Raw genomic sequence first — 72,089 nt, forward strand, 5'->3', positions numbered from 1 at the left:
ATATACAGGAATGCCTTTGATTTATGCGTGTTGATTTTAAATCCTGCCACTTTGCTGAATTCATTTATTAGCTCTAATAGTGTCTTTGTAGAGCCTTTTGGGTCTGCTAGGTATAGAATCATATCATCTGCAAATAGTGATAATTTAAGTTCTTCTTTTCCTATTTTTATGCCTTTAATTTCTTTCGTCTATCTAATTGCTCTGGCCAGTGTTTCGAGAACTATGTTGAAGAGAAGTGGAGAGAGAGGGCATCCCTGTCTTGTTCCAGATTTTAGAGGGAATGCCTTCAGTTTTTCTCCATTCAGAATGATGCTAGCCTGAGGCTTAGCATAGATTGCTTTTACAATATTGAGGTATGTTCCTGTTATCCCTAGTTTTTCTAGAGTTTTGAACATAAAGGGATGCGGTACTTTGTCGAATGCTTTTTCCGCATCTATCGAGATGATCATATGGTTCTTATTTTTAAGTCTATTGATGTGGTGAATAACATTTATTGATTTCCTTATATTGAACCAGCCTTGCATCCCAGGGATGAATCCTACTTGATCATGGTGTACAATTTTTTTGATATGTTTTTGTATCCGATTCGCCAGAATTTTATTGAGGATTTTTGCATCTAGGTTCATTAGAGATATTGGTCTGTAGTTTTCTTTCTTTGAAGTGTCTTTGTCTGGTTTAGGTATCAGGGTGATGTTGGCCTCATAGAATGAATTTGGAAGTTCTCCCTCCTTTTCTATTTCCTGAAGTAGCTTGAAAAGTATTGGTATTAGTTCTTCTTTAAAGGTTTTGTAAAATTCTGCTGTATACCCATCCGGACCTGGGCTTTTCTTAGTTGGTAGTCTTTTTACGGTTTCTTCTATTTCCTCAATTGATATTGGTCTGTTTAGGTTTTCTATATCCTCCTGACTCAATCTGGGCAGATCATATGACTTAAGAAATTTATCTATGCCTTCACTATCTTCTAATTTATTGGAGTATAAGGATTCAAAATAGTTTTTGATTATCTTCTGTATTTCTGAAGTGTCTGTTGTGATATTGCCTTTTTCATCCCGTATGCTAGTAATTTGAGTTCTCTCTCTTCTTCTCTTCGCTAGCATCGCTAAGGGTCTGTCGATTTTGTTTATTTTTTCAAAGAACCAACTTTTAGTTTTGTCAATTTTTTCAATTGTTTCTTTTGTTTCGATTTCATTAATTTCAGCTCTGATTTTCATTATTTCTTGCCTTCTACTTCTTTTGCTGTTGTTTTGCTCTTCTTTTTCAAGGATTTTGAGATGAAGTATGAGATCATTTATTTGTTGGTTTTTCCTTTTTTTAAGGAATGAACTCCAAGCAATGAATTTTCCTCTTAGAACTGCTTTCAATGTGTCCCATAGATTCCGATATGTTGTGTCTGTGTTTTCATTTATCTCTAAGAATTTTTTAATTTCCTCCTTGATGTCTTCTATAACCCATTGATCATTCAGTAACCTATTGTTCATTCTCCAAGTGATGTATGCTTTTTCCTTCCTTCTTTTATCGTTGATTTTCAGTTTCATTCCATTATGATCAGATAAGATGCATGGTATTATCTCTACTCCTTTATATTGTCTAAGAGTTGCCCTGTGACATAATATATGATCTATTTTTGAGAAGGATCCATGTGCTGCTGAGAAAAAAGTGTAACTGCTTGATGTTGGGTGGTATACTCTATATATGTCAATTAGGTCTAGGTTATTAATAGTGTTATTGAGTTCTATAGTTTCCTTATTCAACTTTTGTTTGGAAGATCTGTCCAGTGGCGAGAGAGGTGTGTTGAAGTCTCCCATGATTATGGTGTGGTGGTCTATTAGACTCTTGAACTTGAGAAGAGTTTGTTTGACGAACATAGCTGCACCATTGTTTGGGGCATAAATATTTATGATTGTTATGTCTTGTTGGTGTATGGTTCTCTTAAGCAGTATGTAGTGTCCCTCTTTATCTCTTTTGATTAACTTTGGCTTGAAATCTATTTTATTTGATATGAGTATGGACACGCCTGCTTGTTTCCGAAGTCCATATGAGTGATATGATTTTTCCCAACCTTTCACCTTCAGCCTATGTATGTCTTTTCCTATCAAATGCGTCTCCTGTAGGCAGCATATTGTTGGGTCTTGTTTTGTGATCCATTCTACTAGCCTGTGTCTCTTAATTGGTGAGTTTAAGCCATTAACATTTAGGGTTATTATTGAGATATGGGTTGTTCTTCCAGCCATATTTGTTTATTTCTGTTACTAAACATTGTTTGTTTTCCTCTTTGATTATTTCCCCCCCCCCTTTACTGTCCTACCTCCCACTGTTGGTTTTCATTGATATTTTCCATTTCCTCTTCCTGTAATGCTTTGGCGAGGATGTTTTGAAGAGATGGTTTTCTAGCTGCGAATTCTTTAAACTTTTGTTTATCGTGGAAGGTTTTAATTTCATCCTCCATTCTGAAGCTTAATTTCGCTGGATACACAATTCTTGGTTGGAACCCATTTTCTTTCAGTGTTTGAAATATGTTATTCCAGGATCTTCTAGCTTTCAGAGTCTGTGTTGAAAGATCAGCTGTTATCCTGATTGGCTTACCCCTAAATGTAATCTGCTTCCTTTCTCTTGTAGCTTTAAAATTCTCTCCTTATTCTGTATGTTGGGCATCTTCATTATAATGTGTCTAGGTGTGGATCTCTTATGATTTTGCACATTCGGCGTCCTGTAGGCTTCTAGGATTTGGGATTCTGTCTCATTCTTCAAGTCTGGGAAGTTTTCTTGTATTATTTCATTGAATAGGCTGCTCATTCCTTTAGTTTGGAGCTCTGTACCTTCCTGTATCCCAATGACTCTTAAGTTTGGTCTCTTAATGTTATCCCATATTTCTTGGATGTTCTGCTCATGGTTTCTTAACAGTCTTGCTGAGCTGTCTATGTTCTTTTCCAGTTGAAATACTTTGTCTTCATTGTCTGATGTTCTATCTTCTAAGTGTTCTACTCTGCTGGTAGTATTCTCCATTGAGTTTTTAAGTTGGTTTATTGCTTCCTGCATCTCTAGGATTTCTGATTGCTTGTTTTTTATAACCTCTATCTCCCTGTATAGTTGATCCTTTGCTTCCTGGATTTGTTTGCGTAATTCATTGTCGAAGTGATCTTTCACTGTCTGATTTTGCTGTTTAATGTCTTCCTTGATACTCCAGATCATCTGAAGCATGTATATCCTGAATTCTTTATCTGACATTCCATCTGCTGCAGCTGTTACCTCTTCTAAAGTTGCGTTGACCTGCATTGCTTGTGGTCCTTTCTTTCCTTGCCTTTTCATACTGCTTGCGTATCTTTCCTGCAGGTGCAGGCGGCGGCTCTGCTCTCTCCTTATTCCAATTGGGGTGTCGTGGCTACCACGCCGGCAGGTCACTGGGCCTGTTCTGGGAGCTGGCGGCGGCTCTGTTCTGCCCCTACTCCAATTGGGGTGACGAGTGTACCACGCCGGCAGGCCACCGGGCCTGATCCGCCGGTCGGTTGCAGGTTTGCCTACCCTGCAGGCGCGGGTGGCAGCTCTACTCTGCCCCTACTCCAAATGGGGTGACGTGTCTGTCGTACCGGCAGGCCACTGGGCCTGTCCCGCTGGTCGGTCGCAGATCTGCCCACCTTTCGGGCACGGGTGGAGGCTCTGCTCTGCCCCTACTCCAATTGGGGTGTCGTGACTACCCCGCCTGCAGGACGCTGGGCCTGTTCCTGGCAAGGGAGGCGACTCTGCTCTGTCACTACTCCAATTAGGGTGGTGTTTGTACCACGCCGGCGGGCTCCTGGGCCTGATCCGCCGGTCTGTTGTAGGTCTGCCTACCTTGGAGACGCGGGCGGCGGATCTGCCCTGCCCCTCCTACCACGCCTGCGGACCCCTGGGCCTGATCTGCAGGTTGATCACTGGTCTGCTCACCCTGCGGGCACGGGTGGCGGTTCCGCTCCACCCCCACTCCAATTGGGGTCACGTGACCACCACACCGGCAGGGCCTGATCCGGGCGTGGGTAAAGGATCTGCTCTGCCCCTACTCCAGTTGGGGTGACGTGTGTACCACACTGGCAGGCCACTGGGCCTGACCCACCAAGCTGTCACAGGTCTGTTTACCTTGCAAGCGCGAAGGGCGGCTCTGCCCTGCCCCTCCTACCACGCCCATGTACCACTGGGTTGCGGGTCTGCCCACCTGGCGGGTGTGGGTGGCAGCTCCACTCCGCCCCCTCTCCAATTGGGGTCACGCGGTCACCACGCTGGCGAGCCGCTGGGCCTGCTCTGGGCGCTGGCGGCGGCCCGGCTCCTCCCCTCTGGCTCGAGGACAAATTGAGGAGACTCGGGTGACTGTGCCTCACCCCCCCTACCAGGAGACCAACTGCTTATGTCACCGCTGGTATTGATGAAGATCTCTCCTCCGCCGCTTTCTGCTGACATCAGATCTCTGCCATGTTGGTATCCTATGCGAATGGCAGCATTTCGTTCCCCTTGCTGGGCAACCAAAGCAACGGGTGAGTCCTGACCGGCCCTCAGCAGGACCCGGACCGAGACGCAGTTTCCGCGGGCTCCTAGCTCCGTTCCAGGGAAGTTCCAGGAGCCGGAACTCGGCCGCTCCGTGCTCGGTGTAAGCTCCTATAAGTGTAAGCTCCAAGAAGCAGTCCCCGCGGGCTCAGTTCCGGGAGCCGGAATTCGGCTGCTTAGTGCTTGGTGTATGCTCTGATAATAGCAGGGTCCAAGAAGCAGTCTCTGCAGGCTCCGCAGCCCTGAGCCAGGGCGGTTCCGGGACGGTTCCGGGAGCCGGAACTCGGCCGCCCCGCGCTCGGTGTTCGCTCCGATAAGATCAGATTCTAAGAAGCACCCAGGCGCTGAACCCTAGCAATCTGTTTGCAAGCCGCAGGCGAATTGCAGCCTGAAATTACCTGTTCTATGGCTGAATGAGCTGCGGTCAGTCGAAAACAGGGAAGGTGACGTCAGTTTACCAACATGGTGGCTGCTGGCCTCCTCTGTGGTCTGACCGGTGTGGAGAACCGAGATGGACCGCTTCCTTCCCCCGTCTCGAACCCAGAATTCAGCCCTGAGTACGGTGCTTGCGCGGCTGGCAGAAACTGCAGCACTGTAACCCTGCGTCTCTATCCCAGCGCGCTGCAGACTCTAGCCGCAGGGCGATTTGCTGAATAAGCAGTGTTACCTTCCGTGCGACAAACCTCTCACGTTTGAGTCCCCGTAGCCGATCCTCGTGCGATGGAAATCCTTCCTCCAGGTTCCTGAGCACCCCACTATTGCTGGAAATTCCTAACAAGATATCCTTTAGCCGTCCTGACTTGTCATACTCCCACACAGTGAAGCAGCACACGGGGGTAATGCACTCCCCTCGCCGCCATCTTCCTTCTCCTATTCTTTCCTAAATTGTACTTTAAAAGTTAACCTTAGTTAAATATAAAGCTTAAGAGAGTACTTTGCCACACTGGTGTTCTCCAAACTGAAATTATCTGTAGCAAGAATCTCACATTTGTGTACAAATAACCAACTGAGTTAATATTTATTTGTCTCAGTTAATGTTTCATAGCTGGATAAATTAACCTATTATCAATAAGTTATATATACCATTTTGTCTTACTCTTCACACTGGAATTAGAATTTAAATGCACGCTTAAAAGATAATAAGGAGAGCCTAATCTGTTTGGAGGTGATATTATAAAATATGAAAACATTTTCCCACTTATCCCCACAAAAGGGGAGTTAAAAGCTCTCTTAGCCTTTGAGTCATGTTTTAGATGTAATGTTATATTGTATAACCTAACATCCAGATAGACTCAAAAACCAATATGTGTAAACTTTGTAAAAATTATATTTAAGAAACAGGCAAAAATCAGGTTCAAAACTAGACCACTTTACCTAAAATTTATCAAGAGTCCCATCTTACTTGACATGAGGCTCTGCCTTCCACCTTATTACATGTTAAAATGGCTCCAAAACAGGCTGGCCTTCAGCTTATTTACAGTTATGTGTAGAAGTTTAATGTATTCTAAAGATTACTGTGATCTCAAACAGGTATATAATGCATAAGGCAGCTGAAGTTCAAGACAGCTATTACACAAGCCAAACATGTTCTTACTCTTTTTAATTTCATTTTGTATTTTCCTTGTAAACTTTATAACTGTTACCTGTTAATGTTTTGTAGAGGAACTACTTAAAAAACACACAACCTAGATTAATTTAAGATAATAAGCCATCACCTGAGGTCAGATAAAATATAAGGCTAACTTCCAATACTAATACTGACTCCAAGTAAATATAAGGGGTAAAGTTACAAACATTAAGGTTAAAACTCTGTACTTTAAGACTGGTGGAGCTGGCTTGCTGGATGTTTAAGATCAAGATTTAAAACTTGAGCTTAAATAAAGGGGCCAAGAAAACCAATGTTTGGCTCTTATCTTCTGAGTCAGCCTAAACCCAGGGAATAAGAGAACTTCTCCAAGGAGCTTTACTACTCTGGGCCACATGACCTCCTGATCAGGGAGATTAATGAGACCACTGGTAAATGGAAAGTTAATTAGTATACCTGCTGCAAAGAAGAAGATCATTCAAGAAGGGAAACATCCCTGATGATTCCAAGAGAAGCCACCTCATCAAGGAAACCCTACCTGGCAGATGGCACTAAAAGAGTTAAGAAACTACTCTCAAGTTCCCAAGATTGACCCCTTTGGGAACTTAGCTCTTTGTGTGTGTGTGTGTTTTGCTGGGGATTGAACCCAGGGTCTAGTGCTTGTGAGGCAACCACTCTATCAACTGAACTATGCCCCCAGACCTTCAGTTCACTCTTAACAAACAGATAGGAACCAGGTCAATTTTTGACTAACTTGATCTTAAACACTTGGCAGGACAGTATAACCCAAACACAGCCACATATGGACATTTTAGAGGAAAAACAATAATTATTTTAAATAAAACTTAGAATGGGGCTGAGGCTGTGGCTCAGTGGTAGAGTGTTTGCCTCAAATATAAGAGACACTGGTTTCAATTCTCAGCACTGCATATAAATAAAAAATAAAGGTCCATCAACAACTAAAATAAATAAATAAAATTTAAAAGAGAAAAAAAACTTAGAATGCATATTTATGTTTGTCCCACAACCCTGAATCCCCTAACTTCTGAGGTTTTCATCCTTTGCGAGTCTCATAAACTGGCTTGCATACCTTAATTTTCCTTACTTCTTAAACTGACACTTAAACCCAGAAAGTCTACCCATTCCCATAACACCACACATCAGACACAGGAGAGCCATTGGTCTAATATTGGCAAAGAAGGGAGGCACTGTGTCTTTTTTAGGAGAGGAATGCTGTTAGAGCTCCAGGAGAGCATCCAGATGTTCCAGCAGGAGCAGCAGCAGCCTTTACCCTGGAATCTCTTCCCTGGCTACTCCCATTGAAGGACCTCCTCCTTACATAATCATGGAGCTCTCAGCGTAGGATCTTATCTAAATAGGTGCCTAAAGAAATTTCTACAAGATCCAGTAAAGGCACTCACTAATCAGACTATAAACTAGCTCCTTATGAGCCAATATAGCCCCTCCCCTGAAGATCTGTCCTAAACCATTCTTTGCCCCTATTGAGCTCAAATAAGCCAGGAGGAATGATACCCTTTATCATTATAAAATAAAAGGCTGAAGTGTTAGACCCCTGGACAGTTGTAACTCATTTTGGTTCTGAGCCTCAGAACTACCAAGAAAAAAACTTAAGATTCCCTGTTCCCATAACATAAGATGCCAAGAAAAAGAAACTTAAAATGCCCTGTTCCCATAACGCCCCCCCCCCAAAGGTCCCTAAATACAAAAATCTGTTATTACCCAGCCACCCGCACCCAAAGTCATTTCTAGCTTGCTCTTTCTCCTTGTTAAAAAGTTACAAAAACCCTATTCAAATAAATGTGTTATGTTGTGCCACTCTACTGGACAGACGGGCAAGTTATTCTTGTCAATAAACTTTGCATTTTGAGAGTGGGATTCTGTCTCCAGAGATTTCTTTGAGCCCTGTCCTAATGAGTAGCACCATAAAGACATGTTATTAGTAGCAACACCTCATTGTACTGTTTGCATAGTTCATCAATGACATTTTACATATACTGCTTTAAAGACATCACAACCAACCTCACCTGTGACTTTCTCTCTTGTTTTCTGAATTATCTTGTTTTTGCTGGGCTGGAACCCAGGGCTTCGATTTGCCAGAAAAGCACTGTATGGCTGAGCTGTGCCGGGTAGTTTCACCTGTTCCTTTGAACGTTTTCACGTGGCCTTCAGAAAAGTCAAAGGTACTTACTGAGCACTTCATTTCAGTTGAACGGGCCTCCTTTCCAGGGCTCAGTCCCACCCTGAACCCAGGGCAGGAAGGTCATGTGACTTAAGGTCTTAACACGCTCCTCCGTGGCTCCCGTGTGCACAGCACCGAATTCTACACACCGCCGTCCCCGTGGGTCTTGTTCAGACCCCGCGGGCTGCACCGGGTGCGCACAGGCGTTACCCGCGGGGTCAGGCCCCAGCCCGGGAGGAGGTGCTGCCTCAAAAGGGCTGGGCCTATTTCATCAGGGATTGGTTACGTTAGCTGTCCCTCAGGCGAGGGCGGGGCCTGGAGGCTGTTCCTCAGGGCGGCGCTTTCCAATCAGGCGCGCAGCCGGGGCAAGGGCGGGCTTCCGCAGTCTCGCGCTTTCCTCGCTCGGCCGCCAGGCTCCGCTCCTTCCTCCTCAGGTCGCATGTCTTGGGTACGGATTCCCGTCGCAGCCAGAGAGCCCCACGAGCTCGGGTGGCCGAAGTTCCTTCGTGAGGACGGCAGGTGACCCCGGAGGCCCAAATGGTGAGTGTGCGGCCAGGGACCTCCAGGGGCACAGGAATGGCGGGACCTGGCGTGCGGGTGAGCGACGGAGCGGGCCGAATCCCGGCCGGTGGGCGGCCCTGGGGCCTGTCCCCTGGTCCCGCAGGTTAGGCTGGGAGGCGGGTCCCCTGATCAGCTGCACACTGTGTTACCGAGTCCCGGCCGGCGGGTGGCCCTGGGGCCTGTCCCCTGGTCCCGCAGGGTAGGCTGGGAGGAGGGTTCCCGGTCAGCTGCAGAGCGTGTTAATGAGCCCCCCTCGGCTGGCCCTGGTCTCCAGACCCTTGGTCCCTCGGGACGGACTGAGAGCGAGTCCCCGTGGTTCGCTGCGGAGGATGTCATTGTCCGCGCTGGCGGGTGGCCCTGGGCCCTGACCCCTGTCCGCGGGGTCTGTGGGGTCGGATGGGCCGCGGGTCCCCGAGATCAGCTGCAGAGCGTTCGACCTAGTCTCAGCTTGGGCGGTCTCCCTGACCTCTGTCCCATGGGTTAGCTGGGTTAGCAGGTCCCTGTCCTCTTTTTCTTCTCCCTGTTGGCGACGTCCCAGGTTCAGATCTGTGCAGCTTATGTGGCCTGATGCTCCCAGAGTGTGTGGTGAGAAGGGAAGGGTCTGGGTTCTGGACCCAGGTGTGTTCTGACTGTGACATTTGGCCTGAGGGGTTCCAGTCTGTCCCTCTTTTCTCCCCAGGATTAATCTGTGAGTCCTACAGACACATACTCCTAAATGTGCAGGGAACGGTATCAAATCCATTTTCCATTCTGGAACCTGGCTCCTCCTAAGGCTGGCAGCAGACACCTGAAATTCCAGTTCCCTCTCGCATTCCCAGATGCCAACTGCACCCTCCAGTTCACACTTTACCAACCATTTGTTCCAGTCTACATTCAAATAGACAGTGTTTTAATTATCAAAAGTTTCACAACAATGGATAATTTAAATTTTAAATAATTTTTTTTTTTGAAAGGTGGGCAAACATTTCCCATGACTGGAAAGCAGACAGGAATGACCTGGAACTTGAGTTTAAAAAGTACTTATGCCTCTCGTCATCATGCCTAGGCACAGACACAGTCTCTCTGGGCAGAGGTGTTATTGGCCATTACACAGGATCCTGTGTCCTCAGCCACTGTCCTGTCCTTTGGTGGGGCTGCAACTAGGTGCCCACAGCTTCCCTGTGCCCTTCAGGGTGCAGGCAGTTTCAGACTCTGGGTCAGCTCCTCCTAGAGGGCAACCTGAGGTGTGGGGAGCAGCCTCCCAGGGGAGCAACTGGAGACACCGGGGTCAGGCAGTGAGATGCTGGTGTTGGGGGAACATGACACACATGGTTCCTGCCCTCTAGATGTGCTCAGAGCTGTGAAAGAAGAACAGTTATCCCTAAGAGCAGGGAAATCTGACCCCAGCAAGGTGGAGCAAAGCCCTGCCAAGCTCCTCAGCAGCAGGAGGGGGTGGGAGGATGTGCCTGGTGACAGATGCCTGACCAAGCTGAGGTCTGACAGGTCATTGTCCAGTGGTGCTGCAGCTCCCTGGGTTTGTTGCCTTGGAAAGACTTGCTCACTTACTTAACTTCAGTTTTTCATTAGTTGTAAAATGTAATTTAATGCTAGAGCTGGAAGATTAGAGATTACTAAAGGACAAGATAGAATTATAAGTCAGGGTAAAAAAACAGATTTTAAAAAAAAGGAAACATTTGGTCTTATATTTCATTATTTAAAGATTCTTATGTACTGTTTTGCTTCCCCAGAGTGAGTTTACTGAGTTTCTTAGAATAATTCTTTTTTTTTTTAATTTAATTTGGTGGGGGTGGGGGTGGAGTTGGTAATTTAATATAGAATTCCAGGGCTTTTTCTGGGAATGCTATCTGGGAATAGAAATGGTGGAAATCTGTATTTCTTTCTTTCTTTTTTTTTTTTTTAAATTTTAGTTGTAAATGGATCTTTATTTATATGTGGTGCTGAGACTCAAACCCAGGGCCTCACACATGCTAGTCAAGTGCTCTACACTGAGCCACAATCCCAGCCCCAGGAAATCTATTTCAGTGTGACTCAGTCCTAGAAGAAATTTTGGTGGATAAGTTCGTTTCATTATTACAAAGATTCAACCTTACTCATTAGTTGCTGAGGGTCTTGCTCAGTCCCTGAGGCTGGATTTGAACTCGTGTTTCTCCTGTGTCATCCTCCGGAGTCACTGGGATTAGAGGCCTGTACTACCACATCTTACTAGTTAAAAATTCTTATGTATCTTTTCCTCCCCCAGGGTGAGAGTACTCACTATGCTTCTCGGATATGTTCTTTGGGGCTTGGGGGGTGGGTTAAAACAGAATTCCAGGACTTTGCTTTGGGAATGCCACCTGGGAAAAGAAATACAATCTTGTTCCAGTGTGGTTGCAGAGAGTAAAGCCAGTCCTTGCTTCCCCAGTGCTGAAATATAACACCAGAGAAGCATGCCGAGGCAAGTTTAGAGTGGAAAGTAGAAGCTTTATTAAGGACAGCAGAAAAGACTTCTCCCTGGAGGAAGAAGGGGACCCAAGACTGGAATCTGTGGAAGGGCAATGTCTTCCCCTTTTTATAGCTGAGGTCTTCTTTCAGCTTTCCCTCATTCCTGTCCTTTGTTCTGTTATCTTTCAGTGATGGAATGTAGGTGGGAAGGCCCAAAGGATGGGGACAGGTGGGCCAAAGGTGTAATCTGGATAGGAAGGACTTTTGGATGAGCATCTCCCTGTTTGCTAGGAGCTACTTCATTAACATTTCCTTGGGTTGGGCTTTGGTCCTTGGGAACATTAACATTTCAATTTCCCAAGTGGTGCTCTGCTTTCCTGGACTTCATTCTCAACATGGCCTTTACTTTCGATTTTACTCAATGTTAGACCCGTTAGACCCAATTTACCTAACTACACTAACTACCTATCTTTAAATCTGGCTTCAGTTTCATTAGAAAGATTCACCAAAACATCAGCTCCTGTAGTTTGCAGGGGTTTGGCAGTGGATGGGTCTGTTCTGTACCCTGTGAACTGTATTTACCAAAACTAGGCAATTCCTAATAGTAGTCACCTGTGATGAAGTGAATACCAAATATGTTATCTTGGAAATACTAATTAAATAACATGTTTATTGTCTGATAGGGAATAAGTTTGACTTTCCTGTTGAAGTGTGTCTTAAAGTTTTTCCTCCTTAAACATAAACACTTGAGTTTGAGTGATTTTTCTGGGTTCTTTAAACATGAATTGAAAACATGACTGAGAAGCAGAGATCCTTGATCCTTGTGACTGTAATCCAAGGCCAGAATTGGTCCTGCAAAAGGAAGTCACTGAAGGTCCAGTCAGAGCTCTCTGGGCAGCCTCCCCTGCAGAGCCCCAGGCTGCTCACACTAACCTTGGAATGAGCCCTTTAGACTGAGAAGCTACAGAACTCTGGAAAGCTGGGGGTCCTCAGGCAGATATGGGGAGGGATGGGAATGCTAAGGGGATTCCCTTTCTGAGGGTGCATGTTGTCCAAGGCTGTTCCCAGAGGGTACAATGAAACAAAAACAGATTTGGGTGAGAAGCACTTATTCTAAGGAGCACTGCAGGAGAGTGGAGAACCACAGGTGAGCTCTGCAAGCACCCACAGCTCCTGCAGAAAAGGGCTGCTTTCCTAGGGAGGGGCAAACAGGGTTAGGAAGCTGAAGAGAAAACTGCAGCTCATTGCTTAGGAGGGAACAAAGAGGGGAGGTATTTTTAGGATCAGGGTGTGACTGCCATGGGTTAAAAAAGTGACCTCTAAGTGATAATGAGAAGGGGGTCTCTGCAGGAATTGCTCTAGCAGAAAGCAGAGAAGGGGGTTTCTTCATTCATAGATCTTTCCCAGATTCCCTTTGGCACTTTCTTTTTCTTATATATCTTTTTTCATTTTGGCCAATCCTAAATTGTATCCTTTATAGTAAACATAAGTGACATGCTTTGCTAAAATCAAATCATTGAACTTGAGGAGGAGGTATTGAGAGTCCTTTGTTTTCCTGCCTCCTCCCCCACCCCCCAATCTTGCTGAGGACTGGACTAGGCCCAGGAATGCTCCCTGAGAGGGCCAAAAGTTGAGAAACTGGTGGGCTTAAAGGGGAAGGGCAGGGTGGAGTAGACAAGGACACATTAACAACCTTATAGCTCCCTGTTGGGAGGGGAAATTCCTGGGACAGGTTACTGTTAGACCAGGACGCAAGAAAAGACCACTGACTCCAATTAAAATCAAATTAAAGCAAGCTTATTATTTCCACCGGCCAGGCTGTCTCTCCCTCCCAAAATGGTGGGAAGAAGACAGCACCCCAGCTTTCCTGCAGCCCAGCTTTATAGCCCAGAAAGTTACACAAAGGGGGGTTACAGGTAACAGAACTCTGACAAGCATCACACTAATGGTAGTTTACATTTTTTTGCTGGCCCCAACATCAGAATTTATGAGGACCATTAGAGCCTCAGAGAGGGTCATTGTCTGGCCAGGGAAGGCCAAGATTTGTGAGGCGTCACTAAAGTTTCAGAGAGGGCTGCTGTCTGGTCAGAGAGCCAGGCATGGGTGAGTTCAAGGCATGGGCAGGCATTCCAAGCAGGTTCAGAATTTGCAGTAATTTATAGTAAAGCCGAAATTATCTTTTCATGGCTTTGTGGCGAGATGCCCAATTTTAAGAAAAGATCAGGTTGGGTCTATCAGTTACCTAGGCAACAGGTTGGAGTAGGGGCAGGTTCTAGATAAGATCCCTCAGGGGACAGTCTCCAACCTCTCAGACTAACTTAAAATTGGATACCTTGACCCCACCTGATTTACCTATCTACATTGCCTGCCTAATTCTGGCTTCAATGTCAGAATTGAGCTGTTGAACAAGTAGTTTAAGAGAATGTATTGATGTTCAGCAGATTCACACTGTAGGTGTCAGAAGGGGTTTCAGGGAAAAGGCCTTAGTGGCCAGGACCCTCATGTTCCTGCTGGTGGGTACTTGGGTGAAAGTGAGAACTAGAAGTCCTACATAAGGAACATTCCACTCTAGGGAGAGGAGAGCACAGTGACCTTCCAGAACCAAATGTCCTAGCTGCACAGGTTCCCTCATTCCTAGGAGGAGCCACCTGGGCTGCATCCACTGTGAGAGTGGTTTCCAAGCTTGGGAATGTGTTTAGCCAACAATTGGGGTTCCTGGTGAACTGTGGGAGACAGGCTGCTTCCCTGAGCCAGTCCTATGGTTTCTTTGTTATGCTCGAATATGGGATCCCCAAAAGAGCACCAGAGACCTAAGATCGATGTAAGCAGCAAAAAGGTTTTTATTGTGAGCTAGCTTGGTCCTCCGCGCGCACACAGCAACTGGTGACGCTGAAAGGCTCTGAGCCCAGGGTTTGCAGCAATTTTATACACTCTTTGGAGAAGGCAGGGACCCCCACATACATCATAGCATCTCTTAGTAAATCACACACCATGGAAAATCAAATAACAACTCTAAAACATGATTAGCACATTCACTGGCAGGAACAAGTTGGGTAGGGGTGATTGGTTACTACAAGAGGGGGTTTCATTTCAACTGATTGGTTTAAGCCAAGAGGGGTGTTCTGTGCTAAACTACATTCTTTCCCAACACGTTATCAACCACCATAAACTACTGGGAGGGTCGTCTGGCATCCCAGGTGTTTCCCTGTCTCATGCTGATTGGTGGCTGCTAGGGGGTTGCTATGGGTCCCACCTAGCCTGACTGAGTCAGGGACACCTGGCACAGCAGATCTCTCCTGTTATTTGTAGATAAACAACTTAGCAGGGTGGGAATGTGCCTAGGAGTGCTCTGTAGGTCTATCCAAGGACAAAGGTCATGTCCCTTTCTTGGACAGGCTTTGCTCTGAGGTAGAGGCTGGTTTTTCATCTTCTGTCACATCTGGCTGCCATACAATTCCAATTTGCCCCCAAGTACATAGAATTTCATTCCTTGATTGAATATGAATTTTTTAAAAATATTTTTTAAATGTCAATGGACCTTTATTTTATTTCTTTATATGCGGTGCTGAGTACCTCACACATGCTAGGCAAGCACTTGACCACTGAGCCACAACCCCAGCCCCTGAATATAAAATTTTTATGTTTTTGGTTAATACTTAAGTGGATAGAGTGTGATATAAAGAACAAAGAGTTCTTGAAGTTTTTTTATTTGTACCTGTTTCTGTTTACTTCCTTGTGGCTACACATACTGCTTTTTACGAAATACCATGAGCATTTTTTTTTGTGTCCCCATGTTCATAGGAAAGATGTTCAGTCATTTTCTTATGATGAATTCACTTATGAGGTTATTTCTGTTTTAATATCCTGCATGTTAATTCAATTTGTTTCTGAAATGTGCAGACATTTCCCCTGAAGTAGAGCAGCCTTTTTGTACCCTAATTTTTTTATTCCTATATTAGCTGCAATGCACAGAACTTTTTAAAAATAATAATTATTTTTTAGTTTCAGGGAGACACAATATATTTTATGTGGTGCTGAGGATTGAAATCAGTGCCTCATGCATGCTAGGCCATGCTGTACCACTGAGCCCCAACCGCCCCACCCTATTATAGTTTGATGGAGCTGTCTCATTCTTAATAGACTTGAGTTTTTTCCTTTGGACTTTATTTTTTAACATAAGAAAATCTATAGGACAAGTGTTTGTTGGGCTCCCAGAAGTAAATCCTTAGGTGTCCCCTCCTGGCCACCTGGGACTGAGCCTTTCTGGGAACATATTTCAGCAGTCAGAGTCTGGCTCCCATTTTGGGACCCTGCTTACAGCTCTCCAAGTGGGTGTGGGTTTTTTTTTGTTGTTTTTTTTTTTTTTGTATCAGGGATTGAACTCGGGTCTCTCCACCACTGAGCCATATCCCCAGCCTTAGTTTGTATTTTATTCAGAGACAGGGTCTCACTGAGTTGCTTAGTAGCTCCCTTTTGCTGAGACAGTCTTTGAGCTCGCAATCCTCCTGACTCAGCTACCCTAGCTACTGAGATTACAGGCATGTACCCCCACACACAGCTTACAAATGTTTTTTTTTTTTCTTTTTTCCTGAACCATGGGTGAAGCAGGCTTCTTACCTGACTGGGTTCAAGTATTTGTTTTTCTTTCTCTTTAATTCCTTTTATTGTCATATAATTAGTTTTTTATGAACTTAATAATTGTATTTCCTTTTTATCTTTTTATTTTATTGGCTGGAAATGGGTTGACTGAGAAGTGTGTGGAAGCCTTGGCATTGCAGCACTGGTTTCTTCCCAAGTGTTGGATGCCTGTCTCCCTCCTTTCCAGTCTGGCCTGTCCTGGTACCCACCTCTCAGGTCAGGATCAGCTGCCTTGGAACAAGGAGTGTGTAATTCCTCACCTTGCTTGTAACTGTGCCCAGGCAGAAGATGCAGGAAAGGCCTCCTGAGAGCAGGAAGACAATAGGACCTGCTTGAGAAAACCAGGACTCAACTTTGCCTAAGTGGAAATGTCCCCTGGTGGGACTGGTCCCCTTGCAGGGAGGAAACCCTGCCTGAAAAGGGCTTTTGCCTACTACCTGGCTTCCCACTATCCTTCTGGCCTCATTTATCCAGGAGTCTGATACATCTCCTGTCACTCAGCGCCCCAGGGTGTGCATATGTGGGCTGGGTTGTGCAGGGGTCTTGTGGAGCCCTGGGCAAGCAGCAGGCAGCTGGTGAGAGGGGGAGCCTTCCACAGTCTCAGAGGCCTTCATCTCTCACCCTGTGCAGCTCAGAATCCATCTCCAGGTCTGTGTCTTCTCTGCTGTGTGAGGCCCAAGTGGCTCTGGCTCAGGTCTGTCTCCCCGTGACCTGCAGCTGCTATGAGGTCCATAGGAAGGAAGTCAGGACTCCCCAGAAGGCAGGAAATGATGAGTGTGTGGGGCCAGGACTGCTCTGGGAGGTGGGCTGGTTAGAACTGGGTGAACCAGCTGTGGCTGGACTCTGAACACCCACTGTCAGCTCCAGAGTCAGCCAGCCCAGACCTGAGTCAGATGCTTCTACTGCTCCCTTCTTGGTGCCTTCAGGCCATGGTGTGGGCTGGTGCAGGTGGGTTCCCCTTGTGCTGCCTGGTCTACCCCTATTTTGGCAGAACCCTCTCTGCCCAGCTGGACCCCAGCCCTAGGCCCTCTGTGTGCAGTGAAGGCAGAGGGGGATCCTGACTCTGGTCTAGGGCTGCTATGTGGAGGATGCTGGTCTGAGGTGTCCTTGTTCCTCCTTCTCCCCATGAGTCACCTTGCTTTCCCCCACCAGCCCCTTATCATTCCTGCCCTGTACTCACATTTCCAGACTCCTCCTCACACTGCATTCACTGGGCACAGCCTCAGAGATTTGTTTTCTGTGTGTGAATTTGCCATGTGATGAGAGCAGAGGACAGTCAGCTGGAACTCCACTGTTAAAAGACTTTGTGCCTCTGTTACTTTACTTTCTCCATGCATAAAACTTTATCAGAATAATTTGTGCAGAGGTTTCCTTTGAAAATCTCACAGGATTCCATATCCTCAGCCACTGGCCTGTCCTTTTTTGGGGGTGCCCCAAGTACCCACAGGTTACCCTTTGTCCTTCAGGTTGTAGGTGATTTGAGGCCCTGGGTCAGCTCCTCCTAGAGGACATCCTGAGCTGTGGGGTGCACCCTTTAAGGAGATCAGCTGGGGGCATTGGGACTGAGAAATCTCTAGGAATAGGCCTCATCTAGACAGCTACCTCCTAGGGACACTGTCTCTTCCAGGCCCTGTTCCCATTTCTTGGAGACAGGAGGACAGTCAGCCTGTGGATGCTGGTGCTGACAGGCCAGGTCAGAAGTAATTCCTGCCTCGTGCATTCTCTCATGTTTTGAAGGAGCAAAAACTCCAGAGCATAAGAACCATCCACCCAGTGCACTGGTGTGCAACCCTGACCAGCCTCACAGGCTGGAGTCATGGTCTAGGTCTCTTGGGCAGTGATTGTGGAGTATTTCATTGAGCAGGACCAGGTGGGAGGAGGATGCCCAGCTCAAAGGAACCTTACCTGCCCCTTCAGCTTAACATCTATGTTTCCTCAGCTCCAGCTCTTTCTGTGTTCATGACTTTGAAATGACCTGCTCCCTTATTAGATATCCAGTTTTCCTCAAATGTGAAATGTATTTATTCAGAGCTAAGCAAGGTAAAATATTCAAAAAGTAAAAAGTAGATTTCAAAAGAAGATATATATATTTTTTTCATTTAATAAGAATTCTTATTTGCCTTTCTGCTTCCTCTGAGCATGGGAAGAAAGTTTCTGTGACCTAACTTTTTTTTTTTTTAATTTTGATTTCAGATGAAGTTACATGTACTAGCTTCAAAAATGCTACTAGAGAAAAGAGGAAAATAAATGTCATTGTGGGCTAGGAAGATACCTCAGTATGTAGTGTGTTTGCCTCACATGTACAGGCTGTGGGTTCAATTCACAGCACCACAAAAGGAAAAGAAAAAAAGGGGGTTACATGTCCACAAAAGGTGTGGTAGGGAAATTTGGACTCCAAGGATTCATGAGAATATTGGTTCCCTTGTATAATGAAGAACTTGTGACAGTGGATAACCCTTTTTTGCTTCCTATTTTCTGAACTTGGAAGATTACCACTACATTTCATGGGACAAACATGACAATTGACACCAATAACAAAAAATGTTTATTTGCTTCAAACCTGACTTAGTGTTATGGAAGTTGTTATTAAGTGACATCTCTTTTGTCTGAACAGAGCAGGTTTTCATGAGATTACTAATAATCCTTCAGCATCTTTCATGATTTCATCTAATTCCAGTTTCCTTCCAGATGTCCCTTCCTAATGCTGTCCCACTGGGAGTTCATCTTTCACCTTGTGAATCTTGGGGTTGAAATAGACCTTCAGTCTATAATACTACCTGATGGTGTTCTCTACAAGGTGTTGGAGACTCCTGGACATTTTGGCTACTCTTAGGTATTTGGCTACTATTTCTACTTGCAGAAGTAGTTTTGATGTTCTTCAAAAAAGGAGTCCTGCTCTTAGATTTCACAGAATTTAAGACATGAAGCTAGAGAAACAATTAAGCTACCTCTCCACAATTTGATCAAACTGCATGCAATTCACTTCCCTTTTTTTTCATTATTGCTTATTTCCAATATTTCCTGGGTGCCGAGTTCAGCCATTGGTCCAGGCAGGTTCCCTGGCTTGGCTGCCAGAAACTGTTCCATTGCAGTATGTCATTCCTATGCCTTCAGGAATGAATTGGAAGTGTTACTCGCTTCCTTTTAGAGGGAATTAAGGACAGTTTTCATTTCCTCCTTAGTGTGGTGCAGAATCCACCATGATACCCCTGGGCCATGCCTTTCCTCTGATGATCCTTAGTATCACTTTATTAGCCTGTCTATGTTGTGTGCTCCTCCTTGTGTGTGAGTTGTAGTAGATTGTTTGTGTCCAGGAGTTGGTCTAGTTCATCTGAGTTCTCAAATTGTACTCTGGTAGTTATTCATAACATTCCTGTATTTTTTTTTTTTTTTAAGTTTCTAGGATGAATAATGGTGTCTCTCATTTCTTCTAAGTATCATGTCCTTTTTCTTAACTTAGCTGTGGTTTATCCATTTAAGGATGTCCATGAAGAACCTGCTTTTGATTTTGAATCTCTATTGATTTCCTAATCACAGTTTCATTGATGTCTTTAATTATATGCTAGTGTCAGATGTAGGTTCTCCTTGGTCTTCATTCTTTAGTTCCAAAGTGGCAATGAATGATTTTTTAAAATTTATCAAAGTTACATTTATTAAATAATTTTTGTTTATGGATATAAGCCAAACATGATTTTTTCTTTTTTTTTTTAACTTCACAATTTATTTAATTTTATTTATTTTTATATTTATATGTGACAGCAGAATGCATTACATTTCTTATGCATACCACAATTTTTCATATCTCTGGTTGTATACAAAGTATCTTCACACTAATTCGTGCCTTCATACATGTACTTTGGAAAATAATGTCCATTACATTCCATCATCATTTCTAACCCCATGCCTCCTCCCTTACCCTCCCAGCTCCTGCTCTATATAGAGTTCGTCTATTCTTCCCATGCTCCCTCCCTACCCTGCTATGAATCATCCTCCTTACATCAGAGAAAACATTTGGCATTTGGCTTTTTGGGGTTGGCTAACTTTACTTAGCATTATCTTCTCTAACTTCATCCATTTACCTACAAATGCTATGATATTATTCTCTTTTATTGCTGAGTAATATTCCATTGTGTATATATGCCACATTTTTTAATTGATTTATCTATTGAAGGGAATCTAGGGTATTATCAAAATGACTGTACTACCAAAAGCACTATACAGATTTAATGCAATTCTGATCAAAATCCCAATGACATTACTCATAGAAATAGAAAAAGCAGTCATGAAATTCATCTGGAAATTCATCAGAATAGCTAAAGCAATCCTTAGCAGGAAGAGTGAAGCAGGTGGCATCACTATACCAGACCTTAAACTATACTATAGAGCAATAGTAACAAAAACAGCATGCTATTGGCACCAAAATAGACTGGTAAACCAATGGTACAAAATAGAGGACATAGAGATAAACCCACAAAATTACAATCCTCTTATATTAGACAAAGCTGCCAAAAACATGCATTGGAAAAAAGATAGCCTCTTCAACAAATGGTGGTGGAAAAACTGGAAACCCCTGTCTCTCACCCTGCACAAAACTCAACTCAAAATGGGTCAAGGACTTTAGGAATAAAACCACAGACTCTGTATGTAATAGAAGAAAAAGTATGCCCTGATCTCCATCATGTGAGATTAGGCCTCAACTTCCTAATTAGGACTCCTTAGGTGCAAGAATTAAAATTAAGAATCAATAAATGGGATGGTCTAAAAGTAAAAAGTTTCTTCTCAGCCAAACAAAGAATTTGAAGGGAATAGAGAGCTTACATCTTGGGAGCAAATCTTTACCCCTCACACATCAGACAGAGCACTAATCTCTAGGGTATATAAAGAACTCAAAAAGCTAAGCACCAAATACACAATAACCCAATCAATAAATGGGCCAAGGAACTGAACACACACTTCACAGAAGATGATATGCAGTCAACAAATATATGAAAAAATGTTCATCATTGCTAGCAATTAGAGAAATGCAAATCAAAACTACTCTAAGATTTCATCTCACTCCAGTCAGAATGGCACCTGTTATGAATATAAGCAACAATAAGTGTTGGTGATGATGTGGGGAAAAAGGTACACTCACACACCACTGCAAATTGATACAGCCAATATGGAAAGCAGTATGGAGATTCCTTGGAAATCTGGGAGTGGAACCACCATTTGACCCAGCTATACCTCTCCTCTGTCTATACCCAAAGGACTTTAAAACAGTATACTACAGAGACACAGCCACATCAGTGTTTATAGCAGCACAATTCATAATAGCTAAACTGTGGAATCAACCTAGATGCCCTTCAATACATAAATGGTTTTATTTCTTATTTTCTTTTATTTATTTATTTAATAATATAGATTTTGTGTGTGTGTGTGTGTGTGTGTGCTGGGAATTGAACCAAGGGCCTTATACACATGAGGTAAGCATTCTACCAACTGAGCTATATCCCTACCCTTATTTTTTATTTTCTAATGTGAGTGTTCACTCCCTTTAATCTCCCCTAAGCCCTACCTGTGCTCTGTTTCACAAAGTTTTCTAAGATGCAGTTTCAGTTCTTTTCCTTTGAAATATTCAGACTGATCCTGAGACACCCTTGACCCGTGTGCTGTTTAGAACTTTGGGATTTGATCTGCAGATATCTGGAGGTCGCCCAGCTGTGTTTCTGTTACTAACGCCATGGTAATTCCGGTGTTCCTGGTGCCATGTTGGGATTTGGTAGCCTTCTGCCCTAATGCCTGTCGTGGCTGAAGGTGGCTAGTTGTGGAGACTTCCCTGTGATGTTGAAGGATGTGTGCTGGGCCGCTGTTGGCTAAGTGCCCTAGAGGTATACCTGATGTCCCTGTGGTGGGTGTGCTGTTGAGCTAGACTGACACCATGTCAGGTCTTCTGTGTGCTCCAGCTGTCAATTGCCACTGACTCCCCCTGTCACTAGATTCTCCCCCGCCCCATCCCCCCCATCCTCCCCAGCCCCATCCCCGCCCCCCCATCCTTGTGAGTCTCTCAGTTGTTCATCAGGTGTTTTGACCTGTGGTAGGTCATGCATCTTAAACATTCAGGCAGTTGGTTTGTGAGTCTTGTTAGTGAGTTTAGTGTCTATGTTTTCTCAGTAGTGGATTAACTCAAGCATTTTTTTTCCCATTGATGAGATGTTCTTTGCTCTTTATGTGTATTCCTTATTTTGTTGTTTTTGCAAAGTGGGTATTTGATGAATATTACATTCCTCTGAAATCAGTTTTTCCCTCTATTCAGAGTTTGCTCTTGTTTGTTGAAGACTGTGGCCATTGTGTATAGTGACTTTCCAGAGTATTTTTGGAGACAGTAGTTTAGTTGCTCAGTGTACTCAGAGGGTCTCTCTTAGCTTTTGTTGAGCCTAAGTTTTGATGGAGTTCCATGAGGAAATAGCTGGAAAGAAAACAGAAGAATAACAAGAGCTCATCTCCTTTTTCTGTGGACATTTGTGCTGGAGCTGCTGCTTTAACACATGGTCGTTCTGTTTAAAACCACTTCAGCCTCAGTTCTCTGCAGACCTGAGCCTCGAGGGCAGCCAGTGCTGGGCATGTAGGTCTTGGTCCTCTCTGAAAGGTTTCTGTTTGGCATGGGTGGGCTTCCTCAGTTCCCTGGTATACCTGGGTGCTGGTGAACACTCACTTTTTAAAAATTTTTTCTGTAATAGGGATTGAATCAAGGGATACTCTACTACTGAGCTACATCCCCAGGTCTTTTTATTTTTTTATTTTGAGTCAGGTTCTCACTGGTAGCCCAGGGTAGAGTGCAAAGTGTGATCCTCCCACCTCAGCCTCCTAAATCCCTGGGATTTGAGCCATGCACCACTGAGCCCACCTGAATACTCTGTTTGTTTGTTTTTTTTTCCAAACCACAGATTGAACCTCGTGGTGCTGAACCACTGAGCCACATCCCCAGCTCTGTTTTATTTTTTGGAGACAAGTTCCCTCTAAATTGTTTAGGAATTTGCTGAGTTCTAAGGCTTGTTTTGAACTTGTGATTCTCCTACATGAGCCTCCCAAGTCACTGGGATTGGACCTGTGTGCTAACATACCCAGCCTTAATATGCCAATTTCTGAGAATATATTTTATTTTACTTTTTTCTCTCACATTTTATATTGTATTTTTTCATTTAAACATCTAACCAGATGTAGGATTTTGTTTTTTTAAAACATGTTTAAGCATTTTCCACTAATTTACTACACCAGTTGTCTTTTGATGAGGCAAAACTGTGAGAAGCTTGTTACAGACTTTCAGATCACACTAGGTCCTCTGTGATGTGTAAATGCAATAATTCACAGATAAGTCCTTCCCTGTTCCCTCTGTAGTCAGTAAACAGAGCCCTACTCTGGGTGCTCAGGTTGCTGTATTATATATTATTATGTATGTATCATGCATATATGTTTTGTATTGCGTATTATTTTTTCTATTTTGGAGGGGTTCCATTGTAAATGAACTTTTCTCTTAATTGCATTTCAGTATTTCCTTTCATATATATAGAAGTTGATTTTTTTATTGCTAATTGATTTTTATTGAGTTTTGTGTCTTTTTCACTGCTGACCTTGGGCACACATTTTCCTATTGGGTACTTCCAGGTTTTGAACACTACTTGTCCTGCTGCTGTAAACTTTGAAGTTCAGGATTTCATGTGTACCTTCATTGTGGACTCATTTGGGTTTCAACTTTGGGAAATGGCTTGGGGACCAGGAGCCACTGCTGTGACATATGAAGTGGAGATGGTCACTTCAGCATTTGAAAGTTGAGTGGTCATGGCCCTGTGAGGAGGTTTGTGTGAGGCCTATGTGTATTTGTGTGTGTCTTAGAGCCTCACAACTTCTTAAGTATTGATTTCCCCCTATGTAGCAGGCTTTTGGTAGGTGTTGCGGCGAAGATGCCCCATCAAGTGCCCCTGTCTGTTTGCAGTAGACTCTAGTGAGCAGGAATCCAGAAATACAAGTCAAATTCTCACTGTCAAGTGGATTCTGTTGATGGGGAGAGAGGTGGTGACAGTTGCAGAGGCTGCACTGTCTTCTCCCATCTTGTTGCCTGTGGTTGCTGCCTCTGCAGGTGAGTAAATCTGAGTCTGTGTTGCCTGCATCCACCTGTATCTTCTTGGTAGAGTCCTTGATTTTGCCTCAATGTTTGGGGCTATGTGAGCTAGCTCTGAGATCTGGAATACTGTGATTTTCTTCCTGGTTTCCCTGGTAGCACCCCTCTTGCTCTTGTCTATAATTGACTTGTTTTTGTTATCATGGAGACAGCCTTTCATCCTTAGCATATCCCAGTAAAATCAAGAGCAGTCAGGGCATACGTTGATACGATACAAAAATGTAGCCCATGGCTTTTTAAGGAGGAGTTGTTAAATATATCACAATGGAAACATCATGGTGAAGATTTAAAAAGAATAGAAAAGAAAAGCCCAGGGACTCTGCCAGTTGGCACATTGCCATTGTGGACATTCGTATCTTGTTTGCTTAGTCCAAAGCCTTCAGTTCAGACAATGGTAGAGGAAGGAGAAGACATAATGATTCAAGTAAAAGAGAAGGTCTCTCAAGTTAGTCAGACAGAGGAAAAGATTCAAGTAAAAGAGAAGGCCTCTCAAGCTAGTCAGACAGAGAAAGAAAGTGTAAAACAGAAAAAGCCATCAGGGGGAAAGTTACAACAGGAGACTGCTACTAACACCTTTCTATCACCTGAGGGTGTAAGTGTCCAACCAACAGCACCACCTCTACAGGAGACTGCTACTAACACCTTTCTATCACCAGAGGGCGTAAGTGTCCAACCAACAGCGCCACCTCCATATGCTGGGAGGCCCCCAACCCCCGCAGTTGATAGTTGGGATCCTGAGACAAGATCTCAAATATTAACATACCCTGTATTTGAGGCAGGAGGGCAGCGATTTTACCAAGTTTTAAATTTCAAAACAGTGAAGCAGCTAAAAGAGGCTGTAACAACCTATGGTCCTCAAGCACCCTTCACTGTAACCATGGTCGAATCCATTAACAACTTGAACATGACACCAGCAGATTGGGCTAATATGTGTAAAGCTGTGCTAAATGGAGGACAATACCTGTTATGGAAGGTTGCCAATGAGGAATTTTGCAAGGAGACGGCTAGGCGAAATGCAGCAGCTGGTTATCCTCAGAGAAATCTAGATATGTTGTTAGGAAAGGGACCTTATGAGGATCAACAGCAACAAATTGCATATGATCCTGGCGTATACGCACAAATTGCTGCAGATGCAATTAAGGCATGGAAGACTTTACAAGGACATGGAGGTTTACAAGGTCAATTATCTAAGGTAATACAAGGAGCTAATGAACCTTATGCTGAATTTGTAGATAGGCTTATTCAAACAGCTACCAGAGTTTTTGGGAATACAGAACAAGCAATGCCATTACTAAAACACCTGGCTTATGAGCAAGCGAATCCTTGGTGCAGAGATATCATTAGACCATGGAAACATGAAGATTTAAACACATATATTAAATTATGTAGAGACATTAATGAACAAGAGCAAGTCGTGGCAGCTGCAGTAAAACAGGCTTTAGATGCCAGAGACATTAATGAACAAGGGCAAATTGTGGCAGCTGCAGTAAAACAGGCTTTAGATGCCAGGCCAAGAACATGCTACAATTGTGAACAAACAGGACATTTTAAAAGGAATTGCCCCATTGGAGGAGGGTTTAACAAAACTAGGTATCAAAGGAGTAGAATACCAGGTATTTGCCCACGATGCCGTAGAGGGAGACATTGGGCTAATGAATGCCGTTCTCAAACCACCATAGAGGGTACTCCATTATCAAAAAACGAACAAGGACCAGGTGTTTATCCACGATATCGTGGAGAAAGGCATCGGGCTCCATTGCCAAAAAATGGACAGGGGGGCCCAATGCTCCGGGGCCCCAAACCACAAATATACGGAGCACTGGAGGAACCCAGCAACCCCATCAGGGTAGTGCCCAGGACACATTGTCCATCAGATCCCTCATCAGACAAACCAGAGGGAGCGCAGGGTTGGACATCTGCGCCTCCGCCAGAGCAGTACTAACTCCAGAGATGGGAGTTCAAATCATTCCCACAGGGGTGAAAGGACCTCTTCCCAAAGGAACAGTAGGCTTATTATTGGGACGCAGCTCTTCTACTCTAAAAGGACTTATGATAAGTCCTGGGGTAATTGATCCCGATTATGAAGGTGAAATAAAAATTATAGCCAGTTCTCCAAAGGGTATATCAGTAATTTCACCAGGAGATAGAATAGCACAGTTACTAATAATACCCAGCCTACATGATAAATTTTCCAGTCGTACTGTAGAAAGAGGTTCCAAGGGATTAGGCTCCACAGGTGTAGATTGGGCTATGCTTTCTTTAAATTTAGATTCTCGCCCCATGCTAAAACTAAATATTCAAGGACATGAATTTCATGGGCTACTGGATACAGGTGCAGACCTTAGCATCATCTCTCGTCAAGAATGGCCAAAACATTGGCCATTACAACAAGCCACTCAAACGCTTCGAGGCCTAGGAGTGGCGACTAATCCCCATAGAAGTGCAGTGGTATTAGATTGGAAGGATCCTGAAGGATGTGAAGGAACTATACAGCCATATGTATTGGATCATCTTCCTATAAATTTATGGGGACGAGATGTCCTAGATCAATTAGGTTTGACATTAACAAATAACATCAACCAAAATGCACCCACTATTATGACTAGACAAGGTTTTAGGAAAGGAAAAAGATTAGAAAAACAAGAACAAGGTATAGCAGCACCAATACAAATAGATCAAGGAACAGACAGACATGGGTTGGATTTTCAGAAAGGGCCACTGAGACAATAAAAATTACTTGGAAATCAGAAAGACCAGTATGGGTTCCTCAGTGGCCCCTGACTAAAGAAAAGATACAAGCAGCCCATGACCTGGTCAAACAACAATTAGCAGAAGGACATATACAACCTTCTGTATCTCCCCATAATACTCCCATTTTTGTCATCAAAAAGAAATCTGGTAAATGGAGATTATTGCAAGATTTAAGAGCCATTAATAATGAGATGGTTATTATGGGACCTGCTCAATCAGGGATTCCTCAGTTGTCTGCTTTGCCAAAAACCTGGTATGTTTTAGTTATAGATATTAAAGATTGTTTTTTTTCAATTCCAATTCATCCTGAGGATAGTCCACGTTTTGCATTTACTATCCCTGCACTGGATCATGAAGGTCCTGATCAGAGATATGAATGGAAAGTACTCCCTCAAGGGATGGCTAACAGCCCAACTATGTGTCAAATTTATGTTAACAAAGTAATCCAGCCACTTAGAAATCAAAATCCTGAACTACAAATATTTCACTATATGGATGATGTATTATTAGCACACAAAGATAAAAACACATTGCTAGAATGTTATGCCACACTTACAAACTTATTAAAAAATTATAATCTAGAGATAGCAATAGATAAAGTACAATTAAATTTTCCAATTAATTATTTAGGAGTTCTATTATCCTCAACCATGGTCCGTCCACCAAAAATTCAAATAGGAGTAGATCAACTCAAATCACTTAATGACTTTCAAAAGTTATTAGGAGACATAAATTGGATAAGGCCTTATTTAGGTATACCAACAGGAGAGTTGGGACCTTTATTTGATATCCTAAAAGGTCCATCAGATCCAAATTCGCCCCGAATGTTAACGCCTGAAGCAAGAAAGGCATTAAAAATCATTGAAACATATATGGAAAATATGCATTTGGATAGAATTGATATAAGTTTGCCTTTATTATTTATTGTACTACCAACAAAAAATATTCCTACAGGAGTATTTTGGCAAGAAGGTCCATTATTATGGATACATTTATCTTATTCTCCTAACACTATTCTTACTAGGTATCCTGAGGCTGTAGGACAATTAATACTCAAAGGAATAAAAGCAGCAAAGGGAGTGTTTGGAATTTCTCCCAATAAAATTATTACTCCATATACTATGAATCAAATTGATGAGTTAGCTAATGAGTTAAATACTTGGGCAATAATCATGTGCAAATCTAATGTTTCATTTGATAACCACTTACCATCTAATCCTTTATTGTCTTTTTGGTCATTGCATCCTGTAATTTTTCCAAAAATGACAAGAAAAACACCTATCATGAATGCTCCAAATATATTCACTGATGGGTCAAATAATGGTACAGCAGCAGTAGTTACCCCTGATCAAACTTTTACATTTTTAGTACCCAAACAATCAGCTCAAAAGGTAGAGCTTAATGCAGTTTTACAAGCTTTTGTGATGTTTAAAGATTGTGTATTTAATTTATTTTCTGATAGTCAGTATGTAGTTAATGCTATAGTATCTCTTGAAGATGCTGGTAGGATTTCCCCTTCTTCTTCTGTTTTCTCTTTGCTTTCCACTATACAAAGTCTAATCTGGGACAGAAAAGATCCATTCTTTATAGGACATATCAGGGCACATACAGGATTTCCTGGAGCCCTTAGTTTGGGCAATGATTTAGCAGATAAAACTACACATGACATACATATTTTCTCTACACTAGAAGAAGCTATAAATTTTCATAAAAAGTTCCATGTCAATGCTAATACTTTACAAAAGCGTTTTAAAATAACTAAGGAACAAGCTAGACAAATAATAAAACAATGTCAAAATTGTGTGACCTTTTTACCACAAGTTAATCTTGGAGTCAATCCTAGAGGATTGATACCTAACCATATTTGGCAGATGGACGTCACACACTTGCCAGAATTTGGAAAATTAAAATATTTGCATGTTACAGTTGATACTTCTTCTGGATTTTTGATGGGCTCCCTTCATGCCAGAGAAAAAACTAAAGATGTTATAGCTCATTGCTTACAAAATTTTGCCACTGTGGGTGTTCCAGAACAGTTAAAAACAGATAATGCCCCTGGTTATACTTCTACCTCTTTTAAACAATTTTGCTCAACATTTGGCATTACTCATATAACAGGAATCCCATACAATCCACAGGGACAAGGCATAGTTGAAAGAGCTCATCAAACTATTAAAATGTACTTATTAAAGCAAAAAGAAGGAATTGGGAAGGGGTATATGTTCCCCAAAGATAAACTTAAAATAACCCTTTTTACTCTAAACTTTTTAAATTTGGATTCATCAGGACTTAGTGCTGCGGAAAGGCATATGTGTCCAAAAAATGTACATAAGCCCAAGGTACTTTGGGAGGATATTCTAACAGGACAATGGAAAGGTCCTGACCCAGTAATTGTCTGGAGTCGGGGGTCTGTTTATGTGTTTCCACAGGGAGAACAGCAGCCGATTTGGATTCCAGAGAGATTAACCAAGGTCCTGACCCAGTGATTGTCTGGAGTCGGGGGTCTGTTTATGTGTTTCCACAGGGAGAACAGCAGCCGATTTGGATTCCAGAAAGATTAACTAAAGCGATTTCTACAGACCAAAAAGAAGATGATTTGGCTCAAATCCATAACAACTGATATCCAAAACTCCAGTTTGGCTATTCTTACATCTGCAACAGAACCAGGATGCTTTTTTCAATATCTATTTTATTATTGCCCTTTGCCATATCATGAAGTTCTATTTTGTTTTTTGAGCTCATACAGACCTAGGTTAATGTTTTGCTGATCAGTTCTATTTTTTGACTATAGAGTTTTTAAACATTGCAATGGAGATTTCACCTGTAAAAAGTTATAAGGCCTTTACTATAATGTTATGTGTGTATGTATTATATTATGTGTGCACACTTGTGTTTTGTGTTATGTGTTTGAATGTACGTATGTCCATATATCATATATGATGAGCGCTCATGATAAAATGGATCCAAATATTTTTTTTCACGTGATTTATATGGTTTAATTTAAATTGGGTAAACAACTGTTTAGGATTGTTTTAATATGTAAACAAAAAAGAAGGTTAACAGATCTGTTTGTTTACTTTCACCTTTCGTTTTCATTATATTTAATAATTCTCTTAAAGATAATGTAAATTGTTAAGAAAATTGTTTTCTTTTAGTGCCTTCTGTAATGTTACATAATTTTTTCTTTAGCCATTATTGCCAGAATTCCTATCTTCATCCCAGTGCTAGTGAAGTCAAAGATAAAACCAATCTACAGCTTCTACAATAGCCATCACTGAACTGCTTGCAGAACTTGCCTGGACACATTGTGAGCTCACCTGTATGCATTGTGAACTATCTGTTGGTACAGCGAGTTGTGGTAGTGCTGGAGTATTTTTGCTGATGGTGTCACCGGTGGTACAATTTTTCAAAGGAGCCCTCAATTGGCTTAATGTCATGGCATTTTGCATCGTCCTCTACTAGTGATGGTCTAAAATTTGGGGGCCAACAGAGGTGAGGCAAAGAACCTCAACCCCCCACAGGTGCAAAGGCCTATCCACAAGTATGGCTGTATGCTGGACCGGTAGTCAGTGACGGGTATGATCCAATTGCAGTGGTACCAACCTAAGACAGGAGGCTGACGCCTAGAGGTCAGTTCATCCGATGACGGGTAAGGACCATATGTTGAATTGGACTGCCTAACAGGCACGGTCCCTAAGCCACATGCTTGTTGTTTAAACAGAGAGGGGGAGATGTTGAGAGCCACAGCCAAAGGGGCCCCAGCAAACTTCCAGCTGCCAGCAAACTTCCAGCTGCTGGCTGATGATTGGCTCACAGCGGCCCCAGCAACATCTAGCTGATTGGCTCCTCGGCCCCAGCAACATCTAGCTGATTGGCTCCTCTGCGGTGATGCTCATTGGGCTGTTTCCCTGCCCTTTCAGACCACGGAGCTGCTCATTGGGGGACTTTTTTGGCTCCGCCCATGTGACCCAGCCAATCGGCCTCAAGAGCAGGAGGATTGTGGGAGGTGGAGAGAAGCTTGTGTGGGAGAGAGAGGCTTGTGGAAAGCGGGTGGTGGCAGTTGAGGCTCTGAGGGTTTTTCCTGAGAGGCTGTTTTGTTTGGCGTGTGTGGTTCTAAAAATAAAGTTAGTTTCTTTTGACAAGTGGCTCCTGATTGTGCCCAGCCAGACTGCGGCACATAGCCTCAGGGTTTGTAGATCCCCCTGGCTTTTCAGAGTGTTACATTCTTTTCCAGGTGCTTGTTTATGTTGTGAAGATGGCTTGAGCTTTGTCATCTGCTTTTTCTTCATTCTTTCAGGTATCAATACCTCCAGATGCGTGATGCAGTTCCTTGGAGTGCCATTTCATTCTGATGATGGTGTCCAATGAAGGACAACATTTTTACTTTAAAGTGTTGATTCACTTTTAAGTTGCACGTGTGGATGAGGTGCAGAGAGGTAGTTGCACACCTGTTCCAGTGTGCCATGATCAGATCAGGGCATTAGCTCTTCCATTTCCTAATATTTTTTTATTTTTCTGTGTCTCTGGACTGCTCCCTCAGCTGTATTATGAAATACAGATTGACGTGCTGTGTCCTGTGGTCACCTATGATCTGGAGGGCAATACTGCTGGCCCCTCTGGAGTATATTCTGGTACCTGATACTCAGCTTCTTTCTCCAGTCCCTCCCTGTCCTGTCTCACCTCTCTTTTTTGCCTCTGGTGACTACTCCCTCGTACTTTCTGTGAAATCAACTTGCTACTTCCCCGTGTGAGTGATAAAACACAGTGTGTCCCTCTCTCCCTGCCTTATTTCACTTAGTGTGGTATTCATAGTTCCAGTCTCATTTCTCTAAATGACAGGACTGAAAACTATTTTTGGTGAAATCAAATTTTATCTATTATTCTCATAATTGATGTTAATGGTATTATATCCCAGATACCATTCCCATATCCAGTATTGTGAGACGTGTGCTCTACGTTTTCTTATAGGAAGTGTGAGGTTCACATTTTACTTCAGGACTTTGGTCCACGTGGATTTCTTGTATGCATGTGTTGTGAGGGGAGAGTCGGACTTTAGGTGTTAACATGAACATCCAGTTTCCCTGCCCATTTGTTACCCAGAGGTCCTGGACCCCTAGCCTGACCCTGAGGAATATCATTTTCTTCTGTGTGTCAACACTGGCCTGGGTCCCTTAATATCCTCCATTGCTGTGTGTGTCTGCCTTTAATAGTATAGTTTGAGTGGGTTTTGAAATCAGGAAATGTGATGCTTGTCACTTTATTTTTCTTCTTCCATTTTTGAGTTTCTTGCAATTTCATGTGAACATTAGAATGATACTTCTTATTTTATATAAAAATTGCACTGGTGCTTAGCACAGTGGCACATACCTGCAGTCCCAAAGGCTTGAGAGGCTGAGGCAGAAGGATCACAAATTCAAAGCTAAAAGTCTCCAAAAGTGAGTTGCTAATTTGAAAGTGATTGAACTGACTTTATGGTTAATATTTGGGTAGATGTACAATTCCTTGTGCTCACAAACACCAAATATTTTTACTTGTATCATTTTTTTTTTCAGAAGTATTTTGTACTTTTTATAGTAAGATATTGCAGATAATTTCTAAAACATTTTTATGCAGCTTTCTCCTTCTGTTCCTATTCCTGGCTCTTTTTCATTTTAGTCGTGCATTTATTCATCTCATTACATGCCCTGGCATGTAATTGCAGGTTTATCCCACACTTATTTTTGTCTTTTAATTCCCCTGCCCTTTTTTTCCATACTGGGGATTGAACTCCAGTGCACTTGAGCACTGAGCCACATCCCCAGCCCTATTTTTTTTTTTTAAACTGAGGATTGAACCCCGTGGTGCTCAACCACTGAACCACATCCCAAGCCCTATTTTAGACAGGGTGATACTGAGTTGCTTAGCACCTCACTTTTGTTTAGGCTAGCATTGAACTCAAAATCCTCCTGCCTCAGCCTCCCAAGCCCCTGGGATTACAGGTATGCACCACTGCGCCCAGCTCGCAGCCTATTTTTAACTTATCTTTTAAATTGCATGTGAATGTGTTCACTTCTCCATAATACCTTCTATGTCATTATTCAATTTTCCATGTGAATTTCAAGCTACTGAAAATTTTCTCTTCTCTTGGTCTATCTCTTTGTTCTTCTCCATGCTAATACTATGCTGAGTCCAATAGTATAATTTAAATTTTCTTCATTTATAGTCAGGTGTCACTTATACATTCTGGAAGTGTGTTTTTAGGCTGGCTCACCATTGCACAAACACCATAGTGTATCCACAGTCCTAGAAGTAATGACCTGTTAAATGCCATGGCTCTATGGTGTCAGTGCTCCCTAGGCTACAACCCTGCACAGCATTTACTTGACAAGGTACCAAAGTTTAGCATGCATTAGATTTGTTTGTACCACTAACACTACAAACACATTAGTAATCATTTTACTGCAGTTAACCATGTATATGTAAGCCATAATTAACCAAAAATGTCTTTGACCAAAACATTGTTATGAGGCACATGAGTGTGTATCATATTAACCAACAGTCTGCTATCTAGAACATATTGATAGATGTTACACGTTTCTTAATTCTTATTATACCTGGACAAGTATGTTGATTAATGGGAATTTTGTTTGATAAATGTCAGAAAAGGTATTTGACACTCATCTCATTGTATTTTGATATTAATTGGAAGATATTATCAAGTTGTTTATTACTAATTGTTTTTGTTTATTATTTGGTTAAATTTTATTTGGAGTGAAGCACCTGCATATTCAACTTGTTCTCTTAGTGTAATCACAAAGGATGAGCTCAATCCATGGTTACCATGTTGTGACCACATCAATGCAATATCTACTCTTAGAGTCTTCTCTTAAAGCGTTCTTTTTCTTTTTCTTTTCTTTTTTGAGGTGTGGGGGTACTTTGATTCTTTAGGCTCTAACATAAGAGTGGGACAAAATAACAGGATTTCAAATGTAAAACGAATGTTTAGTAAATACCATGTTGTTTACATACTCTCAATCACTATGACTCAGTGTAAATGGTTAGTTTGGTGAAATCATCTTAAATCTTTAGCTCCACCTACCAGCTAAAGTACAACTTTTTTAGCAGGGATTTCCAAGTATAGGTCTGGTCAGGAGGTCTAATATTAGTGCTCTTCTACACATTACATGAGAACCCTACAAAGACATTAGAGGTGACACAGGGCCATATCTTGCTCTCTGGACTTTACAATGAAATGGGTGTTTTGCTCTGCTGATGATTTTCTGGATAGTTCAAGTCTTATTTTGGAAGTACTCTTTTTGAAGCAGTGAAGACAGAGAGTACAAGTTTTAATGACCAAATCATGGAATAAATATTTGGAGACCACAGAAACATATTCTCACATGTTGAGAATACAGCCCTCATGTTGTCAGTCTCTGTTGGTCTGCACTACATTTTTCTGGCATATTTTAGAATTCAGTGACCTTTGAGGATGTGGCTGTGAACTTCACTCAGGAGGAGTGGGCTTTGCTGGATCCTTCCCAGAAGAATCTCTACAGAGATGTGATGCAGGAAGTCCTTAGAAACCTGGCTTCTATAGGTAAGCATGATGTTTCATTACTAATTGAAAGACAGAGCACCTGGGAGTTTTTTGCCCTCCTGTATTTGGAATATAGAAAGGGAGTACTTGGAGAATAAATTGGGCCTAACATCAATTCACTGTGCAGCTTAAATACCAAAATTCTTTTTTTCCCCTTTTTTCATCTCTTTTTATTAGTGCACTAGTGTCCAAATTTTTAATCCCATTCATTCTAAAGTCATTCATAATGATTGTTTTGGGTCTACATTTTAGGAGACAAATGGGAGGACCACAATGTTGAAGATCAGAACACATATCCTGGGATAAATCTAAGGTAATTTGTACTCACAAGAGGAAACAGAGTGCCTTGAGGGAAATCTAGCATGTCCTATAATTTTACAAACAAGAAAATAAACATGATATGAATTATGTTTATTTTTTCACCAAATATGAATTGTAATGTAAGATACATGTTTATTGTTTTTAAAATAATGGATTTGTTGATAGTACTAACAAACTGCATTCATGATACCACTGTTTAAGTAGTAGCTATGGATTGTAAAGTAATCATGATATTGACTTTCATATGGTTTAGACATGCCAGAAAACCAGTATTTTCACTGATCTTAATAATTGTGTAAGTCCAGTGCCTATTAATAAATGCAAAATTACAGAGCCAACCATAAATTGTGCTTGTAATTTTTTAACAGAAGTCATGTAGTAGGCTCTGGAAAAAATTTAAATGGTATTCAGTGTGGAAAAACTTTCAGTGAGATTCCAAATCTAGTCTTAAAAGGACATTCCTGGTAGAAAGTCCATGTGAAAGCAGTACATGTGGACAGGTCTTCATATATCATTTTTTTTTTCTTAATAGGCCCATCGTATCTCACTCTGCAAACAAACCATATGAAAATGAAGAGTATGTAGGGAAGCTGCATGAATGTAAATGGATCAGAAAATCTTTCATTTCTCTCACAAAAGCTCAAAGACATACTGGAGAGATGGCTCATACATGGAAACGACATAGTAAAGCCTTCATTAACCTTAAAGTACACAAACAAACTCATACAGGAAAGAAGCCCTATCAATGTAAACAATGTGGAAAAACTTTTACTACTTATTCTTGCCTTCATATACATGAACGAACTCATACTGGAAAGAAGCCCTATGAATGTAAACAATGTGGGAAAGCCTTCACTCAGTCCAGTCATCTTCACTCACATGAACAAACCCATATTGGAAAGAAGCCCTGTGAGTGTAAACAATGTGGAAAAGCCTTTTGTAGTTCCTCTTACCTTCAAATACATAAACGAACTCATACTGGAGAGAGGCCCTATGAATGTAAAATATGCGGAAAAGCCTTTGCTTCAACCAGTCACCTTCACTCACATGAAGGAACTCATACCAGAAAGAAGCCCTATGAATGTAAACAATGTGGGAAACCCTACACTAGGTCCTCTTACCTTCATAAGCATGAACGAACTCATACTGGAGAGAAGCCCTATGAATGTAAACAATGTGGGAAAGTCTTTCCCTGGTCCTCTTACCTTCAAATACATGAACGAACTCATACTGGAGAGAAGCCCTATGAATGTAAACAATGTGGAAAAGCCTTCACTACATCGTCTAACCTTCAAATTCATAATCGAATTCACACTGGAGAGAAGCCCTATCAATGTAAGCAGTGTGGCAAAGCCTTCACTCAGTCCAATCAACTTCACTCACATGAACAAACCCATACTGGAAAGAAGCCCTATGAGTGTAAACAGTGTGGGAAAGCCTTCAGTTGTTCCTCTTACCTTCAAATACATAAACGTACTCATACTGGAGAGAGGCCCTATGAATGTAAAATATGTGGAAAAGCCTTTGCTTCATCCAGTCACCTTCACTCACATGAACGAAGTCATACAGGAAAGAAGCCCTATGAGTGTAAACAATGTGGGAAAGCCTACACTAGGTCCTCTTACCTTCATATACATGAACGAATTCATACTGGAGAGAAGCCCTATGCATGTAAACTATGTGGAAAATCCTTCACTACGTCGTCTAACCTTCAAATACATAATCGAATTCACACTGGAGAGAAGCCCTATGAATGTAAGCAGTGTGGCAAAGCATTCGCTCAGTCCATTCAACTTCACTCACATGAACATACTCATACTGGAAAGAAGCCCTATGAGTGTAAACAATGTGGAAAAGCCTTTTTTAGTTCCTCTTACCTTCAAATACATAAACGAACTCATACTGGAGAGAAGCCCTATCAATGTAAGCAGTGTGGAAAAACCTTCATTGCTTCCCTTTACCTTCAGGTACATGAACGAACTCATACTGGAGAGAAGCCCTATGAGTGTGAACAATGTGGAAAAGCCTTTGCTTCCTCCAGTGACCTTCACTCACATGAACGAACTCATACAGGAAAAAAACCCTACGAATGTAAACAATGCGGGAAAGCCTTCACTAGGTCCTCTTACCTTCAAATACATGAACGAACTCATACCGGAGAGAAGCCTTATGAATGTAAACAATGTGGAAAAGCCTTTACTACAACATCTAACCTTCAAATGCATAATCGAATTCACACTGGAGAGAAGCCCTATGAATGTAAGCAGTGTGGCAAAGCATTTGCTCAGTCCATTCAACTTCACATACATGCACATACTCATACTGGAAAGAAGCCTTATGAATGTAAACAATGTGGAAAAGCCTTTTGTAGTTCCTCTTACCTTCATAGACATAAACGAACTCACACAGGAGAGAAGCCCTATGAATGTAAACAATGTGGGAAAGCCTTCACTAGGTCCTCTTCCCTTCAAACACATAAAGGAACTCATGCTAGAGAGAAGCCCAATGAACATAAGCAATGTGGTTAACCTTCACTTAGTCCAGTCTCCTTTACTTACATGAATAAACTCATACTGGGAATAAGCCCTTTCACTACTTCATCTTACTTTCAAAAACATAAATGAACTTATACTAGAGACAAGCCCTATGATTGTAAGCCGTGTGGGAAAGCCTTTGCTAATTCATCTAGCCTTCAAATACATGATTGAACTCATAATGGACATAAGTTTTGTTGTGCTTTGGATTTGAGGTTTTCACTAAAAGGTTAAATGTGAAACAATGCAAGAAGTTTCAGAGGAGAAATGATTTTCTCATGAGAGTCTTAAACCAATCAGTCCATTAATCCCTTGACAGGGATTCACTGAGTGGTAGGGAGTGGCTGGAGGAGGTGGGAATTGGCAAGGCTTTGGAGTATATATTTGTATCTGGCCAGTGAAGACCTCTCACTCTGCTTCCTGATCATCATGTGAGCTGCTTTCCTTTGTCACGCTCTTCCATCATGATGTTCTTCTGCCTTACCTCAAGCCTTTGAGGAATGGAGACTGCTGTCTGAATTGACCCCTTAAATAAACTTTTCCTGCCCTACAATTGTACTGGTTGATTCTTTTAATCATAGCGTGAAAAAGATGACTAAAACAAATTTGTACCAAGAGTGAGGTCATTGTTGTTAGAAACCTGATGATATATTTCATAAGCATTTGCAGCATTTTGGAATAGGATGGAGGAATTTTGAGATCTTTAGCAGTTCAAGCTGGAAATTGTATAGGTTGTTGTAAGGGGAGCTTAATGGCCAGTAATGGTGGGAGCTCAATAAGACTGTGGACAGTGAAGACAGGGCTCAAGTGTGTTTAGAGGAAAAGGATGACATTACTGGTGATTGGACTAGAGGTCATTCCTGTTATGCTCTGGCTAAGAAGTTGTCTGCATTTTACCCATGTCACGAGTCTTTCGGTGAGGCTCCTTTTAAAAGTGATGGACTTCTTAATCTGGCATAAGAAATTTCTATGTAGCATAGCTGTCTGGTTGTGGCATGGATATTGCTGGCAGCTTTTAGCCAAATTTATTGTAGTAAGGAGCAGAAAGCAGAACAGAAAGATTTGGAAAATGTGGACTTGAACAAAACAGGGACTAAGAAAGTTGCAGTTGTTAAAGACATTACTGCCACTAAAGAAATGCTAAAGAGTGCCCATAGACAACAAGAAAGATGGCCTGAGGGCGGCTCAGGAGCTGGCAAGACCACACCCTTCTCATGAAGCTCTAGGGAATAATAATGAAAATTCTCTTGAGACCAGTGGGGCACCCTTCTTACACAAAGGGCCATAGGAAGTTTCTTCCCCATGCTCAGCCACCCAGACACTCACAGGCTGCTGCAGCCAGGGTCTCTGGAAGTTTGGCTACTGCTCAAGATGGTAACAGATTTGGGCATCAACTATGTAGTGCTCTCTTGACACAAATGCAGGATGCTTCAGTTAGGGATTCAGGGAGGCTTCATGAAGATTTCAAATATCTGGTAGGCCAGGCAAAGTGCATCAGGGTCAGAGTCCCTGTGGGCCTCCCCTGAGAATTCAAAATGTGGAAATGTGAGGAGGAAGCTAAAGGTGAAGTGAAGAACCCAGAGATTAAAAAATGCCAGTAACAAGGGACATAGTCATAGGAAAGCAGCAGGCATTGAGCAGAGACAAGCCAACACAAAGGCCACTTGGGCTGCATCCACCAAGGCCATAGGGCTAGAGCTACACAAGCTTTTGAAGAGAACATCACAATGCCTCGTGCCTCAAATGCCAGATGTGGAGCTACAGGACCTGTTTGCCCAGCTGGATTTTGGTGTCAATTTGATCCTATCCCTTCATTCTATGCTCCAATTTCTGTAAATTAAAATGTTTATTGTGTACCGAAATTTTCTAAAAGTAAAGCTCAGGGGTTTTTTGTTGTTTTTGTTTACAGTTGTTACTGTCTTCAATTGAATATTTCACAGTGATCGTCCATTCTGGTGTTTGTTTGCATTTTTGTTTTTCACTTTTGAGATAGGGTGTGGCTAAGTTTCCCAGACTGTATTAGCATATTGCTGAGTGTCTAAGGCTGGCTTTCAACCTGTGATTCTCAGGCCTTAGCCTCCCAAGGTGCTGGAATTACAGGTGTGTGCCACCACACCTCGCTTCAATTCTGTTTTAATCAGATATTTTAAACCTGTTTCAACATCTTTGGCAGGCTTCCCCAGGATCAAAGTTTTAAATTAAATTTCTTCAAACTGAAGGTAAATTTTGGACATTTCAAAGAACCCCAGAACTTTTCAGATGTTTATATTACAAAAAAGGAGCTATTAAGCTCCTCAGGCTAATTTGCTAAGTTGCAATGTATGGCAACATTGTCAAATGACACAATAATTCTAAATTCTATCAACGTTATATTGGTATGAATGTCAATGTGATTATGTTAGAGAGTAAATGGAATTTATAGCTGTCCTGATATGATGCTGTCGATCACAATTTGGGTCATCTTAAAATGCTATCTGAAATAACTGAATTTTTCAATTAGTAAAATTTCATGTGATTTTAACCATTTATTTTCTAAGTCATTGTTATCAGTAAACAATGACTATTTTGATTTTTCTCTGAAGATATGCAGTTGGATTACTGGAAATAAATGACTGACAAGTACCCTTCAATACAGTTTTCTGATTATTTTAAGACCTTGGAGCGGTTAGACCTTCCATCTGGGACCCTAGTTAGTGCTTATGAGGAAATTGCTGGAGGTGGTTTTCATTTTAATTGTTAAATAATAAAATTTTATTTCTGAGTTCCTCTGTGACCTACTGTTTGTTCAATGTCTTTGTGTGTGTGTGTGTGTGTGTGTGTGTGGTTTGGATCTGGAATGAAAGTTTGGTCTCAGTGCAGCAGGGCTGGGGTTGGGGGTCTTTCACAATTGCCTGGGTCATGAGGGCTCTAACTTCATCAGTGGTTTAATCCCCTGATGGCTGAACAGGCCACAGGAAGTGGGATCTAGTTGAGGGAGTAGGTCACTTCCTGTCTGTCTCTGCTTTCCTACTGACTGGAGCTCAGCAGTGTGCCTTCACTGTGTCCTTCTGCCATTCTCTTTTTGCTTGGAGCTAGCCAGCTATGGACGGAACTTGATTTGATTGTGGTCAGAAAAGATATAAATATGATTTCAAGGTGTTTGTTAAGACTTGTCTATGGCTTATTACATATTCTAGAGAAAGTTTCATGCAGTGATGAAAAGAAGTTGAATTTTACAGCTGTTGGGTATAATATTTTTGTAAAAGATGGTTTGTAACATACTTTGTTATTTCTTTGTTCCTGTTTATTGTCTAAGCAATTTGTTTATTAATGAAAAAGTGGGCTGTTAAGTTCCCCGCTAGGACCATACTGGATCTTGTAATTCTGGTAGTTGTTGTTTGATAGAATGGTGTGCACATAGAAAGTCAGGAGCGCAGTGTCTTTCTGCTGAAGAGTTCCCTCCCTCTGCATACTGACCTTCCATATCTCTTTACACTTTTGGTCTCTAAGCCTGTCCAATTGGATGGAAGAGAAGCTGTTCCTGCTGCTCTGCTTTCTGTGGTGTGGGTACCTCTCTCCACTTTGGCACTGTCTCTGTAGCAGTTGAAGTGAATTTCTCGTAGGCAGCATGTTGTATCGTGGTTTGTATCCATTCTACCAGTCTTTTTAAAAAAAAAAATTTTTTTTAAATTGTAGATGGACACAGTCCCTTTATTTTACACTCATTTTCATGTAGTGCTGAGGATTGAACCCAGTGCCTCACACATGCTAGGCAAGCGCTCCACCACGGAGCCACAGCCCCAGCCCTTCAACTAGTCTGTCTTTTAATTAACAGATTTAGCCCTTTTACTTTCACAATTATTCTTGACAGTTAAGAAGTCTTTCCTTTCATTTTATTGTTTTTTAAAATTTTTCTCTGAATATCTACCTTTCTAGTGGGATGTATATTTTCCCATGCTTTTTTAATATTGTTACTGGGGTTTCAATTCAGGGTACTCGACCACTGAGCCACAACCCCAACCCTATATTTTATTTATAGAGACAGGGTCTTACTGAGTTGCTTAGTGCCTCACTAAATTGCCTCACTAAATTGAACTCCCAATCCTGCTCCCTCAGCCTCCTAAGCTGCTGGATTACAGGTGTGCTCCACAACACCCAGTGGGTCCGCATGCTTTCTTGATAATAGTCACTTTTCTTGTACTTCTGTAGGTATGACTCCCTTAAGTGTCTTTTATAAGACTGGTGTTGTCAAAATTTTCTCAATTGATACTGGTCATGAAAATCTTTGGTTTTTTTTTTTCATTTCTCAAAGAAACAAACTATGTTTTTGCTGGGTGTAGTAATCTGTATTACTAGTTATTTTCTTCCAAGTCTTTGAATACTACATTCTATTCTCTCTTGGCCTAATAGATTTCTACTGTGAAATCTATTAGTTTCATGGGGATACAGTTAAATGTGACATGCCACTTTTCACTTACAGATTTCAAAATTCTTTCTTTGGCTGGGCACAGTGGCACAGGCCTGTTATCCCAGGCTTGGGAGGCTGAGGCAGAAGAATCACAATTTTAAAGCCAGCCTCAGCAACCTAGTGAGGCCCTAGGCAACTCAGAGAGACCCTTTCTCTAATTTAAAAATTAAAAAAAAATAGGGATGTGTCTCAGTTACTTAGCACCCCTGGGTTCAATCTCTAGTGGGGAGGGGAAAGTACCCATTTATTGGTCCCACCACTAAATTTTTCTTCGTTTTTTTTTTTTTTCTTTTTTCTTTTGTGGTGTTCAGGATGAAACCTAGGGCCTCGTGATCATTTGATGCATGTTTTACCACAGAACTACAGCTTAACTAATTTTGTCTAAAAATTATATTTAATACTCATATATTATCAGTTTTGGAAGTAGTATTTATGACAGTTTTAATGTCACCTAATAGAATAGTAAGTACACCAGTTTATCCTTTTCACTGAATCATTGTTACATATTTAAAACTATTATGTATGAAATCTATATGTGCAAATGCTTAGGAAAATATATGTTATGTACTATGTATAGTTCGTAGTACTCTGATTCATTAAAATGTCAACCATTGTTAATATTTTTACTTCAAAATGCTCTTTTCCATTTTTAAAGTTTCATTTCTGCCGCAGTCTAGCTGGGCACAAAATCACAAGCCACTCACAGCCTTGTAGATTCAAACAGCAATTCTTTATTCCCGAACTCTCACCAGCACTCTACACTCACGTTCTGGGGAAAATCCACCTCCACTATGCTCTGCATCCCCAAATATTCTCTGAATCCCTCAAGAACTCAAAGGGAACTCCAGGAGCCAGCGGGCGCCTGAGGCAGCAGGATACACCCTATTCCCAGCAGGGTCCACCTTAAACCTGGAACCGCCCTAAACCCAAGGAGTGGCTGCCTGAGGCAGCAGGATACTCCCTATTCCCAGCAGGATACACCCTAAACCTGGACCCACCCTAATCCAGCAGGATCCTCCCTAAACCCGGATCCATCCTGGTCCTTGAGCAGGGTCACCTTTCTCAAACATTCATGCAATGTCACTGCAAATGACCTGGGTCCAAGGCAAGCCCATTTCCACAATGGAGAGTCCTCCCTCTAAGCAACATTGGGTAGGCTGACAAGGAAATTGCCATGCGTCATTCCTACTTGGCTATGGCTCTCAGCAATTTCTGTTACCTAGCCAAGATGTGGGCTCAGTTTGCTATCTTGATAAAACCTAAAGTCACATCACACAATCTCTGAATTAACTTTGGATAAGATATCTCATGAGTGTCATAAAAATATGTCTTGACTATTAGGTACAGCAATCATAGTCATTTTCCCCTCCTTACTAAAGAGAACACTGAGATTGGGTATCCACAGTGTCTCAAAGTCTCATTCCTTCATACTATCTTAAAAAATAAACTACAAGGACATTTAGAAATGCAAGCTATTACAAATTGTTATTTCTTAATATACAAAATTACCAAACCCTCAAGCAAATTGTGTTAATAGACCTATGTCAAGTAAACAGTTAAAATTATTTACATTTTCTTGCCCAACTAATACCCCATATCTACATGGTCTCGAGGACACATTATACCGTTTTGTAATGATGAATACTGATTGGAGGTTCAAGGATGGTTGAATGGAGGCATTTGACACTCATGTGACCCTCTACAAGAAGTTATAGAAGCAGCAGGTGTATCGCTGCATATTGAGGTAAGAGATCATGGGACAGCACTGGAATTCAATAGGTGAAAAATAAAAACTTTGGAAAATCCATAGACTCTGGACAGCAGCATGGCAAGAGAAATAAAATTCCAGCACCTGCTGCCTCAACTCCTTAAAGGAAGGGGGAGTCTCCCACATGCTGAAGTAAATATGAGAGTCCCAGCAAACTATCAGCAGACACTGGCATTCTTAAGAATAAGAAAGGTTCAGCATCCTTGTGGGATGATAACCTAACTGGATAAGTAACCAGAAATCTGCATAATAGTTGTGCTTTGGAAGAGGATTTCACATTATTATCCAGTGAACATTCGAGGTGCATTAGCCAGGCGGAGCTATTTAGAAGGGACCTATCATGTGAACTGGGACTGTTTTAGGGGACATAAAGACAGTCCAAAGCACTGGCTCTATGGATAGCTGCCTTATGAACCAAATGCATTTCAGTAAGTGATTGACTCTGGCTGGGGAATATAGCTGAGTTGGTAGAGCTTGCCTTGCATGCACAAGGCCCTGGGTTCAGTCCCCAGCACCACAAAAAGTGACTGACTCATACACAGGGTGCTCCGCTACGTTGGGGGTGATGCTGTGACAGAAGGGACTGGAGGGGCACCAACTTCTAGATTTAGGAGATGTGGGAGCCTGCCATTCAAGACCAGGGAAAAGACCAGCTTCATACCAATGTTACACTGAAGGTGGTCGCCCAGGCAATTTCTACCACCTTTCCCCCAGTGCTGGGCACAGGCGCCTGCCACTGAATTTTGGGGGGAATTATTCCCTGGTACCATGGCTACCCTGCTCACATGAGCATGCAAAGGCCGTCTTTGGATACATAGATAGCCTAAGGTGCTCAGAGATGAGCTTTACCCAGACCAACCAAGTTGTCTGTAGTCAGTCCCACAAGCACTTGAGTGACTATTTACCTGACTCCAGCCATGACTCACTCCTGCTTGCTTTCTGGTGGGAACTATAGGTGAAAGATTGAAAAGTGAAAAGTCAGGGAAACCTTACAAAGGGTCTACCCAGGGGACCTTGGTAGAAGTTGGGAGGCAGCTCCATGGAGTCATAGTCCATGATCATCTGGAGCTTATTGGGCTCTTGTCCTTTAGGGAAGTCTAGAGGCATATGATGGGGTTGTTATGGTTTGGATGTGAGGTGTCTCCCAAAAGCTCATGGGATAGACAATGCAAGAACATTCAGAGGAAAATGATTGGGTTGTGAGAATGTTAACCCAATCAGTGAATTAACCCCCTGATGGGGATTATGAGTGGTAACTGAAGTAGTAGGGTATGGCTGGAGGAGCAGGGAATTAGGGACAGAGCTGTGGAGCCAGGTGTGGCTGAATGGGGCCCAATATCCCCACTGCCTGGTGTGGGGATGGCCTTAGGCCTTAACCTAAGCAACTCCAATTTAAAATAAGCCTGCAGTCTCACCAGGCAAGCGTATGTCACCAGGCATAGCCTGATAAAAACAAGTCATTTTCACAACCCTGATAAAAGATTGAAGTCACATGCCATTTGCCTTAACCCTGATAAAAGTCGGAGGGTAATATCAGAGTAGAAACCACCAGACCATATGTCCTCCCTAAGATGAAGTATGTCACTAAGAAACTGGGTAACAGCTTATAGGGACCTAAAGGGAGAGCAGAAGCTCCCAAAATTGATATAAATAATAGAGCAAAAGGACAGACATTCAGCCAGTGGGCACTGATGCACACAAGCCTGAGAGCGTGATGAGGACCTGGACTGACAACCCAGCTATTCTCATCATCTGCCTGATCCTCTGGATCGTCCTCACTGCTTTCCAACTCTACAGCAGCCTCTTGACCCTGGTGAGAAAGGTAACTTCTTCTTACAACCATCTCCTCAGCCAGCCGTCAGTTTCACCCCACGAGAAGAATCCATCGGTTCCTGACCTGGTCACTGTGGTCTGAGTAAATGTGGATCTGCTGGACTTGAGACCCGAGACTTAAGACTTTAAATCTTAAGCTTAGCATGCAGAGGGAATGTCTGTAATAGGTCTGTCATGATTGTGTTTGCAGTGCTTAGAGTTAACTTAGAATATGTTTGTGTTAAACCATGACACAAAGAAAAGACCAACTCCAATTTTAGATCAAATTAAAGCAAACTTGTAATTATGGCCAGAACTGTCTGTCCTGAAAACCCTGGGCTCTATAGAGAACTGAAAGGGTAAAGTTTCTAAGCTGCAAAGCCTGAGTTAAAATGTAAAGGACCAGGCATTGTAAACCTGCTTCTGAACTGCAAAGCATGGATTAAATCCCTGAGGCAGTTAAGACAATGCCCTACTGGCCATTTAGTTGATTTATAGCCTAAGATCCTGTGCAGCTTGTCACGTAGACATTCAGGGCCCGAACCAATCAGTTTAAATGTAACCCCCTCCTTAGGAATGACCTATCACTCCAGCCAGCCCTGTTCCCGCCAATGAATGTACTAATCAAGTCTAGGAGTTATTGTTTGATTTTCCCGTGGTGTAAGGTGATTTGTTAAAGGAGACTATGATGTATGCAAAGCCCCCGCCCTCCCCAAAAAGTGTACTTAAGCATTGTTCAACTCAGGCTCTGGGCTCTGGGCTGCTCTCCCTTCCTGAGTGAGCCTGGAGCCTCAGCGCGCTGAATCGGATCCTCAATAAAAATCCCCTTCTGCTTATTGCATGAAGTCAGTCTCTTGGTGGTCTCTTCCTCCGACGTTTCGCCGGTCCCTTACAGAACAACACCCCAGCTCTCTAGGAGCATAGTTTTATAGCACAAAAAGTTGCAAAGGGGGGTGTCTTGAGAACTTACAGCCAACAGGATTTTGATAAGCATAATACAAAGGCAGATAGCAGGTTAGTGATCTACATGGTATGATATTTCAAGGTAGGGAATAAATTCAGATCCCAACATAAGAATTTATAAGGTGCTGCTAAGGTTTCAGAGAGGGTTATTATCTGGTTAAGGGAAGCCAGGCATGGGTGAGTTCAAGGCAGGAATTCCAAACAAGTTTAGAAATCACATTTATAGTAAAACAGAAATTAATTTTTCTTGACTTTGTGATGGGATGGCTTCCAATCTTAAAATGGAATTAGGCTAGGTTCATCACTGGGTTCAATCCCTAGTGAGAGAGAGGGGGTGGGGGAGATACTGTATTGAGTGCTTTTGAGTGAATAAAGAATTGAAAAGGGCATAACACATGGACATTATTTATCTTTCCTCTTGAGTGCAGATGTTGCACCTTGGCCCATGAGGACACCTGGTCACTTTACTACATTTTCTAGTTTACCCTCCTGTAGTGCTTGGGTCTTCCTTCTCCCCTCCTGTTCATCATAATGAAGTAGGATAGGATAGACACCTGATGAATTTTCAGGAAGCAGGTTTCTTGACCTCAGGGTTCAGAGATGGCTCTCGGCTAAGAATTCTTCTGAATAAAGATTTTGGAAATACTTTGAACTTTATATCCAATGTGGGGAAGGGGTATGTGGAGATTCACATGACAAGTGATTTCTGTTCCATCCCCTAGAACAGACATAGATTTACGATTTTTTTTTCTTTTTTAACCAAGAAACAGAAAATCTCTTTGTGCACAAGGAGCTTGTACACTAACTCACATCTTTTGTGTGCAAACCTGACATTTACAAGACAGAGGAAGTCTCAACCACAGTAACCTGCAGACATCCTGCTGATCTGACAAGAGGAGAAGCTTAGTTATGGCGACTTCTGGGTGGGCGGCTCAGGCTGGATGGCCCTGGGGCTGCCCAAGGCACTACAGCCAGCAAAAGATGCTACTGGTGTCCCTGATGTTTGGTCATTTTCAATGCCAATAACTAAGCTACAATGGTTCTCCCACACCTGGAAGCTGATGAGTAATGAGCACTATTAATGCTTATTTCAAATGCAAAAAAACCTTGAGATAATGTACTAAATTGTTCAGAAGGTTGTTTTCTTAGTGCAATGCTACAGGATTTTCTTTAGCCATCCGGAGTTCCTGCATTCGTCCCAGTGCGGGTGAAGACGAAGGTGGAAGAATTTCCAGTGTTGCTGAAAACCGGTCAAGACTTCGGCTGAGAAACGGAGGAGACTTCGGATCAAGCTAGTTGCCTGCAGAACTTACCTGGACTGTGATTTAAGCTAGCTGCCTGCAGAACTCACCTGGACTGTGATTTAAGCTAGCTGCCTGCAGAACTTACCTGGACTTTGATTTACCTGGACTGTGAGTTAATCTATTGAGACACTGCTTTACCTGGACTGAGACAACAAACTGTAATCTACAACAAATTGTAACTCGGTATCTTTGCAAATGGTATCATTGCTGGTATAATTTTTCCAAGGGCTTCTTGCATGGAGCCATCAATTGGCTTGGTATTGTGGCATTTTGTATCCTCCCTTTCTGTTTGTAGCAGGTTATTTATGGTGTTTGTGTAAAAACCACTATGGTCGTTATTTAAATTAAACAAAAGGGGGAATTGTTAGAGTCTGTAAACAAGTCAGGATGGCACCTGGCATTTTGCCAGAGAAATGTTAGAGTTCGTAAACAAGTCTGGATGGTGCCTGGCAAAATGCCAGAGGGAGTGGTTTGAGAAGTAACAAAAGCGAGCTATTAAGTGTGGAGATTCCTTATTGGTTGACTGATGTATCTAGTTTATGCTAATTAGATAAGCTGTGTGGAATGTATAAATACTGCTCCTGTCCTGCAATAAATGGCTCCTATTCCTGCTGTATCAACATACACAAGTTGTTCGTCACCCCCCAGTTATTTTGCTGCAGCCATACTCCGGCAGGCTCTAAGGGCTGTAGATAGACCTTCACACTCTCCTTACCTGCTTGGGATTCCTACCCTGCTGTCCCCTCCAGCTGCCTGCCCTGCATTCTGTCACTTATACTTGACGCCAAGCGCTGAATTCTGGAAGTGGATCGCTGACCTATTTCTCATGCTCCCAGCCATGAACTGCTCATTGATTTCTGCCTGCCGCCCACCCTTGTGCTCCTATTTAGCTGTGGCCTTCTACACCAAGATGCAGACATTCTGGTCCCTGTCGGGTACCCATAGGGCTCAGCTGTCCTGCCTGAGAAGGGCTGGGCCGAGTATCTGTCACTCGGGCCTGCAACAGCCAGGGACTGGATGACATGGGCTGTCACTCAATGCTAGGAGGGGGTGCTTGTCCCCTGTCTGTCAGGGGCCCTGGGGTGGAACTGTCCGCTCAGGTGCAGAAGGAGGGGAAGGTTTCCACAGTCTCCTGGGTTTTCTTTTCTCACCAGTCCTCTCCTTACTCTGCAGGTCAGTCGTTCGAGGCCCCAGAAGCCCCAGAGAATTCCTGCAGCCTGCATGTCCAGGGACATACCTTGGGAGAACAGCAGGTGAGTCTGCAGCTAGGACTGGAGGGACCTGGTCAGCAACTGCCCTGGGGCCCTGGCATGGGGGTGAGCATTGCCAATCCCTGGGTCCCTCACAGTGGGCTGGGTGGCGGGTCGTGAGGTCAACTGCACAGTGTGCAGCCAAGAATCTTCTGGTAAGTCACTCTGGGACCCTGTCTGCTGAGCGTGCAGGGTAGGCTGGCCAAGTCTGGTCCCCGTCATCCTGTACCTTCCATTTTGGCGACCTTCCTAGGTCATCCCTGGTTCGCTCCTGCAGCCTGCTTCCAGACTGTGTGGTGAGCATTAGCGGGAAATGAGTGGGAGGACACCGAGATCAGGAATCTGGAAGCAACACTTTATTAGTGGCACCAGGTCCCAGAGGGGTAATCCGCCAAGTCTGAGTCCTGGGCTCAACAAGGCCTTTCCTTTCATACATAAACAAGTTTGGAGTCTTTACATAGTTTTTTTTTTTGGGGGGGGTGGGGGTACTGGGTATTGACCTCAGGGGCACTTGACTACTGAATCCCTGGCCCTATTTTGTACTTTTTATTCACAGAGAGGGTCTCACTGAATTGCTTTGCACCTCACCATTGCTAAGGCTGGCTTTGAAGGCTCAATCCTCTTGCCTCAGCCTCCTGAACTGCTGGGATTACAAGTGCGTGCCACTGTGCCTGGTGCATAGTTTGCTCTCTATTATGTTGTTGAAACTTTTTGTATCTATAGGCAAAGAGATTAGTGTACACTGATAGGTAGTACACATTATTTAGCACATAAACTGTATGTATGCATACATATACCTGTATGTATGCATACATATACCTGTATGTAGGATATAGTACAATTTTATAAGTAAATAATGTATACTATATAACTAGTTTCTTTGATAATATAATTATGTACTATTTAATTAATATAGCATACAGTATTTTATAGCATCATTGTATAGTATTAAATTCTTATCAATTTGTAGTAAAAGATGTTTCCGTTTCCTCCTAACCAGCCCTGTCTCAAACCAAGCACATAATTTTGTGGGAACCAAAGGGTATCTTACTTAGATGATACTACAAATTCTTTCCCCCTTGTCCATTGTTCTCTCTGCAATCAAGTGCAATCCCTCTGTGGGCCTGGATGGCTTACTGTGCTATCCTCTGCATAACTATGTGTGTATGTAATACATTTCCTTTTTTCTTATGTGTCCAATGGGGGTGTTAGATGTTTGTCCAAGTCACCCTGGGTGTTAATTCATTTGTAGCTAGTGGTGTGAGTGGGAGGCTGTTAGAAACCTTTGTAGCATACACAGAATGGAGCCAACATGAATGAAAACAGCTGCTCAGCTTTTACTAATTGCTCTTGGTGACTGGTTCCATGGTATAGTGAAAGTCACCTGAGTCAGAAGCTACAGTTTTTGATGGGGTTGGCCTTTGTCTGCACACACTTCCTGATTTGTATTTGGTGTTGTCATTTCTTCCCTTACATGAGTATCTGCATCCCCTATACAGCAGTGACTCACTGACTTTGCTCAATGTATGCCTTTCTCTACCAAGACTGTGGGAAAACAGTACAGCAACCCAGCCAGTGCTTCAGTCCTGATTAACAAGAGACAGGCTAAAGCTCTGTGGACCCTGCATTTAATCTGGGAACCATTGATGATTGCTTGGAATATCCAAGTGAACATAATAAGCAAATACTCCTGGGAGAGGCCCAGAGATAGTTCTTTGTGAAATTCAAGAAAGAAAGGGGATACACACCTCGAGGTGAACTAAGTACATTGCCTCGTTGTCTAGCAATTGTTATCATTGAGCAGGTAACAGTGGTGGCCTTGTCTCTTGGGTGCTGATTCCCTTTCAGCAGTAGTGTGCACCCTTCTGTTAAGGGGCACATTCATGATGTCTGATGGTCCAAGTGCTGATAGGTGAAGCATAAGGCATTAGTCCCCCATGGAACCTGGGAGAAGTATCACATCTATTTTTGCAGTGCAAAATCCCTGGCCAGTGTGTGAGCTTTCCTTAGCACTAATGCTTGACAGCATGCCAAAGTCTTGTGAGAATAAGATTTGCTGGCCTTTGAAAAATGACTTACTGCAAGTAAGTGTTAACCCACAAGAGAAATCAGTCACATTTCCTGAATGCTGAGGTGATGGTGTCTTCCAGTGTGGGTTACTGGGCTATTAAACTCTTCTTAGCCACACACATGGTGATCACTACCAATGATCTAATGGAGATGGTACTTGTGAAACCTGAAAGTTTGCATCAGTGGAAATCCAAAACATCGTAAAGCCCTGTTGGTAGAGAAGGGAAAATAGTCATGTGCAGTGATCAGATCTAGGAACCCAGCACCCAGTGGCTTGGCTCCTCAAGACCCGGGAGTTGTACAGCCACTGCCACTACTGCCTGTGCTTCTGTCTCAACAAAAGTCTTGATCCCTGTGCAGATGCAAATGGCTCTTCAGCTGTTCTCAGGCTAACCCAGTTCTCCCCTTTCTCACTTTTTTTCACAAATAACTAGAATGTGGGAACAGAAGAATGAGGACCACTCCCAAGAGCCACTCCCAAGAGCTAATGGCCAACCTTCCTATCTTTGGATAAGGTGAAGAGAAGGAAAAAAAATGCACAGGGGAAGTGGTAAGATGCTGTGTGATGCTCCTCCCCACAGACCTCCCCTGGTCAGGGGCCAGTTAATGGGTTGGGCTTAAAGATTTTGTCTTCAGAAGCAATAGCAGAGTAGATGTCCTTGTTTTTACTTCCAATCTCACCCTGAGGGGTCATACCTACTGTGGAACACAGCATTAGAGCACAACTCTAGGCGTTAAATGTGGCAAAGAGAGGGAAAAATAAACAAAATTGTTGGAATTAATATATTTGCTCTGATGCTGCATTTTCCTGGCATGGTCACTTGATCTTTGGGTAGCTCTCAAGATTAAGTCCATTGTTTAAAGTTCCTGTTTTCTGGACATTCAGGAGCAGTGGAGCTTGGTGAAACATTGTGGTTGTCTAGCAAGCCAGTTCCTTTATTTCCAGGAGCTGAGTGCCTGAGATCAAGGTAGAGGCTGATAAGACTCTAGCACACAGCTTCTTCATGGAGGGCACTGCCACAGCAGCTACATATCCTGCACCTTTGCACAGAAACTTTCCCAGGCACTGAGCATGTCACAGCATTAAGTCATCAGAGGCCCCAATGTCAGACTCTGCTCTCCCATTTGCTGTCAGCCCTCTCCACAACCAGAGAAAACTTGCTGTCCTGTACATTTCTACAGTCAGAACCATTACAGACCACACAGGGAAAATCATTGTGACTTTGAAATGCAGTATAATGATAGGACATTCTTACTGTTGGGTACTCTATTTCTATCACCATATTTGAAATAGTAGATAGTTAACATATTTTGGAAGCTGATTTAAAAAAATTTAAATAAAATTACAATAAAGTAGGCTGCTAATGTCATCCATGGATATTGTTTTACCTGAAATCTAAACTGGGAAAAGTCAGCACTAGACCACTTGAAGTTAATTTTTTGTTTTGTTTCGAGGATTGAACTCAGGGGCACTCCACCACTGAGCCAGATCCCTGGCCCTATTTTGTATTTTATTAGAGACAGGGTGTCACTGAGTTGCTTAGCACTTCATCATTGCTGAGCTGGCTTTGAACTTGTGATCCTCCTGCCTCTGCCTTCCAAGCCACTGAGTTTACAGGTGTGCGCCACCATGCCCAGCCATTTGAAATTAATTTTAAGGATCAAAACAGATACAGAAGTCCTTATAAAATGCGATTAGTTGAATCTAGAATTTTATGAAAGAATAATACAAAGTGTTTGCATATAGTGTATCCTTGAAATGAAAATAAAGTCTAAAAAAGTATCTATCTTATATGAAATAAGTGCTAATTGTCCATGTAAAGATACAGTCATCTAAACAGGTATCTATACATAAGTCATTATTTTTATTTTTTACTTTTTTAAAGAGAGAGAGAGAGAAAGAAAGAGAAAGAGAGAGAATTTTTTAATATTTATTTTTCAGTTTTCGGTGTCCCACAGCTCCAGAAATGTAGGAGTTAGTGGCCCAAGCCCACCACCTGTGCTCACCTGTCCAGATCTAGCCAAACACCCACTGGGCCACACCACTAGTGTTAGAAAGTCCCACCTTCACTCATTTCTTTTTTATTCTTTTAAATATTCATAGTGATTTTATTAAAAAATGAACAAAAAATTCCCAAATGCCCATCAACCAGTAAACAGATATTCAAATTGTGGTATACCCTATATATAGTGCCCACCTTCACTCATTTCTATTCTTTGGGAAATGAGAAAACTTCCAGCACAGTCCCACCACTCCAGAACTATGACTACCAGTGGTCCAGATTCCCACCAGTACCTGAAATCATCTTGCAGAATCTGGGAAGGTCTCCATATCCTCAAGCCTGAGATGCTGAGGCAAAGTATGGACTTTACGTACACCAGCCCACTGGGAATGAACAGGCTGTGGAAGCCACTTTGCACAGCTCCTGGAATAAGAAATCCAATAGCATCATTACCCAGCACCACATTTGATCACCTGGTAGAAATTAGGGAAAATGCCAATGCCCTGGGAATTGCAGCTGCTGTTGAAAATAGCTTCAACATCACTAAAACTTGACTAAGTCATGTAGCCCTACGATTGTAACTACCAACACTACAAGATGGGCTCTGACCAGAGTTGGCCTCACATGATCTAGAGACATTTTCAGCCCTATTCTGCTTCTTCAGGATTGCAAATATCAAACCACAGTCTTCTGCACCTCCTGTGTAAAACCCATGGGGCCTGTGGAGGTATCTCCATAGACATCTCCCCACCTCCAGGAGCATGGATACCAGTGTCAAAGTTCCAAACATGACCTGCACCATCATCAGAAACACATCAATACTCTCCGCAGACCACAGACTTCAGACCTGAGATGCTGGTGCCAAAAGCCCTAGTACCACTTGTGCTCCTTTCTTGGGATGGTATCAGGATGGTGGCAGCTGTCACCAAAAGCTTCATTTCCATCAGGGATTGGCACTGGAGCCAGAGGATACACACTTTTCATGCTTACATTCACTGAAATGTTGGATACCTAGTTTCTCAAACTGCAGTCAGATATCGAGGTCCTCATGCAGTGTGGACATAAATTTAAAAAAAATCACAGAGACTATTCTTTATACCTCCCTATAGCCAAATCTAATGCATTTGCACAACTGACATCCTATAGTCCATCTACATAGCATCCTTCCTGCAAAGTCCACTCCATAAAATTGGAAAATTATATTCTCTAAAATTACAGTAGATGTGCACACATCAGTGTCTGGACACAAGAATCACGAATGGAAACTTGACACCATCAATGTGGAAAATAATTCCCCAGGAATATATCTGCACTTGAGGAACAGTTGTAAAATACCTTAAAAAAGTTTAAAATGTGGTAAGGAATATCAGTAAGATGTAAGCCAAATGGAAGAATGATAATAAGAAATGAGAAAAGGAAATTCTGGTTATGAACGAGAAATTCCCCAAAGAGGTAGAAATCATAAAGCAGACACAACCACGAGCGAGGTTGTGGCTCAGTGTTGAGCACTTTCCTAGTATGTGTGATGCACTGGGTTAGATTCTCAGCAATGCATATAAATAAAAGAATAAAATAAAGGTCCATCAACAACTAGAATAAAAATTAAAAGAAAACTAGGGTTGGGGATTTGATTGAGTCGTAGAGTCTTTGCCTAGCATTCTTGAAGCCTTGGGTTTGATCCTCAGCACCACATTAAAAAACAACCAATCAGAAATCTTGGATCTACATCTGCAAAAAATCAAAAAACAATTTAATAGAGAGTTTGCATAACAGATTTGATGAGCAGAAGAAAGAAATTTTGAACTTCAGGAGAGTCTGTAGAATTTGCCCAGTTAGTCTAAAAAAAACAAAAAACCAACCAACCAAAGAAATAATTAAATGAGAGCCTAGCAGGCTTATGGATACTAATAAGTGAATGAATGTTCACATTATCAGAACCCCTGAACCTGAAGAAAATGTGAAAGCCATTGAAAATACAGCTTACAAAATAATAGTTTAAAACTTCCCAAACCTCCAAAGAAATAAGGATGTTCTGATACAGGAAGCACCAAAAGAGACCTTCATGAAGGTGTGTTACAGAAAAATGAAAGAAATGCAAGAAGAATAGTTCTAAAAGAGCAAGAGAAAAATGTGAAGTGACATATAATAGAATGCCCATTAGACTCACAACACATTTTTTAGCAGCAACCTTACAGCCAGGAGAGAATGTGATGATATATTCATAATACTGAAAGAAAATAACTGGCAACCAAAAATACTATACACTTTAAACTTACCCCTCCAACGACATGAGGAACCAGCATGGTGGTCCACAACTCTAATCTTAACCACTGGGGAGACTAAGGATGAAAACTACCATCCTGAAAACACATGAATAAAGAAAACTCAGAAGGGGCCTGCAGAGGACCCAGGCTCACAGTAGGCCTCGTCCAGCCCTCCACCAGCAGGGCACAGAACCCAGCCTCTGGCTCAGGGCCATCCCTTCCAACCAGCAGATTAACATGGGAGGCCAGGCCCAGCCCAGACCTGCCCATATAGCCTGCTTGGGACCCAGGCTCACAGTACACCCAGGTCTATCCATCCACTGCAGACACCCGCCAGAGCCCGGCCTCCAGCACAGGACCATCCCTTCCAACCAGCAGATTACTGTGGGAGATCAGGCCCAGCAAAGATCCACCCTCACCAACCTGCGTGGGACCCAGGTCCAGGGTAGGTCCTAGTTCACCCCTCCCAACCTGGGAGCCTAAGCCTAACCCACTTCCTTCTTGGGACACTGCAGAGTATCATAGCCTTCCCCACACCGTAGCCCCCCTACCTTTTTGAAAATAGACAGGGCCTTCAAGAATCTGCATCTCAGAGCAGGCATCCCAAAGAGAGTGTGAGGCCCACCATTTCATCTCCATCTCTATAAGACACTGCTTCCATATGGGGCACCTCTAGTATTAGCTCAAGTTACCTCTGCTATTGCCGCCACCAACCTTAGAGGCAGTAGCATACATTGAGGGACTGGAAGGGTCTGGAAGCCCAACATCAAGGTGAGGCACCGACAATCTGCATAGATACTACCATTATATAATAGGATAAAAACCGTAATATCTCAGATCCACATTACAAGAAAGGAAGACACATAGACAACATGAAAAAACAAGAGAGGAAAGTGCCCCAAACAAACCAGGACACTATAATAACAGAACCCATGGAATTTGATGAAATGTCAGAGGAGATCAGAAGTTTCATAATGAAAATGATCTGTGAATTAAGGAATGACCTAATGAACAAATACAGGTAGCAAAAGATTACTTTAAGAAAGAGACAGACTTTGAAAAAAAAAAACAGTCAAGAATCCTTGAAATGAAGGATACAATAAACTGAATTAAAAACTCAATGGAGAACATAACCAACAGACTAGATCACTTGGAAGAAAGAACCTCAGATAATGAAGACAAAAGTATACAATCTGGAAAATAAAGTTGATCACACAGTGAATAGTAAGAAACCATAAACAGAACATCCAATAATTATGCGACAGCATCAAAAGACCAAATCTAAGAGTTATTGGGATAGAGGAAGACACAGCATTTCAAACCAAGGGAATGCAAATTCCTTCAATGAGATAATAACAGAAAATTTCCCAAGCATGAAAAATGAATTGGAAAACCAAATACAAGAGGCTAACAGGACACCAAATGTACAAAATTACAAAGATCTCTCCAAGACACGTGAAAATGAAAATGCCTAGTATACTGAATAAGGATAAACTCTTAAAAGTCACAAGACAGAGGAATCAGATCACATATAGGGGGAGACCAATTCGTACCTCAGCAGAGTTTTCAACCTAGACCCTCAAAGCCAGGAGATCATGGAACAACATATAACAAGTTCTGAAAGAAAATGGATGCCAACCAAGAATCCTAAATTCAGCAAGAATAAGCTTTAGATTTGATGATGAAATATAAACCTTCCATGATAAACAAAAGTTAAAAGAATTTACAACTAGAAAGCCTGCACTACAGAACATCCTCAACAAAATATTCCACAGAGAGGAAATGAAAAACAATGATGAAAATCAACAGAGGGAGGCATTACACTAAAGGAAAATCTAATCAGAGGAGAAATCAATTCAAATTGAATACCAAAAATAAACAAAAATGGCTGGGAATACAAATCATGTCTCAATAATAACCCTGAATATTAGTGGCCCAAACTCACCAATCAAAAGACATAGACTGGTATATTGGATTAAATAAAAAGACCCAACAATATGCTGCCTCCAAGAGACTCATCTCATAGATAAAGGCATCTGCAGACTTAAGGTGAAGGGTTGGGAAAAATCATACCACTCACATGGACTGCAGAAGCAAGCAGGGGTTTCCATTCTCATATCAAATAAAGTAGACTTCAAACTAAAGTCAATCAAAAAGGATAAAGAAGGACACTACAGACTGCTCAAGGGAACCATACACCAACAAGACTTAATAATTATATATACCCCAAACAATGGAGCAAATATGTTCATCAAATACACTCTTCTCAAGTTCAAGAGTCAAATAGACTAAAACACAATAATTTTAAAAATGTCTTTTAATTTATACATATGCAGTGCTGAGGATCAAACCCAGGGACTCACACATGCCAGGCAAATGCTCTACCACTGAATCACAACCCCAGCCCCCTAAAACACAATAATTTTGGGTGACTTGAACACACCCCTTTCATCACTAGATGGATCTTCTAAACAAAAGCTGAACAAAGAAACTATAAAACTCAATAATACAATCAATAACTTAGACTTAACTGACATATATAGAATATTTCATCTTTCAATGAAAGAATTCACTTTCTTCTCAGCAGCATATGGATCTTTCTCTAAAACAGACCATATAATATGCCATAAAGCAACTCTTAGCAAATAATAAAAAATAGAGATACTTCCCTGCATTCTATCAGATCATAATGGAATGAAATTAAAAATCAATGGTAAAATAAGAAATAAAGGCTACACCAACACCTGGAGACTAAATAATATGCTACACAGAACATTGAGTTGCAGAAGACATCAAAGAGGAGAATAAAAAAATTTTAGAGGTGAATGAAAACACAGGTACAACATATATGAAAGCAGTTCTAAGAGAAAAGTTCATTACATATAGTTCATTCCTTAAAAGAAGAAAAAGTCAACAAATAACTTACATCTTAACATTATATCTCAAAGCCTTAGGAAAAAGAACAAATCTACACCAAAAGCAGAAGACAGGAAATAATTAAAATCAGAGCTAAAATCAATTGAAATTGAAACAAAAGAAACAATTGAAAAAATTGACAGAACAAAAAGTTGGTTCTTTGAAAAAATAAATAAAATTTATAGACTCTAAGGAGAGAAAAAACTAAAACTACTAACATACGTGATGAAAAAGGAAATATCACAACAGACACTACAGAAATACAGAAGATAATTAGAAAGTATTTTGAAAACTTGTACTCTAATAAAATAGAAAATATCGAAGCCATCAACAAATTTTCTAGAGTCATATAATTTGCCCAAATTGAATCAGGATGATATATACAATTTAAACAGATAAATTTCAAGCAGCATTATAGAAGATGCCATCAGAAATCTAGAAACCAACAAGAGCCCAGGACCAGATGGATACACAGCCGAGTTCTACAAAACCTTTAAGAAGAACTAAATACCAAAACTCTTCAATTTATTTCAGGAAATAGAAAAAGAGGGAGCAATTTCAAACTCATTCTATGAGGCCAATATCCCCTGATTCCAAAACCAGCCAAAGACACATCAAAGAAAGAAAACTTCAAACCAATATCTCTAATGAACATAGATTCAAAAATTCTCAATAAAATTCTGGCAAATCAAATCCAAAACATATCAAAAGATTTTGCACCATGATCAAGTGGGATTCATCCCAGGGATGTAACGTTGGTTCAACATATGGAAATCAATAAATGTAATTCATCACACACACAGGTGCCCTTTTTTTACCACTTTTATTTAACACAGTTCTTGAAACACTGGCCTGAGCAATTAGATGAAAGAAATTAAAGGGATACACATATGAAAAGAAGAACTCAAATTGACCCTATTTGCTGATGATATGATTCTATACCTAGAAGACCCTAAAAGTTCCACTAGAAAACTTCTAGAACTAGTAAATGAGTTCATCAAAGTAGCAGGATATAAAAATCAACACCCATAAATCAAATGCATTTTTGTATAAAAGTGACAAATTCTCAGAAAGGGAAATGAGAAAAACTACCCCATTTACAATAGCCTCAAAAAAAAAACAACAACTTGGGAATCAATAAAAGAGGTGAAACATCTATATAAGACCTTAGAAGAAGGAAGGATCTACCTTGCTCTTGGGATAGGCAGAATTAATATTATCAAAATGACCATACTATGAAAAGCACTCTACAGATTTAATGCAATTCCCATCGAAATCCCAATGACATTCCTCATAGAAATAGAAAAAGCAGTAATGAAATTTATTTGGAAAAATAAGAAACTCAGAATAGCTAAAGCAATCCTTAGCAAGAAGAATGAAGTAGCATCACTATACCAGACTTTAAACAATACTACAGAGCAATACTAACAAAAACAGCATGCTATTGGCACCAAAGCAGACGGGTAGACCAATGGTACAGAATAGAGGACACAGAGACTAACCCACAAAATTACAATCCTCTTATATTAGACAAAGGTGCCCAAAACATGCACTGGAGAAAAGAAAACTAGAGATTCATATGCAACAAAATGAAAAAAACCCCTCTCTCTCACCCTGCACAAAACTCAACTCAAAATGGATCAAGGATTTAGGAATAAAACCAGAGACTCTGGATGTAATAGAAGAAAAAGGCCCTAATCTCCATCATGTGGGATTAGGCCCCAACTTCCTTAATAAGACTCCTTATTAATTCTTACACCTGTAAGCATTAAAATCAAGAATCAATAAATGGAATGGACTCAAACTAAAAAGTTTCTTCTTAGCAAAGGAAACAATCTATGAAGTGAATAGAGAGCCTACATCTTGGGAGCAAATCTTTATCCATCACACATCAGATAGAGCACTAATCTCTAGGGTATATAAAGAACTCAAAAAGCTAAGCACCAAAAAAACAAGAAACCCAATCAATAAATGGGCCAAGGACCTGAACAGATACTTCTCAGAAGATGATATACACTCAATCAACAAATATATGAAAAAATGTTCATTATCACTAGCAATGAGAGAAATGGAAATCAAAACCACTCTAAGATATCATCTCACTCCAGTCAGAATGGCGCCTGTTATGAATACAAACAACAATAAGTGTTGGTGAGGATGTGGGGAAAAAGGCACACTCATACATTGCTGGTGGGGCTGCAAATTGGTGCAGCCAATATGGAAAACAGTATGGAGATTTCTTGGAAAATTGGGAATGGAACCACTATTTGACCTGGCTGTCCCTCTCCTTGGCCTATACCCAAGGGACTTAAAAACAGCATACTACAGGGACACTGTCACATCAATGTTTACAGCAGCACAATTCACAATAGCTAAACTGTGGAACCAACTTAGATGCCCTTCAATAGATGAATAGATTTTTTTAAAATGTGGCATATATACACAATGGAACATTACTCAGCAATAAAAGAGAATAATATCATGGCATTTGAAGGTAAATGGATGAAGTTAGAGAAGATAATGCTAAGTGAAGTTAGCCAATCCCCCCCAAAAAACAAATGCTGAATGTTTTCTCTGATGTAAGGAGGCTGACTCATAGTGGGGTAGGGAGGGGGAGCATGGGAGGAACAGATGAACTCTAGATAGGGCAGAGGGTTGGGTGGGGAAGGGAAGAGGGACATGGGGTTAGAAATGATGGTAGAATGTGATGGACATTATTATCCAAACTACATGTATGAAGACATAAATTGGTGTGAATATACTTTGTATACAACCAGAGTTGAAAAATTGTGCTGTGTATGTGTAATAAGAATTGTAATGCATTCCGCTGTCATATATAAATTAAAAAATTAACTAAAAAAAGAAAACTCTGTAGAAGAACAGACAAAGGAGAAGACAATCATATATTAGCATTAGAAAACAAATTTGCCCTTTTAAATTAGACTCCATATATAAGAGAGTTTATGTTACATTTTTCTTTGGGTTATTTCACTTGGCATAGATCTTTTTATTTTTTATTTATTTATTTTTTTTTGCTTTTTGAGAGACCTTTATTTATTTTTTTATTTATATGTGGTGCTAAGAATCGAACCCAGTGCTTCACACATGACAAGCAAGTGTGCTACCACTAAGCAACAGCCACAGCCCTTGGCATAGATCTTCAAGTTTAATCCACATCATCAAAAATGACAGTATCATCTTTTCAAAAGCTAAACAATTCACACAGACATACCAACAATTTTTTTTTTGTTCAGTCTTCCTTCAGTGTATATTGTGTTTTTTTCTACATATTAGCTACTGTTAGGGAAGCTGAAATACGTATTGGAGTGCAGATATGCCCACAAGGGCTGTTTCATGTCCTTAATATACATACCTGGAAGAGAAATTGTGAAGTTATTGAATACCTCTACTTTCATTTCATTTGAGGAACCTGCACAGTTTTTTCCATGGTGTTTGTACCAATTTATATCCCCACCAATATTTTATATGTGCCTCCTTTTCTCCATATTCTGGGCAAACTATGGTAACACCTATAAATTCTGAGAAAATATTTGCTAAAATATTAATGTGCCTATGTGTACATGGAACTCATGCAAGTCAATATAGAAAAAAGAAGAACATCAAATAACCTGATTGATATGGGCCAGAAACTGAATAGACATTTTTTTAAAAAAGACATAAAATGGCTAACAGGCACTCAGCATTACTGATCACCAGGAATTGTAAATAAAAACCCTAATTTGGATCCTGTACCTCATTTATTTCACATAATAAAAATAAGTACCAACTACAGCAGGTAATTTCTATTCCACCACAGAAAACCCTGAGATGTCATGCATGGGCTACCCAAACTCTCTTTCAGCAAACATTATTCTTTCTCAACTGCCAAGTCTAGAAAACTGGAATACAACTTAGAAATACATCCCCAGATGGGCAAGTGATTAAAGTAAACCCAATAAGAAGTACAATATAGGGCTGGGGCTATAGCTTAGTGGTAGAGTACTTGTCTCGCACATGTAAGGCACTAGGTTCAATCCTCAGCACCATATAAAAATAAATAAATAAAGGTATTAAATCCATCTACTACTAGAAAAATAAAAAAGAAGTACAATATATTAATAAACCTATAGGTAAAGAATTAGAATATATGAATGGAAGTATCACAATGACATTCATTGGAGACATTCTCATAAAGAAAAGCCCAGACCCCAGTGAATTGTACTATAGTTGAATAAATTAATACCAATGCTTCAATGTTACCTCCGAAAAATACAGAAGACAATAAAATATTGAGTATTGTGGCTGGGGTGGACTTTTGGGAGATGTTAGTTAAATCATAGAAAACTTCAGTTAGATGGGGAAATTCAAAAGATCTATTGAACAATGTGGTGATGACAGGTGATAAGGATGCAATTTTTTTTTCTTGAAAATCACCCAGAGAGTAGATTTTAGTGTTCTTAGCACAGAATTAACTATGTGAAGTAATGTATGATTAATAAGATTGTTTTAGCAATATTATAATATGATGGTATTATGTTTCATCATATTTTATATTAAAATACACATTTTTGCTTTCAATAATTTTTTTAATGGAAGAGAAAATTTACATATGTATTGTTTGCATAAACTACTACCCAGATAACATGCAATAATCTTTCTTAAAGAAAGCTATAAGCCTTTATCTATTATAAATGTAGACATATATCTTCAAAAGTACGGGCAAGTTGAATGAAGACATAATAACTACAAGAAACCAAGCACGATTATCTCATAAACACAAATGTGATTTAGAGAATAAAAGCAATATAACAAACTACCATAATGCCATAATGTAAAACAATTAATTTGACAGAGACTAACTGGATTTGTCTAAATGTAGACCAATCCAGGGTTCCTCCAGGATAAAATCTGTTGCACTTGAGAGCTACAGGAGGGCTTCTTAGACAAGCTAAAAGGCATCCATAGAATCAAATAGGTGACAGTGCCACCGAAGGTAAAAGCTGGGTGTTTATCTCAGGGAATGATGAGACAAAAGAGTGCTGACTTTGCTGTTTGTATTCATTATTTAACTGGAAGTTTGGATGTTGAACAATGAATAGAAATTATATTGAAAGCCTATGTAAAAATTTCTAAGGCATTCATACACACGTGAACACACAACACTAGATTCAATCAGCTCAGCAAAGCTGCAATTGACAAGACAAACACAAAAATAGAAGCTTTTTATAATGGAAACAGTCTGAAAAATAAAAATAAGAAGCAATTCTATTCAAATTTGTACAAAAAAATACATAGAAATAAATTTTACAACAGAGTGTTAAAACAGAAAGTTGAAAGTAATCAAAGAAGAGTTAAATAAATGGAAAGGTAGCTAATATTCAAGCACAAAAAGTTCAACACTCTTAAGATCACATTTTCCTTATTTATTGCATCCAATAAAATACAACAAATATGACAGTGTATCATTGTGCATCCCCATTCGAGCCGGGGATATAGCTCAGCTGGTAGAGGGCTTGTTATAACACCCTGGGTTCAATCCCCAGCACCACCACCAAAAAAAAAAAAAAGGTCCACATGCTTGTCTTCTTACTAGATCCCTCGATCTCCATGAGCACAAAGACTAAGTTGCTGAAGGAGATACCATGGGGAGGAGAACCAAGGTGCTCCCTCAACAGCCAGTTCTCCCCCAGAAGCAGAGCTGCCTGGTCAACACCTAGAACAGAGGTCTGAGTGGGCCCCACTGCACCAAGATTGCTGACCAGCCCACTCATGAGCTGGTAAGTTGTGGAGTGATTAGCAGCCTGACACATAGACCTAGTGCAGATGGGAGACCAGGGTTCAACAACACATCCACTGGGAGTTACCTTGTTGTAGGGTACAGATGAGGCAAGGCACCAAAGATAGGAGGAAACAATTTTATTTGGCTGCAGCCAGGTTCAGAGGGCACAGCTTTTGCTATAATCAATCAATCCACATGAACCCTGAGTTCAGGAAGTTTCAGAGTTTAATACCCAGCATGTAAGGAGAGGGGCTCAGAAGCTCACAGTCTGCAGAAGTTCACATAAAAGCAGCTTTTTCTTTCACTGTTTTAGGCAAGTTAACCTTTCAAGGACAACACCTGAGAAGGGGGAAGCTTCTTCTCCCCTTTCTTTCCTCCTGTCAGCTGTTACCATGGAGCCCAACTATTAACTTTCTTATCTTAGAAATGTAAACATCTCTGTGAAGCCCAGCTCAAGGCCAGAGGCACATTTCTACAAACTACTATACTGGTTGTTTGTGAAAAACTAGTAAGGGGGTGTCTAGCACCTGGAGTGCTGGTATCTTCTGGGCCAGTGGCCAAGCAAAACAGGGCAACACGAAAATAGGAAGGTTATCTACATTGGACTCTTGCAGAGACTCTTTTGCTGACAGTACTAAAATCAGCCATGGTGAAGATTTCTGGAAAGGCCCAGTTAAGACTTTTCTGTGGAGAAAGGGGGTGCTACTACAGTATCATAAAGACAAGTAAATTAATAGTGACACCTCATTATACTGTTTGCAGAGTAAAACAATGATATTTTACATATACTGCATTAAAGACATCACAATCAACCTCACCTGTGACTTTCTCTCTTGTCTTTTGAATCATCTTGTTTTTGCTGGGCTGGAACCCAGGGCCTCAATTTGCCAGAAAAGTACTGTATGGCTGAGCTGTGCCGGGTTGTTTCACCTGTTTCTTTGAACGTTTTCATGTGGCCTTCAGAAAAGTCAAAGGTACTTACTGAGCACTTCATTTCAGTTGAACCGGCCTCCTTTCCAGGGCTCAGGCCCACCCTGAACCCAGGGCAGGAAGGTCATGTGACTTAAGGTCTTAACATACTCCTCTGTGGCTCCCATGTGCATAGCACCCAATTCTACACATCCCGGGTTACCCATGGTCTGGCCCCAGCCCAGGAGGAGGTGCTGCCTGAAAAAGGGCTGGGCCTATTTCATCAGGGATTGGTTACTTTGTTGTCCAATCAGGCGCGCAGCCGGGGCAAGGGCGGGCTTCCGCAGACTGGCGCTTTCCTTGCTGGGCTGCTTGGGTCTTTTTTCCTCAGGTCGCGGGTCTTGGGCACGGATTTTGGGCGACTCTGCATAGCCAGAGAGCCCCATGAGCTCGGGTGGCTGAAGTTCCTTCGTGAGGACGGCGGGTGACCCCGGAGGCCCAAACGGAGAGTGTGCGGCCAGGGCTGGCGGGACCCGGCGGGCGGGTGAGCATTGGGAGCGGGTCGAGTCCCGGCCGGCGGGTGGCCCTGGGGCCTGTCCCCTGGTCCTGCGGGGTTGGCTGGGAGGAGGGTTCCCGGTCAGCTGCAGAGCGTGTTAGCGAGCCCCCTCGGATGGCCCTGGACCCCGGACCCTGGGTCCCTCGGGACGGACTTGGAACGGGTCCCCGGGGTTCGCTGCGGAGGATGGCATTGTCCACGCTGGAGGGTGGCCCTGGGCCCTTTCCCCTGGTCACGTGGGGAGGGCTGGCCAGCGGGTCCCCTGGTCAGCTGCAGAGCGTGGCCTCAGTGGCCAGGACCCTCATGTGCCTCCTGGTGGGTGCTTGGGTGAGAGTGAGAACCAGGGTCCCGCAGGAGGGAACATTCTCCGCTGGGGAGAGAAGAGCACAATGACCTTCCAGAACCAAATGTCCAGCTGCTCAGGTTCCCTCATTCCTAGGGAGCCACCTGGGCTGCATCCGCTGTGAGAGTGTCCCTGGGTTTGGGGATGTGTTTAGCCACCAAGCGGGGTTCCTGGAGAACTGGGGGTGACAGGCTGCTTCCCTGCGCCGGTGCTTTTTGTTTCCTTTATCACATCTCTGCCAAGAAATTCCAGTTTGTCCCCAAGTATGTAAGAAGCTCATTCCTTGATTGAATTCCTTGATTTTATGTTATTGGTTAACGTTTAATTGGATACAGTAATGTGATGTAAAGAAGAAGAGAGTTCTTGAAATAATTTTTTTAATGCTCAGTTTAGTGGGAATCTAAACACCTGTATAACCCGCCCAAAGAGAGGTGAATGGGCCCTGGTCAGGCTGCCTCTCCCTGCTCTCCCCTACCTGTGCCTGGAGGGGAGCACAGTTCCATTTTTTTTCTGTCATTCCTTGTACTTGAGCCATCTGTGAGGAGGCAGAGTTTTAGTTGGTGCTTCTTATTTGAGTTTTCAATAACTTAATGTTGAAAGCACAAAATGAGGGGTGCAGACCTCAAAGATTCAGGAAGCTGCTTATTCCTCTTCAGGACCTCTGGCACCTGGGGACTTATTTTCTGAATATGTGAATGGCCATCAGTTACAGAGGGGATTTTGGTTTTATAGGGTACAGTTGTGCTGATTTCACCATTGGAACTTGTGAGTGTGCTGTTTGGACAGTCAGGGGTAGTTATGTAGGTGAAAACTTTTAACTCAGGAGGGCAGCTGTAAAAGGTTGAGACTCATTGCTAATAAGAGAGAGAGGAGTCCAGATTGTGAGGGATGGGTATTTCTTTTTCTGGAATTGTTGTCTCCCAGAGATTCAATATATCTCTCCTTCCATTGGGGCCCATGTTATCAGGAAAGGATTTACTGGAAGGTTAATGGTGGGCTAGTTTCCCCTCACTCCTACCAAGCTGCCTTGTGTCTCCACTTTTCTTTGAGGGCTGTTTTGTAGGATTATTATTTTCCATAACTCTTCAAATGTTCCGATTAGTACTCTATCACTGTGGTGCTGTAATGTGAATTGTTGGTTCCTCTGCCTCAGTTGCTTAGACTCGTATTACTATCTGTAGGCCTCCTGGTTCCCTTCCCTGTTCCTGCTTCAGGAACATCACTTGTTTCTAGTTTAATTTTTTAATTTTACGTTCTTGACCATTTCATTCTCTTTTAAAATTTGGTCCTCAAGTGCCCACACTTCATAAGTTTTGTACATGTTGGGAAATCATTGTTAGGTTATAGATTGTGGATTAATTCAAATTACTAGAAAATTTCAGTGCAGTGTATATACACATGTGTATTCATCCCTTATACTATCTATCCTTGTTTACTTCCATGTGGCTATATATTGCTTTTTGCTGAATACCATTTATGAGAACGTTTTTCTCTGTATTTCCATGTTCCTCTGGGCACAGAGTCACAAGCATTTGTGAGAAATTACATATCTGGTGTCCAAGGCAGCCAACCCTGAGCTCAGAGAACCCATATTCATTGAAAAGGTGTTCAGTCATTTTCTCATGTTTAATTCATTTGTGAAGTTATTTTTTGTTTTGTCTTAACATACCCTATACATGAATTCTTTTTATTTTATTTTTTTGTAAAGAGTGCAGACATTTCCTCTGAGGGAGGGCAGCCTTCTTTGACCCTATCGCAGTTTGATGGAGGAGTCTCTTTTTTAATAGATGTGAGTTTATCACTTTCTTCCTTTGGAATTTTTTTATCTTCTCACATAAGAAAACCTATAGGATGGGGACATGTTGGGCTCCCAGAGGTAAATCCTTAGGTGGACCCTCCTGGCCATGGAGTTCCAACCCCTCTGTGGTACATTTCAGCAGTCAAAGTCTGGCGCCCAAATAAGTTTTGTAAGTTTGGAAATATGTATATACCTCTGCAAGTGGGTTTTCATTGAACTGTGGATGAAGCAGGCACCTTTCCTCAACTAGTTCATGTGGTTGCTTTTCCTTTTAAATTATTTTTATTGCCATATAATTAGGTTTTCATGTATTTAATAACTATATTCCTTTGTTGTCTTTTCATTTTCTTGTCTGGAAATGAGTTGACTGAGAGTTAAAGTGTGAGGAGGCCTTGGCATACAGCCCCGACCTCTTCCCCAAGATGGATGCCTGTATCCCTCCTTTCCAGTCTATTGTGACCGGGCACCCACCTTCTCTTAGCTCAGGGTTGGCAGCCTTGGACACCAAATATGTAATTTCTCACAAGTGCTTGTGACTCTGTGCCCAAAGGAACAGGAAGACAACAGGGCCTGCTTGAGAAAGGGCTTAAGTACCTGAGGAGAAATGTCCCCCTGGTGGGGCATTCCCTTGCAGGGAGAAAGTCTTGCCTGAAAAGGGCTTTTGCGTACTACCTGTCCTTCTGGCCTCATTTGTCCGAGAGTCTGATTTATCTCCTGTCACTCAGAGTCCCAGGGTGTACATATGTGGCTGGGGTGAGAGAAGGGTCTTGTGGAGTCCTGGCCAGTGAGGAGGCAGCTGGTGGGAGGGGGTGGCCTTCCACAGTCTAACAGGACTTTCTCTCTCACCCTGTACAGCTCAGAATCCATCTCCAGGACTGTGTCTTCTCTGCTGTGTGAGGCCCAAGTGGCTCTGGCTCAGGTCTATCTCTTTTTGACCTGCAGGTGCTATGAGGTCCACAGGAAGGATGTCAGGACTCCCCAGAAGGCAGGAAATGGTGAGTGTGTGGGGCCAGGAGTGCTCAGGGAAGTGGGATGGTTAGAACTGGTGGGAACCAGCTGTGGCTGGTCTCTGGCCTCCTACTGTCAGTTCCAGAGTTCAGCCAACCCAGACCTGAGTCATGGTGTGGGCTGGTGCAGGTAACAGAACCCTCTCTGCACATCTGGACCCCAGCCCTAGGCCCTCAGTGTGCAGTGAAGGCAGAGGGCCTCAGGGATCCTGCCTCAGGTGTGGGGCTCCTTCCTATGTGGAGGATTCTGGTCTGAGGGGGTCCATGTCCCTCCTTCTTCTGAAGAGTCATCTGGTTTTCCCCCACCTAGCCATTGTTAGGGCGCTCATTAGATCCTTTAAATTCGAGCTCTCTTCACATTTTCAGACTTTGACTCCCCACTCAAGTTCCCAGAATTCTCCCCTCTTTGCTCCTTATACTGCATTCAGTGGGCACAGCCTCGTAGATTTGTTTCTGTTTCTGAATTTGTCATGTAGTGAGAGCAGAAAAGAGTTACCTGGAACTCCACTGTTAAAACTCTGTTCCTCTCTTCCTTCCTTTACCTTCCCTAGGCATAGACGCCTTATCAGAATAACTTGTGCAGAGGTTTCCATTGGACCCTCCAGGGTCCTGTGTCCTCAGCCACTGTCCTTTCCTGTGGCTGCCACTTGTTGCAGCCAGTGGAGGCTGCCCAGTGTCCTGCAAAGGGTAGGCAATTTCAGGCCCTGGGTCGGCACAGCCTGAGGTGTGGGATGCAGCCTCTCAGGGGAGCAGCTGGAGGTCCTGGGGCTGAGGAATCTCCTGGAATAGGCCTCATCTAGAGACCTGTCATCTTGGGACATTGTTTTATCCACTCCCTGTTCCCATTTCTCTGATACCAGTGGACAGTTAGCCTGGAGATGCTGGTGCTGAGGGGCCAGGTCAGCAGTGATTCTTGCCCTTGCATTCTCTCACAGTTGTGAAGGAGGAAAATTCTCCCAGAGCATAGGACCACCCACCCCAGTGCAGTGCTGTGCAAACCTGAAAAGCCTGGAGTCATGGTCTGGGTCTCCTGGGAGGGTAATCATGGAGTGTTTCAGTGAGCTGGACCAGGTAGGAGGATGCCCAGCTCACAGGGACCTTACCTGCTCCTTGAGCCTGACATGTCTGCTCCCTCAGCACAAGCCCTTTATTTATCACTTTGAAATGATCTGCCCCCTTATATGACAGCCAGATTTCCTTAAATGTGAATGTATTTATTTAGAGCTGAGCAAGGTAGAATATTTTAAAAGAGGTAAAAAAGAAATGAATTTAAAAAGAAAACAGATTTTTTTTGGTATATGATAAAAATTCTTAAGTTACCTTTCTGATTTGTTTAGAACATGTAGAACATTTCTGAGACCTCACTTTTTTTTTTTTTTTTTTTTTAATTTGATTTCAAATGGAGTTACATATGGTAGGTTCATGAATGCTACTTTAGTGGCTGGGGTTGTGGCTTAGTGGCAGAGTGCTTGCCTAGCATGTGTGAAGCACTTGGTCTCTCAACACTGCGTATAAATAAATTAAAAAAAGGTTCATTGACATCTAAAAAAATAAAAGAATGCTACTTTAGAAAATGAAAAATCCGTGTGTCATTGTTGCTGTAGAAAATGTTTCATTTTCACAAAAGGTGTGGTAGGTAAATTTATACTCTGTGGATTCATGAGAATATTAGTTCCCTTGTATAATGAAGAACTTGTCACAATGGATAACTTCTCTTTGCTTCCTGTTACCTGAACTTGGAAGATTACTACTGAATTTCATGGGACAAATATGGCAATTGCCACAAATATCAAAGTATGGTCCTTTGTTTATGAATTGATGTAAGTGTCCTGGAAATTGTTATTAAATGTCATCTCTGTTGGCTGAATAAAACATGTTTTCGTGAGATTATTATAATTCATGAGCATCTTTCATGATCTTATCTGATTCCAAATGCCCCCTCCTAATGCCACCCAATGGGTGTTCACCTTTCACCTTGTGAATCTTGGGGTTGAAATAGACCTTCAATCTATAATATTACCTGATGGTATTCTCTACAAGGTGTTGGAGACTCCTGGACATTTTGGCTACTCTTAGATATTTGTCTACTATTTCCACTTGTAGAAATAGTTTTCTGAATTTCCTCAACAAAGACATCCTGGTCTTGGATTTCATAGAATTTAAGAAATGAAGCTAGAGAATCAATTGAGCTGCTTCTTTCTCCACGATTTAATAAAATTGCATGCAATTCATTTCTCCTTTTTTCATTATTGCTTAGTTATATTTTTGCCAGGGTGCTGAATCCAGCCATCAGTGGTCCACGCAGGTTCCCTGGCTTGGCTGCCAGAAACTGTTAACATTGCAATATGTCATATAGGCTACACCTTGAGGAATGAGTTGGAAGTGTTACCTGCTTCCTCTTAGAGGGGATTAAGGGTAGTTTTCATTGCCTCCTTAGTGTGGTGCAGAATCCACCATGACACCCCTGGGCCATGCCTTTCCTCTGATGACAGTTATTATCACTTCATTAACTTGTTCATGTTGTGTATTTCTCTTTTTGTGTGAGTTATGGTAGATTGTTTTCCTCCTGGAGTTGGTCCAGTTCATCTGAATTCTCAAATTGTGTCCGACAGTTATTCATAATATTCCTTTATGGTTCTTTTACTCCCCCTGAATAATGGTGTCTTTCATTTCTACTGAGTAAGTTTTGTTTCTGTTTTCTTAGTTGTGCTATCTGTTACAAGCATGTCCACAAAAAAACCTGCTTTTTATTTTTTATTTTTTAATAGTTATAGATGGACAGCATGCCTTTATGCATGGGCTCTCTCTCATCTAGTGAGGAGGTCCATGGAATAGGTAGAGGAGAGTGTGGCTGCAGAGTCATGAATCAAGACCTCCAGAGATCTCACAGGAAGCAGGTCTGATTTGATTGTGCAGTTACCATGTATATATACGTGGCCAGTAGTTAAGCAGATTTTAGGCAGCCACCAATACAATTTCTGGCCAACTGTCCTTGTAGCAACCGATTAAGGAGTGGCCGTAGAGCAGCACTGGGACCACAACATGTGACCTCATGCTCAGGGTGCTGTGCCTACGGAGTAAGCAGCCTGCCTCTCAAGCGCCCTTAACATACGCCATATATACAGTACTCTATGCACCTGTTCCCATACCTGTATTTGTTTAGTTTTTTATGCTGTGCTAAGGATTGAACCCAGTGCCTCACACATGCTAGGCAAGTGCTCTGCCTTTGAGCTACAGCCTCAGCCCTGAAGAGCTTGCTTTTGAGTTGATTCTCTATTGATTTCCTATCACAGTTTCATATGCTAGCATCGGATGTAGGTTCTCCTTGCTGTTTGTTCTTTAGTTCCTGAAGTGGAAGGATGAAGGGTTGATTTTTATTCTTTTGTAATGTAAGCCTTCAGCACCTCTAATTCTCCCTAAGCCCTGCCTGTGCTCTGTTCCACAAAGTTTCCTAAGATGCAGTTTCAGTTCTTTTCCTTTGAAATATTCAGACTGATCCTGAGACACCCTTGACCCATGTGCTGTTTAGAACTTTGGGATTTGACCTGCAGATATCTGGAGGTCACCCAGCTGTGTTTCTGTTACTAACGCCATGGTAATTCCAGTGTTCCTGGTGCCATGTTGGGATTTGGTAGCCTTCTGC

At 42.0% G+C, this 72,089-nt stretch overlaps 2 protein-coding genes across 2 annotated transcripts in view; both read left to right on the forward strand.

Annotated features, from left to right (window-relative positions):
• The first annotated feature begins 8,685 nt into the window (after nucleotides 1-8,685).
• LOC124082277 (zinc finger protein 14) lies at nucleotides 8,686-40,030 on the forward strand. The gene is made up of 4 exons (XM_046428778.2): nucleotides 8,686-8,837; nucleotides 34,276-34,402; nucleotides 34,655-34,715; nucleotides 35,256-40,030. Exons 1-4 carry the CDS (start codon nucleotides 8,835-8,837, stop codon nucleotides 37,249-37,251), a joined length of 2,187 nt encoding a protein of 728 aa, XP_046284734.1. The 5' UTR covers nucleotides 8,686-8,834; the 3' UTR covers nucleotides 37,252-40,030.
• A 24,309-nt stretch (nucleotides 40,031-64,339) lies between these two features.
• Nucleotides 64,340-72,089, forward strand: part of LOC124082365 (zinc finger protein 14-like) — a 21,343-nt gene continuing 13,593 nt past the window's right edge. Inside the window, exons 1-2 of the mRNA XM_046428844.2 lie at nucleotides 64,340-65,286; nucleotides 68,295-68,434. Of these exons, the coding sequence (XP_046284800.1) occupies nucleotides 68,387-68,434 (48 nt within the window). The 5' untranslated portion in view covers nucleotides 64,340-65,286; nucleotides 68,295-68,386. The remainder of the gene's footprint in view (nucleotides 65,287-68,294; nucleotides 68,435-72,089) is intronic.

Source organism: Marmota monax, unplaced genomic scaffold (assembly GCF_021218885.2).
Source record: "Marmota monax isolate L192 unplaced genomic scaffold, Marmota_monax_Labrador192_F-V1.1 WCK01_AAM20220418_F8-fsc00035, whole genome shotgun sequence".
NCBI lineage: Eukaryota > Metazoa > Chordata > Mammalia > Rodentia > Sciuridae > Marmota > Marmota monax.

What these genes read in the sequence shown, in the direction of transcription:
- LOC124082277 (XM_046428778.2), top strand. An exon ending in TAGAAACCTGGCTTCTATAG is followed by an intron (nt 34,403 to 34,654) that starts GTAAGCATGATG and finishes TCTACATTTTAG; the next exon opens with GAGACAAATGGGAGGACCAC. An exon ending in TATCCTGGGATAAATCTAAG is followed by an intron (nt 34,716 to 35,255) that starts GTAATTTGTACT and finishes TTTTCTTAATAG; the next exon opens with GCCCATCGTATCTCACTCTG.